At 46.3% G+C, this 59,672-nt stretch overlaps 1 protein-coding gene across 1 annotated transcript; it reads left to right on the forward strand.

The window, feature by feature from the left end:
- The first annotated feature begins 10,327 nt into the window (after window positions 1-10,327).
- On the forward strand, window positions 10,328-53,781 carry CLIC6 (chloride intracellular channel 6). The gene is made up of 6 exons (XM_007127984.3): window positions 10,328-11,449; window positions 44,989-45,098; window positions 46,008-46,133; window positions 46,736-46,842; window positions 47,403-47,584; window positions 52,415-53,781. The coding sequence occupies exons 1-6, from the start codon at window positions 10,328-10,330 to the stop codon at window positions 52,574-52,576; spliced, it is 1,809 nt and encodes a 602-aa protein (XP_007128046.2). The 3' UTR covers window positions 52,577-53,781.
- Window positions 53,782-59,672: the final 5,891 nt, after the last annotated feature.

Raw genomic sequence — 59,672 nt, forward strand, 5'->3', positions numbered from 1 at the left:
CTTTTAGTTTTATTGATCTTTGCTATTGTTTCTTTCATTTCTTTTTCATTTATTTCTGATCTGATCTTTATGATTTCTTTCCTTCTGCTAACTTTGGGGTTTTTTGGTTTAATTTGCAAATATTAATTTTCAAATATGTGATGTTCATAAGTGGTGATGTTCATAAGGCTTTAATCTGTGTCAGCTATCCTTCTAAGTGCAGTTGATTCTTGTTATTCAAGGTAGTTCTATAAAGTTGCTGTGAACACTGAATTAGCAAATACGGAACCGTTGATCCTGGAGAAATACAGGGTTAGGTCCCTGCAAGTCTTTGGTCACAGCTCTTTCATTAACTGATCAATATATAACCTTGTTTAATGTGTGTTTCTTTCTAAAACACATTACTGTGCCTGAGCAAATCTTATTTAATGCATATATTTTCTCCAGCACATCTGTAGCCTTCTTGAGAGTAAGAACACTAGACAGTACCCTAGACAGCACGTCAGCACTGCGCTTGGGGGCCATTTTAAACAGTGAAGTCAGCAAAAAAGCGCAAAAACCTTGGCATTGAATAGACTGTGAAAAAGACACTTGTTTACAGCATGAGAGCTGAAATAAGAAGGCAGAGTGCAGCCTTATTCAACCTCAGATGGCTGTGTATGGATGTGTATTAGATCATTGTAATTGTACACCTTAAACTTACACAATGTTCTATGTCAATGATATCTCAATAAATCAGGGAAAAGAAGTGGAGCACACAATCTTATGTCATGACTGTCATGACATGGGAACCTACGCGTTGGGCGACTCTTTTTTTTTTTTTTTTTGCTGCTCAGCACATGTCTGCAGATGCCCACAAAACCCCCTGGAGATTGATTTTGGGGTTACCAATATTTACGATGTAAATGGGGTTACAAATGCATATCAATAAAAAGATTTTTATCAAATCTTTGGATCTTCAAAGAATGAAAGTTGACTATGCTTTATACCCATTGACTCATAACATCCCTGCTAGTGGGAAAGAGGAGTCCAAGGCACAGAGAGGTGAAGTAACTTGTCCCAGTTACGCAGCAGCTCGTAAGAAAGAAGCCAGATTACACTCAGGTGCCCTGTGCTCCCCAAAACTCCACCTGCTCTTTTGACATGTTAAGAGCGCCAGGCACCACGGAGACCTCCTCATCACTTGTTCTTCAAATTCTCCTGCCAAGTATATCTCTGGCATTGGCATCTTTCCAGAACTTCTTTTTATTGTTTTTACGGCTGCAGTGCAGGGTTTGGGGAAGGCACTGGGGCCTCTCATCACTGCTCACGGTGGGACAATTGTTAACAAGCTGAAGAACAGGACCTCAGATTCTGGGGCTACCAGTAGAAATAAATAAACAACAATAAAAGGAAAGCCAGTTGAAAAGAGAACAAAATTTAGCAGCAGTATTTGGAAGGCTGGCAGCGGCCAGGGTAGGATTTGGGCTGTAGCCGTCATGGTCGACCTGCGTGATGGCTGTGACCCAAAGCCAGCCGTCTGCACAGAGACGGAGGCAGCCTCCCAAGATAGAGTTCGAGGTAAAAGTGGAGCCCAATCTCACTTATCTGCGGAATCTAAAAAAGCGAACTCATAGAAACAGAGAGGAGGTTGGTGGTTGTCAGGGGCTGGGGGTGAGGGAAATGGGGAGGTGTTGGTCAAAGGGTACTTTCAGTTATAAGATGAAAATGTTCTTCAGAGCTAATGTACAGCGTGGTGATATATAACATATAATTATATATATATATATAGCATATATAACATATAACATATAATTATATGTTAATTATAATTAACAATACCGTATTGTTATACTTCAAAGTTGCTAAAAGAGTAGATCTTAAATGTTCCCACCATACCAAAAAACAGTAATTATATGAGAGAATAGCAGGGTTAAGTAACCTCATTGTGGTAAGAAAATGTTCTTCAGAGCTAATGTACAGCGCGTGGTGATATATAACATAATTATATATATATATATATAGCATATATAACATATAACATATAATTATATGTTAATTATAATTAACAATACCGTATTGTTATACTTCAAAGTTGCTAAAAGAGTAGATCTTAAATGTTCCCACCATACCAAAAAACAGTAATTATATGAGAGAATAGCAGGGTTAAGTAACCTCATTGTGGTAATCATTTCACAGTATGGATGTGTATTAGATCATTGTAAGTGTACACCTTAAACTTACACAATGTTATATGTCAATGATATCTCAATAAAGCAGGGAAAAGAAGTGGAGCACACAATCTTATGTCATGACTGTCAGGGATTATTATCATGACTGTTATTTTATTTTATTATTATTTTTGGCTGTGCTGGCAGCTTGCGGGATCTAAGTTCTCTGACCAGGGCTCGAACCATTGCCGCCTGCGGTGGAAGCACAGAGTCCTAACCACTGGAGTGCCAGGGAAGTCCCATGACTGTTATTTTATTTTATTTTTTTGCGGTACGCGGGCCTCTCACTGTTGTGGCCTCTCCCGTTGCGGTGCACAGGCTCCGGACGCGCAGGCTCAGCGGCCATGGCTCACGGGCCCAGCCGCTCCACTGCATGTGGGATCTTCCCGGACCAGGGCACGAACCCGTGTCCCCTGCATCGGCAGGCGGACTCTCAACCACTGCGCCACCGGGGAAGCCCCATGACTGTTATTTTTATACAAGGTCCAAAAGTGATCAAGCTGTCCTCATGGGAAATATTTCAGAAAAAGGCCATATTACAGAGTCAGTTTTTCACAACTCTTAATTTAATCCAGTTCAATTCCATGTTATTTCACTCTGTGGCATCCCCTGTTTCTACTGCAGGACAGTGACCACCTCCCAGGGTTGCTGAGAGTGTTAAGTGATTTAAAAAATAACACCTATGTGTTATTTTTTATACAGAGCTTTCTTTATAGTGGCAAAATGCAAAACATTCTATTTACAAGGGGGAGCTGGACAGAACAACCTTTAAGGTCCTTTCAATATTTAATATTCTAAGAGAGTGTGAGATCTTTACTGAGCACTTGTTGTGGATAGGACGTGTGCTTGTCCAGCAGAACACACCTGCCTAGAAAGTGGCAGGTGAAAGTTTAAATGCTCTCCCCAGGGACAGGGGATCTCTTTCCTTCCAGTGCCCTTTTGTCTCAGCGTTCGGATCTATTCATTGCCTTTCTTCTGTTTGACTCCATTGACAAGGAGTCTCCTCCCTGCCATTCCTGAGAAACCAACTTTAAACGAACAAGAACTTTGATCTTATTTCTGGCAACCACACCAGCAATAGACTTATGGAAGAATTTGAAACCGAATCTAGACTGCAGTAAAGAAAGTATAAAGAGGATAAATTACTGGGCCACGTAAATTTCTAATCTATGCACTTATGCGTTATTTTCAAGGTGGGTTATTATAATAGATAATAAATAGTTACGTATAATTTGTTTACGTTAGGTTACTCTACCTGAAATATTTACATTTGGGGTTTTGCCTCAATAATATTGTGCTAATTTGTAAGTAAATATAATAAAATAAGGCCAAATATCTTTATTGTTTTTTCCCCAACATGCATAGTCATCAGTCTGCCTTTAAGATTTTTGTTCCTTGTTGCCAGGCATATAGGGCTCTTTGTTTTCTTCCTTTCTTCCTTTCTTTCTTTCCTCCCTCCCTCCCTCCCTCCCTCCTTCCTTCCCTCCCTCCCTCTCTCTGTCTTCCTTCTTTCCTTCCTTTTTGCTTTCTTTCAATCAATAAGTCATTTGCTTGGTTCATCTGAGATGAAGAAGTAAACCTCATCAATAACTGAAGCTTGACTTCCCTCTTTGCTTTTAATGTGAGCACTTTGTTCTCTTTCAGCCTTTCTATTTTGCTGTTTCTAATGTATGCTGGATTAAGACACCAGAAAATAGGTTAGATTGAATTTAGAATAAAGTCGTGGGCTCTGAATGAGAGTTCTGTTGCTCATCCTTGAGGAAAACACTCACACTTCAAGAGGCAAACGCAGTTATATTGTTTTTGGCTCTGGGAGACCTGCTTTGCTCAATTCCTGACCCCGAGCTCTGTTCTGCTCTGATTAGCGACTTCCAAATACGTGAGATGTTAGATCATAGATTAGAGAGCTTGAGTGCTGAAGGAACCCCAAGATCATTTCATCCAAGATGATGCCCATCAAATGAAAGGGATTTTCCAAGGTCACTGAACTCATAACTCACCCACCAAACCTATGCATCCCCAGGGAGAAAGTGCCAACAGGGCTGAGGCTCTCACCCAGGAAGACCCTCCTTTTCAGGCTTTATCTCCTTGCAGTCCAATCAGATTAAACACTACCAAATTAAAAAGGAAAATCCAGATGTTAGTAGCATTTTGGAGTATAAAAATCATGAGCTAGATGATTTTTTTAAACTGTGTTAAATAAACAAATTTCAAACATTTGACTCCAAGTTTTTAAGAAATGTATTTCAATATATGAGCAGCAAAGATATTTTTACAAAGCATGGCCTTGGCATATTTGGGCTTAGAAGGTGTAGTTAAGGATCTTCAGAGTAAACAAATGTATAATCAAAGCTATTGATGAAACGTGGCGTGGTACAGCAGCATGAACCAGTGTGAATATGAAAAACTCTATAGTTTAGTAAGCTTGCTCCACTCTGCAGAATTACACAGCAGGGAAGGAACCTTGTTTTGTTTACGTTTATTTTTACAACACTAGCTGAGGCTGTGTCACAAGAAATGTCCTCAGAAAAAGTTTGTGTGGTGGTGGATGAATGGATAAATGATGGGTGGGTGGATAGAAGGATGATGGATGGATAGATTTGGTGATGGATAGAAGGACGGATGGGTAGATTTTCTCAGTTCTGTGAGTAAAATGGAGATAGCTTTTCCAGATGACAGTTTCCATGACTACATCACATAGAGATGATAACCTAATTTTGAGATGTGGTACATGCTTTCTTTGTGGACCTGTAGTTACAGGTAGAAGGAAAAAAACAAAGGATTGGAAAGTCTAACAATGGCCAGCTTGTGCTTCTCCTGGCTGCTTAGAACTTACCTAGCTCCTGGCAGGTGACAGGTATTTTCTGGGTATTTAGGAACAAGACATACTCCAGTGCATCCTTTCTCTTTAGCTTCATCTATCACTTTCATTTTTTAAAAATTGAAGTATAGCTGATTTGCAATGTTGTATCAGTTTCTGGTGTACAGCAGAGTTGATTCAGTTATATATATGTATATATTCTTTTTCATATTCTTTTCCATTATGGTTTGTTACAGAATATTGAATATAGTTCCCTGTGCTATACAGTAGGACATTGTTGTTCATCTATATCTATTTTATATACAGTAGTTTGCATCTGCTAATCCCAAACTCCTAATTTATCCCTCCCCCACTTTCCCCCTTGGTAACCATAAGTTTGTTTTCTCTGTCTGTGAGTCTGTTTCTGTTTTGTAAATAAGTTCATTTGTACCATATTTTAGATTCCACATATAAGTGATATCATATGATATTTGTCTTTCTCTTTCTGACTTGCTTCACTTAGTATGATAATCTCTAGGTGCATCCATGTTGCTGCAAATGCCATTATTTCCTTCTTTTGTATTGCTGAGTATCTTTTTTGTTCTGATAAATTTTTTCCAGGGTTTCCGGTAAGGAATAGAAGTTTAGGAAACCGAATTTCCTAAATTCAGTCAAAGTATCAATGGATGCCCAGGGCCATGAAAGCTGGCTTCCTGTCAAGTGCCAAGGGATTAATATTTTAGAAAAATGTCCTGTGTTATGGAAGAGTGAGGTGGATTCCAATATCTGGGCAGTACAAAACAATAGGACCAGTCATTACCTGCAGGCAAATTAATAATTTTAGTTGACTATTGCGCAGAAATTTCATGGCTTACAAAACACTTCACATATTACCTCTTTCAATGCTCAGAAGAATCCAGTGCAGTAAGTGTATCACCAATGGCCAGTAAGCAGCAGAATTATGATTTGAAACTAGATTTCTAGACACAAATCTTATAACCTCTCCATCATTTCAAAAAGCTTCTCATCAGGACTCATTAGTAAAATGTAGGAGACACTTTAAGGGGTGGCAGCCCACCCCAACACAACATAGACCCCCTCATCCACTGCTCCAAGTTCCTGGCGGAGTCAGCATATGGGGTTAAGGCATTTTCTATGGCAGATCTTGTAATTAGGGGGCTGGAGGGAGGCTGGATTTCCTCTAACACAACGATTGACGTTATGGGCTGGTTAATTCTTTGCTGTGACGACTGTCCTGCCTGTTGGAGGAGGTTTAGTAGCAACCCTCACCTCTACCCGCTAGACGCCAGTAGCACCCTCCCATCATGACAACCAGAAAATGTGTCCCAGACATTATCAAATATCCCACGACAAAATTGCCCCTAGCCGAAACCCAGTGTTCAAGATTAAGCTCTGTTCCATCAGGTCAGCATCCATCACCATAGATTACAGGGTTCTGGAGGACTGGAGGGAGGAGATCACAAACTCAGGGTTTAAAAGACTTAAAAGAAACTCCAGTTTCTAAAACTTGTAGGGAGCAAATAGAGGAGATTGGACATTTTTAGAAAAACACCAACATGCTAAGAAAAAACTTTACAGATAGAGGTGAAAGGTTTAAAATTGACTTTCAGTCTTAATTTCTGGCACTGTTTCCATCTCCACCAGGATTGTTACTGATACTCCTGGTGTCAGAAGGAAAGGGAACAGAATAAGAAGCTCAGACCACAGTCTCCAGGACCCAGAAACCAGCTTGGCAGGAGGGTTCCATACCCTTCCTCCCCTGCCCTTCTCCCTGGGCTGAACGTGTTCTATCAACACTCCTTCCAGATTATGGGCTACCTTTCCAGGAAGGCTTTCAGCAGGTGGTTTGCAATAAAAATTTAGGGACTCCACCCTCTACCCCTCCTCCTCCTCCTTCACCCCTCCCTCCTCCTCTTTTGCTTGCTTTTTAAAACCTCTTCTATCATCCAAAGAGCATTTGTTCAAAATCTAGTTTGTTTTGAGAACAGTGCAAAATCACATGGAAAGAAAACAGAAGAAACTCTCACTAGCTAGATGGGTTCATGAGGGAGTGACCATATAATTCACTGTCCAAACTAGGACACTTTCGAGTGTGGCAGGGGATGCTCTTCTGATCGTGCTGCCGAGACAGAAGGCATAACCTGGACCACCCCGTGCTAAGTGGGACAAAGCGTCACCCTAGCTCTCCATGGCTCTTCCAGCCCTGTAATACACCGTTCTGTCAATATGTGACCGCTCTGTCCTCTGGGACAAATACAACAGTGAGGCTGTAATGTTAACAAGAAGCGGGCTGTGCTGAGTATGACACATACATTCTCTGATTTAAAACTCACAATTACAATGCATCTATTATAACACTCACCGTTCTAGATGAAAAACTTACTCAAGATCACACAGTTAATACATGGTAAAGTGGGATTTAAGTAAGGCAGTGTGACCAGAGAACCTACCCGTTTCACATGGCATTATTTGTGTTGGTTTGTGTGATGTTCTTATCGGCTTGCAAGATCCTCTGTCCATGCTCAATCCCTGCCTCCTAGTTGAGGACTATTCTGTGCCGATATCCTTCTCTTAACTGAACTATACCTTTACAGATAACAGAGCAGAGCCAGATTTGGGGCCATTCTTAGGTGGGGAGGAAGAGCTTGAAGAGAAATCAGTGCAAGGGGGACTTCTGTTTGGCTATAAGTGCAGCCAGTGATCTGAATGTTCTAGACACATCGTCATCCCAAGGGCTCTTCTGAAAGGAGCAGAGATCTGCTAGAGAAAGAGGGGATCTCTGTGGAAATGAGTCTGTTTGTTCTGGGAAAACAGCAAAAACAACAAACCTTTAAAACATTTATTTATAAGCTTTTGAGAGATTTTCTTTGTAATCCCTGAGTTACCCCGGTAGGAAAACTCTAAAATTACTAAAATTGACTTAATTATCAGCAGTTTTGACTCCCATCCCTGAGTTTGTCACCTCTGTTTAACCCTCCTTGGTATTTAAATAGCTAATCTGGGGCTGGCTGCCGAGTCAACACCGTGCAAATCTCCAAGTGACTTCACAGTGACCTTCGCAACTCGATTTATTTGGTATTTCCTTTGTGTTCCTTTATAGCAATTGACCGGCCTTTGCTAATTATTAAAAGTATTTGTTTAAGTATTCACCACCGTCGGTAGATAAGAATTACTGGGAACAGCCTGTCTTATGACATTAGCTTGTCCCCCAAAGTATAAAACCGAATGAGAAAAGTCTTTTGGAAAACTGGTTCAGGTTGATATATACATATATGAAAGCACGCATGCATTCATTCATTCAGCATATATTTATTGAGTGCCTACCATGTGCCTGGTCCTGTTCTAGGCAGTAACACACAGAAACTCCTGGCTTCACAGAACTGCCATCCCAGTGGGGTGGGATGAGGGAGACAGATAATGAGTACGTAGAATATATTACATGTCAGATGGAGATACCTGCTATGGAGAAAAGTAAGGCAGAAAACGGTGACTGAGAATAGAAGCTGTGTTTTAAAATAGAGTGCTATCCATGTTCATTGCAGCTTTATTCACATGCGTCCCTTACACTGGAAGGCAGATTCTTAACCACTGGACTACCAGGGAAGGCCTCCCTCTTTTTTAAGGCTAAATAATATTCCATTGTAAGTACTGGGTTGGCCAAAAAGATCGTTTGGGTTTTTCGTAAGATGTTATGGAAAAACCCGATCGAACTTTTTGGCCAACCCAATACCTACTATGTTTGTTTCATCCACTCCTCCATGGAAGAACATTCAGGTTGTTTCCACGTCTTGAGACATCCTGGTTATTGGCCAAATGTGTGACTCACACACTGTGATTGGTCGTATCACAGATGCTCCCTGGTTTTTTAGTGATAATAGAACCCTCTGTGGACATGATAGACAAATGAGTCTCAGGGCAGTATTAAAGCTTTTAAGAGCCTGACAAGTTCAATCAGTCTTGATTTGGGAACCCTGCTCGCTCACATTTAGGCTGTGCCATCCTGGGCGACCAGCCCCTCACTGTCACCCCCATGATCCATCCTGACACATAGCAAACTGACTACATAATTTTCATCATAACTTCTTCTTCTTCTCGTCCCCCTTCTCCCCCTCCCCCCCAGTACTCCCCCCCACCATCCTCCCCCCTCCCCTCCCCATCCCCTTCTTCTTCTTCTTCTTCTTTCTTCTTCTTCTTCTAAGAGGAAAGGTCTGTGATCCTGGGAGATTTCTAATCCAGTGATTTCCATAGCTCCCTTTCTTCAAATCTTCCATTTTCATCTCCCCACCTTCAGCTCCCCAAGCCCTTAATACACAACTTTAAGGCGAAAGCCTTGAGCATGGGTTTAGAAAATCTAGGAGAATCAGAAAGATAAACAGGTTCTTGGCATCTTCGGGGACCAGGGAGATGCAGAATATAACCCCGGAGGGCAGAACCCCCAGTACTTGTCATGGAGAGAGTACAGGACCCATCTCTGGTCCAAGAAGATCAGCTGTCTCCACTTGCTTCTATATCAGGGCCTCTGGAACTTCTCAGCAGGGCGCTGCAGAAATTGGAAGGAGGCGGTGTGGCCTCCCCTTCTTTCTTTCTTTCAGGATTTACCCCTCTTGCTCTAGAACACCGATGCACTACAGGGGCATCTGCAGTTGCGCAGCTGCTGAGCATCACGCTTGACCCCTGGGAAGGTGGGAATTAGGTGTTTGGGTGTCGTGTGTGTTTGGGGTGATTTTAATGGCTCTGGAACTTGAAGCTGTTCCAGAAACACCGAAGCGGTCAGTAGAATCAGGATCTTTTCACTGAAATCCACAAGGGTCACAGGAAAGACTGTCATTGGCCAGGCTCTCAGGCCACCCAAATAGGCGGAGAAGAGGGGATACAAACCCCGCCCAAGCCCCAGGGGGGATGGAGTTGGCACCGGGGACTTCTGGTCAACCCCTGGACAGAGGGCCAGGCATTTCAAAGGGTGCAGCAGCTAAGCGTCCTCCCCAGCAGCGCACTGCACCTCCGCGAGCGCGTTTCCAGGGAACCAAGGTCGGAATTAGGGTCCAGGTGGGAATCAGGCGCGCAACCAGCGAGAAGCACGAGCGGTGGAGGAATAGCCCAGAGAGCTTAAGCCCGGGAGAAGGGGCGCAGCGTTTTGGGGCGGGAGGATTTCGCCCCGCGCGCCCAGCGTACGGCCCAGGCGCCTGCAGAGTCCCGGGCAGGGCGTCCTCTCGGAGCTGGTGCAGCGGCCCCTGGCACCGCGCCCTTCGCCCAGCGCCACCTGGCTCCTCAGCAGCGTCCAGGAAGGGTCTCTGGTCAAAGGCAGGGATCTGCGGCCATGGCCGAGGTCGCGGAGCCGGAGGGGGGCGCCCCGGGTCCCCAGAGCCAGCCCGAGGGCTCGGCGCTTCAGGCGGAGAGACGGGGCGAGCCGGGGGCTTCCGGCCCTGAGGCACAGAGGGAGGAGGCGCGAGAGGGCGCCGCGGAGGCGCCGAGCGGCGGGGGCCCGGGCGCAGCCGCGACGGCCGAGGTGACGGAAGGAGAAGGGCCGGGGCCGGACGGAGGGCGCGCGGGCGAGCTGGCGCCGGACGCGGGCGGTGGCCCGGGGGGCGAGACGCGGGGCGCGAGCGGAGAGCAGGGCGAGGCCGAGGCGGAGGAGGGCGCCCGGCAGGGAGAGGAGCGGGCGAGCGGCGCGGAGCTGGCGGAGGAGGCGAGCCCGGGGTGCGGCGCGCAGGGCGAGGCCCCGGGGGAGGCGCAGGTGGAGCCTGCGGATCCCGCGGCCCCCGGGGCGAAGGAAGAGGCGGAGAGCGGGCCGCAGGAGCCGGGAGGCAGCGCGCCTGGGGCGGCGGGGGCCCGCATGGACGCCGACGGGCTGACGGGGGACAGCACCGTCGCCGAGGGGCCGGCGGGGGACGGCACGGATGTCGGGGGGCCGGCGGAAGGGGCGCACAGGGCCCAGGGTGAGCCCTGGGACGGAGGGGACGGCAGCCCCCAGCCCCAGGCCGAGGCGATTGAGGCCGCAGCGGCGGAGAGCGCGGAGTGCAGCCCCGGGGAGCTTGCGGGGGAGCCTCGGGGTGCAGCGGCGGGGGCCGCGGAAGAGACGGGGGACCGGGAGGGAGAGGAGTCGCAGGAAGCGGCCCCCGGGGGCGCGAGGGCAGATGCTGGCGAGGACGCGGACCAGGGTGGGCCCCTGGGGCAGAGAGAGGAGGCAGAGGAGGAGAGGCGAGAGCGGGGTCCGGAGGGGCCAGGCGAGGAGGAGCCCCTCGACGGCAGCGCGGATGGGGTGGCGGCCCCGCCGACGGAGGCCCGGGAGCCCGAGGCCGAGCTGAGCAACCACCTGGCGGAGGGGGGCAGCACCGAGCGCGGCGACGAGACCGCGCCGGTGAACGGCGGCCGGGAGGACGGCGAGGCGTCCGAGGAGGGGGCCCCGGGACCGGAGCACGACATCACCCTCTTCGTGAAGGTAAATCTGGCTTCTTGCAACTGCCAGGACGCCCCCTCCCCCCCCCCATCCTTAGTCTTGGTCTGTTGAGATCTGATCCCAGAGGGACGCGCAGGGATCAAGCTCTGGGCGCCCTGATGGTCACCGAGCACTTCTATCCGCGGGGAAGGCGGGGGGCGGGGCTGAGGCGGGACAGCTTGGGTTTTCGGGGAGAAGAGGTAAAGGAGCGTTACGAAGAACTGAGGGTTTGGAAGCAAAAAGGTTGGGGTGAGGGTGGTGGGAGATGGGGATGCGGGTCCAGAGTCCCCCTGTGTCCTTTGTACTGAAAATCCTAACTGGCCCTTCTAGTGAGGAGGTTATTAAAGAATTCACTTAAAAGAACAAAACCCAAACCCCACCAAGCCCTGCTCATGTTCAAAGCAATTTCTGCCAAAGGAAACGCTAATACTTAGAGTGAAAAAATGCAAACAGGTAGGTTGTAATGTGAGAAGGATCTCCGGACTCAAACCTCAGAGACCCAGAGCCGGCCCAAATTTTCAGCTCCAAAAAGGTCTTCCATTTCTGTAGAATCGATAAGGTATGTTTGGGAGGAAAGTGGAAGTTTATTTAAATACTGTAATATTTATTGAACATTTAACATTTACTTTGGAAGAATGCAAGATGCTGACGATTTGAACATCGTCTGCCTTTATGTCCTATTTTCAGCCTTACTTCAAAGATTCAAAGAGGACAAAGATTCTGTAGAGACACAAGTGAGGAAGTTTTGAGTTTAAATAGGCATTCCTACAAGACATCGCAAATGAGGAACTAGGTTCCGGGGGCAGCTCACAGGAGGATCTTTGTTGAAAAAGCCCTTCCCAAAGACCTTTGGCCAGATGGGGAAAACAGCAGATAATAAGGTCAAGAATGTGCATTGTATGTTGAATCATAATCCTTCCAAAATACTTTCAGGCTTATAGAGGCCGGTTATGACCTAAACCTCCTTGGGAGAAATATAAGCAAATTTTAATAAGCCAAAAAAAAAAAAAAAACCCCCCGACACAAACAAACAAAAAAACAGTTCCCAAAGTGATTAAGATCAGAATTTCAGGAGTTCTTTGGGTGGCAAGAGAGTTTGGGAACAACAGGCTTGCGTTTCTTCACTGTGCTGTTCTGAGCAATTTTTAAGATGCTGAGACATTTTAAGATTATGTATTGGGACATAACCTGAGGGTACAATCCCTAGGAGGGCCACTGGGAGCCAGAAGACTTCTGGGAAGTTAGGGGAGGGGAAATCTGAGCACAGTGCTGCTGTGGGTGCCCCAAACCTGCTCCTTGGTTTAAGAAATTTCCCTTTGTTCTGGTCGCCTGACTACATAATTCCAGCCTCTTGTTACAGCTTGGAAACACAGCTTCCTAACTAGTCTTTCTGCTTCCACCCTCGGCTCTCTCCAATCTAGTCCCTTTGTCATAGCCAGTGAGCTAAGAAAGAAAAGATCTGATCATTTTGTTTCCTAGTATAATCTTCAGTTGTTTATTACAGACTTTCAGATAAATCCACACTCCTTAGCCAGGTCACAAGGCTATCCGTGATGTGATTCCTGTCTCCTTGGCACTGCCTGAGTATCCCTCCCACCCAGCTTTGCTACCCATGGCACCGCTATGCCAGACTTGTTAAACTACTTACTGGTCCTAGAGAGAACCACATTCTTTTCTGCCTTGAAATTTTGCATGTGCTGTACCTGAATCGAGTTTCCTTCCCTTCACCCGTCTCGATCTCCCCTGCCTGGCTATCTGCTGTGTGTCCAAGATTCAGCATGGCCATCATCTCCTCTGGGGAGACTTTTCCAACCCCAGTTTGGGTCGGGTGTCCCTCTATCGAAGCTCCACTCACACGTGGCACTACCCTCTGCGTGCTGTCTCCAACGTGGAGCACAGGTCTGGAACGTGAAGGTGTGTGTGAGCGGGTGGCTGCCTGTATGAGATGGTAGACTGTAGTGATCAGTAGCACAGAGTTTAGAGCCAGTGGGTCTGGGACCAAATCCTGGCTCTGCTCCTTTCTTGCTGTGTGACCTTGGGCAAGTTACTTGATCTTTCTGTGCCTTTGTTGCTTATGGATAAAACAGGAACAATAATAGTTCCTACTCCATGAGTTTGTGGGGCCTTCAAAATTAGGATTGTATAAAACACTCAGAACAGCACCTGACTTGAAATAAGCCTGCTGTAAATGTGACTTCTTATTGTTACATCTGCTCAGCTCTGATAAACTGTCCGTTGATTTTGCACAGGAATAATCCCTTTCCCATTCCATCCCTGCCATTTTATTTATTTATTTATTTCTGGCAAAAATCTCTAGTTTCCTAATTCCCTCCATTTTCTGGGGAAAAGAATATTAGGAAAGGTAAAAACAGGTTGTTTTCTCAGACTCTGCTCAGTAGTTTGTGAAGGCAGAGGCAAGGGGGCATGTCGTGGACTGCTTAACCAGAATGTTTGACTCTGATGATTGGCTTCGTGCTCAGGTGTTGTTTTCCTTTCTTTAAGGAAACAAATGGATCTCCAAACAGTGAAATTGGTTTTCAAGCAACTACTGCTTGATACAGCTTCTGAGGGTCACCTAGGATATGCCCCGTAGGATCGTTAAGGCATGTCTCACTTTCTTCTTCTTCTTTTTTTTTTTTTTTTCTCGGCCGTGCCACGCCGCATGCGGGATCTTAGTTCCCCGACCAGGGATCGAACCCGTGCCCTCTGCATTGGAAGCATGGGGTCTTAACCACTGGACCTCCAGGGAAGCCCTCACTTTCTTCTTATCCTTCTAATCATTCTCTTGAAAAACAAAAGATCCCGAAGCACAAATCAAGCAAAAACCCTTTAGACTATTTTAGCTCTTGAGTTTGTAATACTCGATTTAAAATCCTTAAATTAGTTCAGAATAGGATTTCTTTGCCAGATTTAACCTTCTCTAGGTTCCTTCTTTGGGCTCCACTTTATCTGGACGCTGGATTCCATAATGGACGTCTGACCTCCTGGGTTTTGTAAACATGTCAGGGCAAGTGTGTCTTGGTGGGTTTTTGATTCCATGATTGACGTGTAAAATTCACAGAACTGTTCTTTAAGGAGAGAACTACAGTGTTTCTCCAAACATTCTCCTAGCCTTCGTATGACAGCCTACTAAACACAATTTTTAAAATTAATTAACCCTCTTTCTATTTGGGAACGATTAACTTTTACATTTCTTCCTTTTTAAAAAAATAAATGTATTGGTTACAGATAGATGTATTGGTTACCAGAAAGTAATGACATACGACCCAGTAAAATGTAATAATAAAATCTGCTTCTAATTTTAGCCACCTGGTGGTTTATGTGCCCTACCTTTGTGAGAATTGTCATTTTATTAATTTGTCATTTTGTTTTATTCTATACGTATGCAAGAATGTATTCTTGGATGTAAAAGAGCCGGGAATGTATAGAACAGGCCACAGGAAAGCCTCCTTGAATGATTGTATGGTAAATGAATTGCTGATTATGCTAATTTTTAGTTCTGTTTTCTCAAAGAAGTGTTAATTATTTACCATCAAATTATAGGGCAACCCTGCAATATATTTAGTAAGAAAGATTCTCTTCTTTGCTCCTGAAAAGAAAGGATGACAACATAATAACCCACCAACACAGTAACAACAAACGACAAACAGGATGCTAACACCATAGCGTAAGGTTAGGCCTTCAGCGGCGGTGGCGGTTTAGTCGCTAAGGAAGTCTCACTTACAGGTTCGGTTCGTCTAATACTTGGAGGCAGGGTCTAGGGATGGGATAGTCTGAGATACGGATTTTCTGGCAAATTCACATGACTTAAAAAACCTCAATGTGACCAGTGAATAATCCTGGGCCAGAGTCTAAGAATTTCTTAAATTACGTTTCGGAGATCATTCACATAACCGCTAATACACAGCTGACGCTGAGCTTGAAAACTTTTTCATTTGCCACCACATTTGGGTTCTCCAGGGAGGCGAAACTGAGGACAGAGCAAAGTAGAACTTGGGAAAGACATGGCCTTTGAGGATAACCAACAAGGACCTCCTACTGTACAGCACAGGGAACTCTGCTCAGTGTTATGTGGCAGCCTGGGTGGGAGGGGAGTCGAATGGATACATGTATATGTACGGCTGAGTCGCTTTGCTGTGCACCTGAAACTATCACGGCGTTGTTAATCGACTATACTCTAATATAAAATAAAAAGTGAAAAAGAAAAAAGACAAGCCTTTGAATGGGCATTGTGACCTGGAGATACCTCCCCTCCCCAAGTAAATACGTAAATAAATCAAGCCTCCCAAGCATCGTCATATCACATGGGGGGGATGGCAGTGGGGCGTGGTCTGTCGGGACCAACATCTGATGGACTCCTGGTGGGTCAGCGGGCTGCAGCTGTCTGTGCATCTTTAGCCAGGTGTGAGCAGGCTGAGACCTGCTCTGTGGGGTTTGGTCTCCGAAGAGCTTGAAAGGGAGATGTTATTTTCATAACTAAGTACGAATTATGTGTTTGGAAGGGAAATGAGCGAAAATGCACTTCTGGGACTTTCATTTGTTTCCCCCCAAATGACATTTTTTCGTCATTTGTTTTCTGAGCGTCAACGCCACTTACTTACAAATTACGTCGATGAAATCGTACAAGGTTAGTTGGGGTGGAAGCCGAGGTGGAACATCATGCTTTGCTAACTTCTTACGCACACGTGTGCACACAGTGCATGCAGATCAGTGAGATCCACAGGGGGTCCTTACTGCCTGGCATGGCGGTGGGCTCGTGGGAGGTCGTCAGTCAGTGACTTTTGGTAATGGTAGGTAAATAACCAGGTGGATGGATGATTGGTTCAAGGTGACTTGGCTAGTTAGAGGCTGGACTCAAGCCCCGTTCCCCACTGCCCCAGTCTAGTGTCCCTTGTGGAAGGGCCAGAGACACTCTTCTCTCTGAAGATGTTGTAGTCTGGCACAGGGTCTGGTACATAATGGGCACCCTGGTAATGCTGGTAGGAAGAGAAGATGGGATCAAGGATGAGTAGGAGGCTATGAGAGTATATATAGGACGAACTGCACATACAGTGGTGGTCACTAGAGAGTTACTGATTCAGTTGTATTTGGGGAGACACAGAGAGTGGGACCCTTTGATAATCCCTAGCACAAATTCTTCAAGATTTTCTAAAGTAGGCTGGCTTTGCTCTAACCATTCTCTGAGCTCCTTTGATATTCAGCAAAGAAAAGTTTTCTCTGAGAGTTGGGGAGGTGGATGCTTAAATCTCCTAGGCTTCTCCTTTTCCATCATTGATTTTCTCTGCTCTTTTTCTGACAGTGATGATTTGTAAACTGGGCTCTGTATCTGGGCGAAGTTGAGGGAGACATCTTCTAAAATATTTCCACTTTTATTTTACTATTTACTTCTACTTTATTTCAAAAGTTGAGTAAATTAAATTTTTTTAAATTTGAAATAAAATAGAGGTTAGAGATATTTATGCACAATTTGGTCATTCATGTAATCCATGAGATTCCTTTGTAAAATGTACTTTTTTTAAAGAAAAAACAATATATTAGGATAAGAAAAACTTATAAAACAATACAATGCAATGAAAAATAAATCTTCTTCCATGCCTGAGGCCCAGCCTCTCAGTTTTCTCCCTAGAGATATTCTGTGCATATTCAAACACATATGTAAGTATCCTCACTGTTTTAGTTACTTATTGCTGTGTAACAAATTACTCTGAGACTTAGCATCTTAAAACAACAAACGTTTATTATTCACAGTTTCTCTGCATCAGGAATTTGGGAGCAGCTTAGTTGGGTAGTTCTGGCTCCTGAAGTTGTAGCCAAGATGTTTGCAGGGCTGTGGTCTCATCTGAAGGATTAATTGTGGTTGGATCCACTTCCACAGTGGTTGACTCACATGGCTGTTGGCAAGAGGTTCAACTGCTCATCACTTGGACCCTCCCCGTAGGGCTGCTTTAGTGTCCTGAAACATGACATCTGGCTTTCCCCAGAGCAGGGGGATCCAAGAGAGAAGAATGCCTTTTATGACCTTGTCTCAGAAGTCACACAGTCATTTCTGTCTTATTCTCTTAACTAAGTCCAGCCTTCAGGGAGATTGGAATTCCGTTCCACCTTTTAAAGAGAAAGTCAAAGAATTTGTGGACATATTTTTTAAAAAACCACACCTACTTTTTTTTTTTCATAAAAGCAGTACACTGGAAATACATTCGGTTGTATCTTACATTCTTTACTTAACATCATATCTTAGAAATCATTCCCGGGGGCTTCCCTGGTGGCGCAGTGGTTGAGAATCTGCCTGCCGATGCAGGGGACATGGGTTTGAGCCCTGGTCTGGGAGGATCCCACATGCCGCGGAGCAATTAGGCCCGTGAGCCACAACTACTGAGCCTGTGTGTCTGGAGCCTGTGCTCCGCGGCAGGAGAGGCCGCGATAGTGAGAGGCCCGCGCATCGTGATGAAGAATGGCCCCCGCTTGCCGCAACTAGAGAAAGCCCTCTCACAGAAACGAAGACCCAACACAGCCAAAAATAAATAAATAAATAAATAAATAAATAAAAATTTTTTTTTTTTAAAAAAGAAAGAAATCATTCCCTATCAGTGCCTGTAGCTCTCTCACATTCTTGTTAAAAATTTCGCATTTTTCTAGTAATGGGTGTATTCTACAATCAGTTTCCCACTGATGGATGTTTAGGTAGTTACCTCTTTTTGATACGTTAAACAATGCTATAGTGAAAAATCCCTCCACAGATGTACAATCGTATATGGAACCTAAATTCTTAGCAATGGTATTGCTAGGAGGAAGGATATGCATATTTAAGATTTTGATAACTTTTATCGAATTTCCTCTTCAAAGAGGTTATACCAAATAATGCTCCCCTGACACCATACGAGTGCTGTGTTTGCTTCCCCACTCAGTGTATTCCCCAACTTTTTTGAATCGGAGAGGTGAAAAATGATGTCCATTGTCATTTAACTCACATCTCTTTTAGTATATGTGAGATTGAGTTTAATTTTATGTATTTAAAAACCGTTAGTATCTATCTTTCTGTGATCTGGCCACTTATGTCCTTTGCCCATTTTCAAACTGCCTTTTGGTCTTGTTCTTCCCGATTTTTATATTAAGGAAATTAGACGTCTGTCTGTCATATGTTGCATATGTTTTTATGGGACCGTTTTGACTATTTGTACTGGAGTAATTTATCCTTTTAGCCTTAGTAATTTCTTGTAATTGGTACTTGGGAAAACAAAGCATAGGCTGTGATAGCACTCTTAGAAACTTCAACTTCATTTCCTAGAATCTTTAAATGCTCTCTTTTACTTTTTATCCTATAACTTCTTAAATCCTGAGGGATTAGGTATTTAAAATCTTGCCTCCCTACCTTTGTTTCTAATTAGCAGGTTACATTTTATCAAGCACACACCCTTTCAGGGTCAAACTCTTTCTTACACTGTATGAATTCCTGTTCAAAACAAAGCTTAAAATGTATAGATAGCGGCGTCATTTCATACTCCAACCTGCTGCATCTGAAAATGTAAGGTGTATCACTTTGATCTTGGCTTGACATCTTCCGAAATAGATTCGTGACCAGTAATCATCTGCAACGAAGCAATATCAGTATTGTTTCCAAGGTTGTGTCTCCTAGCCAGATGTTCTTTTTTGGATTCCATCCGTTGAAAGAATTGACCAAAATGTATACAGATTGATCACAAATCCTATCTGTAGAGGACCAGTGAATTGTGGAAGCCTACCCATAGTTTATGTTTGATGAGAGGGAGGATGGAAATATACAAATATCAAAGATTGTTTGAGAAGATAATTTTGAAGCTTCTGGAAGGGTAGCTTTATGGAGAAACACAGACCATGTTGATATATACTTATTCAGTCAGTGAGGGAAAGTCTGATTTTATATATGCATGCAAGATCATCAGATTAAAAAAAGTCTCCATTTTTACTAGTATTATGGACTCTACCCCAACTTACTCTTTCTCTTTCCTTCTTTACTTGGTCATCCATCTGAAAGCTGAGTCTTGATATGGGGCGAAGAAAAACTGCTTTTCAGTCTTTCAAACTACCAAGTGGCGTTTTGGACCCAAGCAGGCTATTGAAAGTGAATGTTTATTGAGTACCCACCACGTAACAGACACTCTGCATGGGGCTGGGGGTACTACAGTGACAAACAGTGATGAACACAGCTCCTGCTTTTCTGGAGCCTTGGCCTTAGAGAGTGATCCGGAAGGAAGTAATTACGATGCCACGTGAGGGAGGAGAACGTGGCGTGGGGGAGGGGTTGGTGGGACAGGTGGGCAGAGCAGGATGGCAGCCTGGGTGCTGACGGACAGAAAGGAGAGATTTGGCCTCTAGATCTCTGACAGCAAGAGCTCTGCCCTTCTGCTGTACTCCCCTCTCTCTGGAAGGTTGTGCTGTGCACAGTGCGTGGATGAATGAATGATGGCAGTGAACAAACGTGGCTACTATATCAGGTGGACTGAATTGGGTGGTCAGCTGTGGTTTTTATTTTTGTTTTTGATTTACAATGTTGTGTTAGTTTCTGGTGTACAGCAAAGTGATTCCGTTGTGCGCGCGCACACACACACACGCACACACACACACACGCATACTTTTTGCATTCTTTTCCAGTGTGGTTTATTACAGGATATTGAATATAGTTCCCTGTGCTATACAGTAGGCCCTTGGTCCTTGCTGTTTACCTATTTTATATGTAGTAGCTTGTATCTGCTAATCCCAAACACCTAATTTATCCCTCCACCCTGCTTTCCCCTTTGGTAACCATAAGTTCATTTTGTATGTCTGTGAGAGGGTGGTCAGCTTTTAATGGCACATTCTGCAAAATGTAAATTTTATGATTTCGTAGATTCTTCCCATCTAAGCCAGCAATGCCTCAACTGTCAGACTGCATTTACAGACATTGGCTTTTGTCTGAGCACGGTAACTGACGACCAACTATTAAAGCACTAGGCCTGTTAAAAATCACTTTTACCTTTCTAATTCCATGGCAGGAGCCTAAGGTAAGGAATACAGTTGAAGACCGAAATGGGGGAGTGATACAGATCACTCAGCGGTGTTCAGCTGCTGAGTGGGCTGGTCCCGGGGGTTCAAGACAGCTTCACACACTTGTCTGGTGTCTTGGCAGGATGGCTGGAAGGCTGTGCAGCTGGGGTGGTCAACTAGAGCACCCACAGGCAGCCCCTCCAGCATGCTGGCCTCAGGGAGGGGCGGTGGACAAGGCAGAAGCTGCACGGCCTCTTCCACCGTATTCTAGTGGTTACCAAGTAGTCCCAGAGGTCAGGCCACATTCAGAGGGAGGAGAATCAGACCACTTCCCAATGCGAGGAGAGTCAAAGAATTTGTAGCCTTCTTTAACCCATCACATTATCTGATTTCAGGGTATGCCGAAATGCGCACATCATTTATTTAGATCCAGGTCTTCGCTAACTTGAACTGGTTTAAGAAAATTTTAGCAGTGCGTAAAGCACTGGAGTTATTATTATTTTTTGTATTCAGGGATGAGCAATGTAGCTGTAGTACTTTCCACAACAAATCTCAATTCCATAACTGTAATGCACAAGCAAAGAGGGTCTTGAGCCCCGATCTGGGCCACTCCATATGCCCTTTTTACAGTCATTTCTTTGTCATATCTAAGAGACAGCCACTTATTCTTATTGATATAAAGGAGAAGCAGTATGTGCTGGGTAAGTAGCTACTGGTCTCAGTGCCCCCTTTTTGTTTCGAGTGTGCAAGTTTAGAGCTGTTCTGGAGGAGCGAGAGATGAGGTTCCCTTTTCAACCTGACTCTTTGCTGGTGAGGGTGGCCAGTAGAAAGACCCTCATTACGCACCCCTATCCACCCCCTACGGTGCCGCTGGCCCGCCCCCAGCCACAGTGAGCTGTGGGGCTGAGGAATCAGGCTAGGGAGGCACCTGTTCTCTTCCCTGGCTGGGGGCACACGAGGGGTTCTGATGGGGCCCTTAGGCCAGTGGCCACAAGCATGACCAAGACGTGCAGCACGTCTCAGCTGTCATGTGCCATGAAGGTCACCCAGCATAAAGGTGTTATTGGAGATCCGGAGACATAAGGCTTTCTTCCTAAATGACGATGATTAACACTTTTTTATTGGTGCCTTTGGTGTCAGGGCCTTGGACACGGTGAGTTCAAAGAATCTTGGAAAGATTTAACCTCTCCCCAACTTTGTTCCTTTTGTTTGAACTCCATCCAGGCTGGATGCCTTCAACTCTGTTCCCGTACACGGTCAGACGAGATGAAGTTTGGGTTGCACTCAATGGCTTTTTGGTGTCATTTAACTCTCTGAACAGAGAATTCCATGCTTAAGAACACTCAGAGGTATTGACACATCAGATATGGACGGAGACTTTTTTCGTTAATGCCATTTTAACCAATATATTGTGATTATTTGCGTCATGAACAACAGCAATAAAGTAAGATTACTCTGTCGCTCTCCAGCTAGTGAGATATGCTCTAGTAAGTACTGCAGATACAGTGCTCTGCTCGTCACTGGGTAATACAAAAAAACACCATTGCTTTTAGGCACTGCTAAAAAATTGTTAAACCAGTTCAAGTTAGTCAAGACCTGGATCTATAAATAAATGGTTTGAGCGTTTCAGCACACCTTGAAATCAGATGGTGTGGTGGATTAAAGAAGGCTACAGATCCTTTGACCCTCCTGCCATTGGGAAGTGGGGTCTGATTCTCCTCCTGCTGAATGTGGCCTGGCCTCTGGGACTACTTGGTAACCGGTAGAATATGGTGGGAGTGATGCTGTGTGGCTTTCACTACCAAAGGCCGTGCAGCTTCTGCCTTGTTCAGTGACCCCCCCCGCCGAGGCCAGCATGCTGGAGGGGCTGCCTGTAGGTGCTCCAGTTGACCATCCCAGCTGCACAGCCTTCCAGCCAACCTGCCAAGACACCAGACAAGTGTGTGAAGCTGTCTTGAACCCCCGGGACCAGCCCACTCACCAGCTGAGCACCGCTGAGTGACCTTGCCAGTGTCACGTGGAACAGAATTATCATTCAGGCAAGGCTTACGCTGCCCAAATTCCTAACTCACAAATCATGCTATATAATAAAGCAGACAGCTTAGGCGGCTAGATGTGGAGTGATCTGTTACTGGGCAAAAGGGAACCGGGACATGTGACTTATGACACTTCTAAGCTGGTGAAGTCTGAGTGGGAGGAAAGACGGCCAAGGTGAGAGGTGCAGAGCGGGTTAAAGGCGTTCCAAGCAGGGTGGGGGGCAGTGCAGATAAAAGGAGGGCTCCATGTGCCCAGTTCTTCTGTTTGGTGCACGTGTTTTCCCCTTTGCAGTCACTCTAAGAAATGGAATACACTCAGTCATTCAAGAACATAAACCACCAGGGTATAGAGAAACAGGCTGCGTTATTAAGCTGGCCTTCCAGAACAAGGTGTTCCTTTGTTGTCATAATTCCTTGTGAGAATTTTACAAGGAAATAAGCTTTTCATCTCTGTGTAAAAGCTTCAGTTGGTATCAGGCCATATTATTAAATAAGGATTAAAAATAGCCCCAGAGTTTTTAAAGCATAATTCATACAGGAGGATAAATAGCAAGTTTCATTTTGTTCGTCCGTGTACTTCTTATGAGTTGATTCCACCCACTGTGACAATGAACACCGACATAACTAAGCCTTTGGCCAGAATTTAAAGCTAAGAGCAACTGGGTTCAGTGATTAAGTTTGTGGGTCAAGGGTGGTCACCCACCTAATCCACCTAATAAGACATTGTTACGACAGTCGAAAAGAATAAATACTATACATTCTTGGGAATGAATTTAGGTTTCATAGTCTTTTTGAAAAGCTCAGATCTGTTTCAAAGTTTTAAGATCTAAAATATATTCCTTAGGATCTCGGTGTAATGAGGAATGAAATCGTCCCTAAGTTCTAAGGCTCTGGAGGAGTGAGAAGCATGTTTCAGGACAGAGCATAATCCCCTTTGTGGCCTGGACCGAGGACTCTAACAAACACATTTTACTGATAAAGTGCAGCAAAGCTTTCCCCTCCTTGGGTGTGCAGAGTCAGTCTAGAAAATGATATCAATGGTGCAGTCATTTATTTCTTTTAGAAAAAAAACACTCAATACTCTCTGCACTTACGAAACATTTCTCCTTTACAGGCGTACAAGAAGTGTGATGCGTAATGTTTGTGTCATGGGATGAGCTAGTATAATAACAATAAACGATACCAACAAAGACGTGAAAACGAGGGCCACGATTCTTATCTGCAAGGAGCCTTGTTTCTGGTGCTGGGTTTTGTCGGTTGTTGCTGTCCTCGCTGGCTATTTTGTTGCTCCACCAGAGGGCAGAAGAGGAACCAGAAAGGGCGCAAGTCCAGGGGGCCAACTGGGCAGTTTCCTCTCCAGTTAGCGTTCCCTCCGCCTTGCAGAAAAGTGAAAGAAACCAAGAAGACCTTCAGATGGTCTGTGCTACACAGTAGTCATGGTGATGGTACGGCTGGGACTGCTGGCCTTTTACCTGCAAGCAGCCTCTTACAGCCCTTCCTGTTGACCGAGGCAGAATAATGGGCGGTGATATGGGAGCCCAGCTGTGTGGTCCAGCTTTCTGTTCACCTGCCCACGGACCCTCGTCCCTCCTAACTGCAGAGTGTTCTGCCCTCTTGCACCTCCCCCCATGGCTCCTTCCTGCCGTAACCAAGAGGTGGGGATAAAACCAGTGGGGACTTTGCTGGCACAGACTATAGAGGAAGAAGGGAGATCATGCTGCTGAGCTGAGAAAAGCCCGGGCAGAGGGTGCCGGAAGAGAGGTTACCGGACCTCAGTAAGTGGTCTGTCTCATGAATGTGGGTGTCCTTCAGTCTCTAAGGGAGACTCACAAGGAGGAATTCCAGAATTTGAGCTAGGATATCAAATTCCGATGCCTGCCATGTCAGAATCTCCCCAAAGAAAGAAGCTTTCCATGGGCTTCCCTGGTGGCGCAGTGGTTGAGAGTCCGCCTGCCGATGCGGGGGACGCAGGTTCGTGCCCCGGTCTGGGAGGATCCCACGTGCCGCGGAGCGGCTGGGCCCGTGAGCCGTGGCCGCTGAGCCTGCGCGTCCGGAGCCTGTGCTCTGCAACGGGAGAGGCCACAACGGTGAGAGGCCCGCGTACCGCAAAAAAAACCACACAAAAAAAAAAACCCCAAAAAAAACAAAAAAAAAAGAAAGAAAGAAGCTTTCCTGCATTCCTTGCCCCTAACAGAAATTGTGAAATTAGTTAAGAATTTAGTACTTTAAGGGACTCTATCACTTTTCTATTGGTTTCTCCTCATGTCATCTCTGTCACCCCCTTAAAGGGTTTATATACCCTTTAGAACACTTTGTCTTTCATTGGACACTCCTCCCCCAATTTTGCAGTTGATTGGGCATTTCTACAAAAGTTGTTCCTTTAGTTCTTGGCCAAGAAAATAATCTTCTGTTGTATCATTGTTTCTGTGGGAAAATCAGTGAATATATCAGTTCAACTCCATCATCTTTCCCAGGGCCACTTATTATGCACGTCTTTCCACTAAAAGGTAGCAGCGGGTGATATCTCAGTAACAGAATTATGTTTTAATCTGCAGTCCAGATTTTCAGAACTATACCTTATTCTGGCAAATTAGGTGAATTGGCTTTTCAAGGTTTGTAGAGTATCATTTATTAAGTTCTTACTTCCTGTACCAATAACGTCAGAATAAAAATGGAGAGAGTTAAAAATCTCCCCTGAAATTATTCAACCGATTCACAGAGAATAGTAATGAGTTTATGGCTTTAAACTGTATCCACTGTAGGTGGGATTTCGGGATGTTCTCAACACAACGGGTTCCCCAGACTGGGTCAGGAATAGAGTAAAGCACGGGAATTCTGGAAGCTGACGCTTCTCTGGGGGGTGGAGTCTCTCCTTCTGCCACATTGTCGCCGTCCTGTCCACCTTGAGGATGTGTTGACACGTCAGACGCTGAGTATTTCTGTTCACGGTGCGGTGGAGTGCTGGCCGTCAATGTGTTTTGAGGGGGTCATCGATTGACTGAGTGACTCATGGTTTCATCGATTCAGCAAACATTCTCAAGCATTCTTAAACATCCCAAATTCCATAAAAGAAAATCTTTTCTTCTATTATTTTTGCACAATTTTGTCTTTCAGAACGAGGTTTTGTTTCCTGGTTCGGGGCACCCAATGTTTTGTGCCATCTTTACCCTCGTGCCAAACGAGATAGTGCCAAATCAAGCCCCCTCAGCTGCCTCTTCTCCTGGAGCTGTTGGAAGGTCTCTATGACCAGGGTCTTGCAGATCATTATCAGTTAGTGTGGATTTGAACACAGATGGGGTCCAGGGAACCAGAGCAGGTCTGGTTTACATGGTCCCCGAGGGTGGACTGGACAAGCATGGCATGTAGCCCACTTAGGATACCTAAGACCTAATAAGTCCTTTCCCGGGCCCTGTAAATCCTCTTGACTCTCTCATTTTCATATCTGTGTGGATGCCTTTATTTTGGCGACAGATAAACGAGAACCCTCACAAAATCTTCACATTCTATTTTCTTCCTGAAATACAGAGCACATGTCTTTTCCTATTTAGTTAATTACCTACAGGCACCCTAGTGTACAATATTTTCAAGTTATTCTACATAAAAAGTAATATTTTGTTGCTTCATCTCTGAATCCCAGTTTTCCAAGCCTTACCAAACTGAAATAAGACACTTCCGTAAGAAACTGGCCTTGCCCAGATTGGATTTAGGATAATAAATGAACATCTTGAGAAATCTCTAGCCTCTTCTCCTGTGGTGTCGGTGTGTCCTTCTCCACAGGGCAGATGAAGGGATCCATTGCCCTGGAACTGGATTGCTGGGGCCACAGTAAGATTTGCAACACATTAGGGACACCAGTTCCTAGCCACTTAGCATAAATGTCGTTTTTGAAAACAGGAGCCCTTGAACGGTTTGCTCGTTGGCTGGTTTGTGAACCACTGCGAAGCTGGCCTCAGGGTCACTGTGTTTTTTGACCTAATAGGTCAGGGTTAGGGAATCTTGAAACAGGATAACACTCCCTCCTTTTTCTTCCTCAGGGGTGAGGGTGGGGAGAGAGTTCACCAAAAAAAGCTTGTGGCACAGAAAAGACTTCTGTATAATAAAGCCAGGGCATTAGCCTTGGCCTTGGTCAGCCAGTTAGGTGTTTCTCCTACTTTGGAACTTGGCCGATCCCTTTTGGTCTGAGGCCACAGACCTTCCCTGTTGCGTGGGTCAAGCCAGGCCAGAGAATATAGTCATATAACCAACAGTGGGAAACGGGGCAAGGTAAAGCTTCCAGATAATTCTGTAATGTCTGAAGTCTTCTAAAATCTCTCCGTTCAAATATAGTCATATAACTAACAGTGGGAAACGGGGCAAGGTAAAGCTTCCAGATAATTCTGTAATGTCTGAAGTCTTCTAAAATCTCTCCGTTCAAATTGCTAACGTCATGGTTAACATCAAGGTTAGCACCTTGTAGCACCACTACAGGGTGGGACTGTGCGCCTCTGCTCACTGACAAAGAACTTCAAGTTCAGCAAGTTAATTATTCATGACCTAGGAACCCCTGACCTTGTAAGAATTCTCAGATTACAAGGAAATACAAAATGAAATCTAATTGTTAAAATGGGAGTAGTTACCCTGTCGAGCACAGTTCCAGGACAATTTTGTGATTTTCCTAATCTCCATTATGTTTTTGGGGGAGATTCTGACTCTGATTTTCCTGCTTTTGAAGCATAAAGCCAACTTTTCCTATTTTATACACAATGTGATTTTATGTACTCCTGATTGATTCTTTTGTCTCTTTTCACGGATACAAGATGACAGGCTGGTTTGAACCTAAACTTGTGAAACCTGAGGTTTCTGGTTAGTAATGCAGGCTTACCTTCAGCTCAGTGGCCAGGAGAAAAGGGAGCAGCGGGGAAAATTAACAAGTTGAGGTAGCTTAGGTTTCTTAAACATGTAGATGTAGGTCTGAATTGAATAAAGTTGCATTTAAATTAAAAAGTGCCTTCCCACTCTACCCTTGATCTGGCATCTCCCGTTGTGCATTACATAATTGCCCCTCTCCTTTACAAGAAGTTTTGTTTGTGCTGGGAGCTGTTCATTTGTTTGCTCTTCTTGTTGAAGTTGCAAAAAACATTTAGGGATAATTCCATTATTCCATTAAACAAGACACTGGCAGGAGAAACTGATTACCTGATTGACTAGACATTTCTGTTTGTTCTTTAAAATGAAGCAAAAATTTTCAGTGACTATGTCATCCATGAGATCTACTATGAACTTTAATTTAGAAAACCAAATCTGTTTAGTACCCTAGGTTGCTACTTTTCAGTATACCTGATTTAATTAATTAATTAATTAATTTTTATTGAGGTAGAATTGACATACACCATTATATTAGTTTCAGGTGTACATAATGATTTGCTATTTGTATTTATTGCAAAATGATCACCACAATAAGTGTAGTTAGCATCCACCATCACACAGAGTTACAAAATTTTTTCTTTCTTGTTATGAGAACTTTTAAGATCTACTTTCTTACCAGCTTTCAAGTCTGCAATATGGTATTATTAATTATAGTCGCCATGCTGTACGTTACATCCTCATGAATTATTTATTTTATAATTGGAAACTTATACCTTTCGGCCCCCTTAACCCATTTCACCCCCATCCTCACGTCTGGCAGCCATCAGTCCATTCTCTGTATGTATAAGCTTGTTTGCTTGTTTTGCTTTTTTTTTTTTTTAAGATTCCACATATAAATGAGATCATATGGTATTTGTCTTTCTCTGACTTATTTCACTTAACATAATGCCCTCAAAATCCATACATCTTGTCACTAACGGCAATATTTCAATCTTTTTTTTGTTTGTTTGTTTTTTTGCAGTATGCAGGCCTCTCACTGCTGTGGCCCCTCCCGTTGAGGAGCACAGGCTCCGGACGCGCAGGCTCAGCGGCCATGGCTCACGGGCCCAGCCGCCCCGCGGCATGTGGGATCCTCCCGGACCGGGGCACGAACCCGCGTCCCCTGCATCGGCAGGCGGGCTCCCAACAACTGCGCCACCAGGGAAGCCCTCAATCTTTTTTAATAGCTGAATAATATTCCTTTGTGTGTGTGTGTATATATATGTATGTATGTGTGTGTATATATATATATATATATATATACACACATATACATATACCACATTTTCTTTATCCATTCATCTGTTGATGGACACTTAGTTAGTTTCCATATCTTGGCTATTGTAAATAGTGCTGCAATGAACACGGGGGTGCATGTTTCTTTTTTTGAGTTAGTGTTTTCATTTTCTTTGGATACATACCCAGGAATGGAATTGCTGAATTAAATGGTAGTTCTATTTTTAATTTTTTGAGGAACTTCTATACTGTCTTCCACAGTGGCTGCACCAATTTCCATTCCCACCAACAGTGCGTGAGGGTTCCCTTCTCTCCACACCCTCTGCAACACTTGTTATTTTTTGTCTTCTTGATAATAGCTGTTCTGAAACAGGTGTGAGGTGATATCTCACTGTGGTTTTGATTTGCATTTCCCTGATGATGAGTGATGTTGAGCATCTTTTCATGTGCCTGTTCGCCATCTGCATGTCTTTGGAAAAATGTCTGTTCAGATCCTCTGCTCACTTTAAAATCGGATTGTTTGAGGTTTTTTGGCTGTTGAGTTGTACAAGTTCTTTATATATTTTGGATATTAGCCCCTTATCGGATATATGATCTGAAAATATTTTCTGCCATTCAGTAAATTGCCTTTTTATTTTGGTGGTGGTTTCCTTCGCTGTGCAGAAGCTTTTTAGTTTGATGTAGTCCCACTTGTTTAGTTTTTCTTTTGTTGCCTTTTCTTTTGGTGTCAAATCCAAAAAATTGTCACCAAGGCTGATGTCAAGGAGCTTTCTGCGTATGTTTTCTTCTAGGAGTTTTGTGGTTTCAGGTCTTGCATTCAAGTCTTTAATCCATTTTGAATGAATTTTTGTGTATGATGTAACACAGTGGTCCAGTTTCATTCTTTTGTACGTTGCTGTCCAGTTCTCTTAACACCATTTATCGAAGAGACTATCCTTTCCCCATTGTATATTCTTGCCTCCTCTGTTGTAAGTTAATTGACCATACATGCGTGGGTTTATTTCTGGGCTCTCAATTCTGTTTCCTCTAATCTATGTGTCTGGTTTTATGCCAATACCATATTATTTTGATTACTATAGATTTGTAATGTAGTTTGAAATCAGGAAGCGTGAGCTTCCAGCTTTGGCCTTCGTTCTCAAGATTGCTTTGGTTATTCAAGTCTTTGGGATTTAATTCTATATTTTGAATACCTTTCATATCTATAGTGACCAGCTGTAGTGATTAATATGGCTTCTTAAAAGTGCCTTGAACTTTTTGGAATGAGATCTGACGAGCATACCTTTACAAAAGGAACTTTAACGACTTTGCCACTTCATCAAACACCTGTAGGAAGGTGTAGAAAGTGTTGCCAAAATGGACCCTTTCATGCTGTGTATGAGGAAATGGACAAACAGTGTCAGCTTGTGGGAAGCTTAGAGGTTTCTGGGATTGGTGTCCTCCCCTGGGTTGGCCCTGGGGAAGACAAGAGTAACCAGCACCATTTCTTAACAGACAGTGGCGTTTTTTCTAGACAGTTCTCTGAGATTCAGGCTTTTGTGGAAGGATGATGTGGGCATTTTTAGACAGGTGGATTCTCCCAACACTCACATATCATACCATACAGGTGATCCTTGCCTTCTACCTGGAAAGTTAATCACAAAGCCTCTGATATCTGCCGTCTTTCAATGTTAAAAGGAAAGCATTCTAAAATCCACAATAAGAATTCCCTCAATAACCTTTAAGATATTTCTGATTAACTGACTAGTTTCAGATTGAACAAAAAATATTATAAAATTCCCAGTCTCCTCCTTCCCTGACCCAGATCTATACAACTTTCATAAGTTGGCCATCGAAACCAACATGAGTGTCTTTAAGGCACTAGACTTTCATCTTTGTAAATAGTTTCAGACCTTTGGCCTCCTTAAAACTTATGAATGTTACAAAGAAAAATAGAGAGGGAGTTCGTTTATTTTTCAGGAAACTACATGTTTCTAAAGAATTTTGCAAGAGAGCTAGAGAATTCTGAACAAACTGAATCTGAACACTTTTAGAGAAAATCAGAATTTCTTTTTCATGGTCTGCTGCCCAGCATATGGGGTGACCCTACTTTCCCACCCACCACGCTTCCTCCCTCCTCTCCCCATGGTTCCTCAATGAGAGTCCAGAAATAATTTGCAAATCTTCAGTTGTTATTTTCCTATCATGAGCAAAGTGTGCTCAAGTCAGCTGCTGATCTCACAGAGAGTTGCATTAGTAAAGGCATTACCGTTTGGGTCTTAATTGTGTTTGGTACCCGGTTACTGCAGTGCCAAGGACAGGAAGACCATGCCCTCTTTGGGTAGTTTTCCTATGGGGTCTCAAGGGGGTCATGGGTATGGAGACCAAGGCACTCTAGTCTTTCCAGGACTTTCCTGGTTTTAAAACTGACAATCCTGGGTAGCAGGAAACCTGAGTCCCAGGCAAATTGGGAAGGTTTAGCCTCCTACCGGGCCTAAAAACTTATTTGTGACATTTTCCACCAGACCCTAATGAGGAATGGGTGTGTTTAAAGGGAAGGTGATAAGTCGGAGAGTGCATCTCAAGACCACTAGGAGGCGCTAATAACCTCTTGAAGACCTTGCACACCTGACGCCAGAGTCCTTTTGAGAAGGCAGGTTCTAAAAACCACAGTAAGGAACCAAGATTAAAAAGAGCAAAATGTCACGGTGGATCCCTCATCTTGAGAGGATGATCTGTAACTGTGCCTTGGTAGATTTTTGGCCAGATGTATCCTCAGATCGGTTTTACCAAATTAAAAAATTTGAGGGAATATACAGCCTGCTGAGTCAAGTAGTCAAGCCCCCTGTGTTAGGGGCTTGTCCGCCAGACTCTGTGGCCCCATAGGTGACGTGGAGGAATGAGAAGGCCTCCCCATAATTTAGATCAAAAAGGCTATTGTAATTCACAAGTCCACACAGAGGAGCTGTGGTCTTGGCTTGGCTATTGGTGGGCTCAGTACAGAGCTTCTTCAAATGACAACATTGCAAATCCCTGGCAAATGAGGAGAGGCTCATGCAGGAAGTTTCTAGAAATAGGCTAAGTGCTGCCTACTTCAGGGTTCATCCTTCTGTGTGACTGATGTGTGGTTGATCCACTGAATCATCTTAGGAAAAGGTTTAGGATTCCCATATGGAATCATTAGCTATATTAGTTTTCTATTGCCGCTGTAACGAATTACCACACACTTGGTGGCTTAAACCAACTCAGATTTTTAATTTGACAGTTCCATTGGTCAGAAGTTTGACACAGGTCTCACTGGGCTAAAACTAAGGCACCAGTGGTCCTCCATTTCTTTCTGGAGGCTCTAGGGGAGATCCATGTCGTTGCCTTTTCCAGCTTCTACAGGGCACCTGTATTCCTTGGCTTGGGGCCCCCTTTTCTCCATCTTCAAAGCCAGCAACATTCATCTCTCTGACCGTCGCTCTCTAGTCAAATCTTCTCTGACCACAGCTGGGAAAGGTTCTCACTTTTGAGGATATGCCTGTGACCAGACTGGGCCCACCTGACAACCCAGGGTAGCCTCCCTATCTCAAATCCTTAACCTCCGTCACATCTGCAAAGTCCTTTTTTGCCATTAAGGTAACATATTCACGGGTTCTGAGGATTAGGATGTGGGCCTCTGAGGGGTCATTATTCTGCCTACTGCACTGGCAAATAGACTTTGAACTTGTTCTTTCACATTCTGTCATTGTCACCCCAGGCCATGGCTAGAAGGAGTTGCGGTCAAGCATAGACCCACTTGGAAAGTTAATCGGTGGTTATTTTCCTGGCTGCTTCTGAGATTGCCCACCGGTCCTTAACCAATGCCTTCTCGGACTCTGAAAAGAGAAGGGCAAGTCCAAAAAGTCCTTTTTCTACAGCAGGCAGTGGTCTTGCTGTGTGCTCAGCACTCTGGTGTTTTTATTGAAAGCTGTTTATGGCCAAGATTAGGCATTTGGTTCTACCTGCCTTAAAAATCCCAGACCCAAACTCTTTTGGCCACATGACAGGAACAGGCTACGTGGGCTGTGATGGACTGGATTAGAGTGGTGTTGACAGGATCTTTCAAGGAGTACCTTGACCCTGCCTGCCCTGCTGGAAGAAGAAGTGGGCTGTCTGCACAGCTTTGCTGGACTCCCCAGTTCTCACCGGTGGATGCTGGTCCTGCATGGCTGTGTGTGTCCGGGAAGGGGGTGCTCTATTGTTAACCTGGCCGGAAGACTGTTTGCCTCCAAGTGCGGGGCTAGGGGATGCAAGACAAGCTCACTGTCGTCTTGACTTCTAGCACAGGTTTCCTAGGGAGGGAACACAATATGTAGCACCCAGCCAGAGGCTCCCTCCACGTCCCCAGCCCACTTGGCTACCAAAGTTGTCCCCCAGGACTGTGAAATGTCCCAAGCACTGTTTGTCCTTTGCACTTTTCACTTGCTTCTGCTGTGTGTTTTATTATCATGGATTCCTGCAAGTGGCCTCCAAGTCACCTTACTGAAAGGAGGGGGGGTAAAACAAACAAGCAGACTACCCAGCCAGTGCCCTTTGTGCTGAGGAGGGGCCCTGCTGGAGCTGGAACCTCTCCAAATTAAAATAGCCATTTTGGGGCTTCCCTGGTGGCGCAGTGGTTGGGAGTCCGCCTGCCGATGCAGGGGACGCGGGTTCGTGCCCCGGTCCGGGAGGATCCCGCATGTCGCGGAGCGGCTGGGCCGGTGAGCCGTGGCCTCTGGGCCTGTGCGTCCGGAGCCTGTGCTCCGCGACGGGAGAGGCCACAGCAGTGAGAGGCCCGCGTACCGCAAAAAAAAAAAAATAAAAATAAAAAAAAAAAATAAATAAATAAATAAATTCTATAAAATAGCCATTTTGTTTCTAATGACGTTTGTAAGTGACAGATCTGGAATCTGTGAACTTCTTAAGGCCTTCGGTGAACTATTTTGAGAAGATGAATCTACTTATGTGTCTTCTTTTTTAGAATGAGAGGTGGGAGCTGAATTCCAAGCTGATACTTACTAATCACACTGATCTTTCCAGCCCTAAATTCCCCAGAGGAGGTGTACACTCAAGTCTGCCAGGGTTTCTCCCAGCCGATGACCTAGGGGATACCTGGAAGCTTTTCCTATTTGACTGGGACAGAAGTTCTTGCTGTTCTTTTTGACCCAAAGGGTAACATGGAAGATCAAACAGAAATCGTGGCCTTTGTTGAGATCAATTTAAGGATTTAAGGATGAGCAGGTCATGGTTTCCGGCCCACTAGTGCGGTGCCCTTTGGTCTGGAGTGTCTGTCACACCCAGACACGGGCTATTCTGGGGTGGGTTTGACACCTGAATTGCACCACCAATTTTTTTTTTTTTTTTTTTGCGGTCCGCAGGCCTCTCACTGTTGTGGCCTCTCCCGTTGCGGAGCACAGACTCCGGACGCGCAGGCTCAGCGGCCGTGGCTCACGGGCCCAGCCGCTCCGCGGCACGTGGGATCTTCCCGGACCGGGGCACGAACCCGCGTCCCCTGCATCGGCAGGCGGGCTCCCAACAACTGCGCCACCAGGGAAGCCCTGCACCACCGATTTTTAAAAGTTTTTCATTATTTTATTTCTTAGATCTCAGTGATACTCTGACCTTTTCCCTCTTTGTGGACCTCATGGTTATGATTGTTAATCTTAAGAAAGCACTATGCAAATATACGTATATCCGCATTACAGTTTTTTAAAATCTCAGCTCTTTATTGACGATACTCAAATAAGGTAGGTAATTTGATAAGGAAAAAAAAACAGAAACAAACCCCAAATCAAGCAAGAATACCAAAAAGAATTCAAGGTTTTCATCCTCTAACTTAAGAGGAAGGGGAAGGCACCTAGTCAGTCTTTCCTTTTGCTGGTGTCCAGTCTCTCAGGGCCCCCTCAGTTTTCTGAACCAAGTGCCACTAGAGGGAAACAGGAAGTTGACACATATTAATATGTGAAAGTGTGGAAAGGTGAGTCTCAGCCACCCCATGTGGATGTGTTCTGATTTCATTTCAGTTTGCTAATTTTCTTTCTTACCTAGAGCTTCAGAGGCTGAACCTAACAGTGTAGAATAGATCTTGACTGAAATACTAGACGATTCTTCCAGCGGCTCTGGTTTAACATGGGCTGGTACCCAACATCCAGAGTATCCACAAGGGAGGACAGTTTCTTTATTTATCTGTTAATTTAATTTAAATTAGTTTTTATTTTTATTTATTTTAAAAATGTTTAATTGAGGTATACTTGACATACGTTATATTAGCTTTAGGTATACAACATAAAGATTCAATATTTGTGTATATTTTGAAATGATCACGCCCCAAGAAAGTGTAGCTAACATCCCTCACCACACATAGTTACGACATTTTCTTCTTTCTTGTGGTGAGAACTTTTAAGATCTACTCTTTTAGCAACTTTCAAGTATAAAATACACTTTTATTAACTATAGTCACCATGCTGTACCTTACATCCCCAGGACTTATTTATTTTATAAATGGAAGTTTGTACCTTTTGACCCCCTTCACCCATTTCACCTCCCCCTTCCCCGCTGGCAACCACCAATCTGTTCTCTGTAACTCTGAGCTTTGTTTTGTTTTAGATTCCACATATAAATGAGATCATATGGTATTTGTCTTTTTCTGTCCTCAAACGCCCTCCGAGTCTATCCATCTTGTCACTAATGTCAGGATTTCAGTTTTTTTTAATAGCTTAATTATATTCCATTGTGTATATATACACCACATTTTCATTATCCATTCACCCGTCGGTAGACACTTGGTTAAGTTTCCATATCTTGGCTACTATTGATAATGCTGCAATGAACATGGGGGTGCATATATGTTTTCGAGTTAGCGTTTTGGGGTCTGTCACACCCAGAGCTGGGCAATTCTGGGGTACAGTTGCTACCTGAACTGTACCACCGATTTTAACTGCTTCTCTTTCCCGAAGGTGGCCTGACAGCCGGGAGGGGAAATGCCGTTCCTGTATTAGCTGGCTCTGCGCAATTTGGCGAGTTTGCCAGGCTTGTCTTAAATTCCCGCCTCCTTTCCTGACCCCAGAAGGCCTCAGCCTCGGTTCCTCTGTTCTCCCTCCCGGGGAGCTGATAGTCCCAACTCCTCAGCATTCAAGAGATCAACTACCCAATCTGATCAATCGGTTACGTTCATCTGTGCTGATGGTCTTCTGATTAAGGAGGAACAAAGCCCCACTTCTAGGTTACTAGGAGGTCGTTAATAATGTTTTTGACCCTCACAAAAAATAAAGCTCTCATCTGGGTGGGTAGTAGGGTGACCAGCCGTCCCGCCTTGGCTGAGACTTACTGGGGAGGATGAGGGATTTCCGACTTAAAAAACCACAGTCCCAGGCAAACCGGGTCACCCAGCGATTGTCCTTTTGGGTGGGTGAAGAAAGCAGCCCCAGGACAGGCAGGCTGGGGAGGGGATGGGGCCGATAAGGCTGGGCTTGCTGATAATCATCCTCACGGGTGAGGCGTGGTTTCCCTGTGTTTAAAGGAACTCCCCGTGACAAGGAGCTTCTTAGAACTTTTGAGGACAGTGACCATTGGCTCCACAAGGTGAGTTTTCCTGGAGTGACTTCCGTGGGCCTGACTGTGCTCCGTGACGCTGCCGGGGGAGCTGGAGGAAATTGAATGTGTCATGGGCACTGCCAGGGAAAAGACAGTTAATCACCGGCTCTACAGAGGCTGATGCGGTCCTCCCTGAAGGGATGGAACCAACGGAAAATAATGAGGAAACAGTTTGGTATTAAACCAGGCAGAGCCGACTGTATTGTCAGTGAACTTCAGAAAAAGCAAGAAGAAATGCCGACCAGAGAGTCACGGAAAAGGACACAGAGCTGGAAAAAGTCACTGACCTGGCCTGAGCGGGAGTAAGGTGGTGGCAGGTGGACAAGGGGTATTTCAGGAAGGTGACGTGGGATAGGTAAGGACAGCATTTAAGGGCAGTAACTAACTGGCTTGACTGGCCGGCACATATTAGATGGTGGAGAGGAGGGGAGGGGGAGGGGGGGAAGGCAGAGGAGGGCAGGAGGGAGTCAGAAAGGAAGGGAAGGGTGAGGCAGGTGGGGGAGGGAGGAAGGAGGGAGAGTGTAACAGAATGTTTCCGCACGTCAGGCATCGTCCTGTGTGTTTTCTGCTTAACGTCTAATTCATTCTCACCCAACATGGAGGGACAGGTAACATTAACCTTATGCTGTAAATGAGCAAAGAGCTGTGCTGGAAGGTTAGGTACTCTGCCCTGGTCACACTGCTTGATAGCAGTGTAGCTGGCATTTGCACTTGAGCAGCATTCCAGCAGAATGAGCTGAGGACAGTGGCATCTGGGTTAACCTTATCCAGGATACGGGAAAGATCGGAGGGGCTAGAAAGCCCAGGCAGAGAGACCCGGCAGGAGGCTGCTGCAGGGATCCGGGTGGGAGGCTCGGAGACCCGGGCAAGAAGGATTTCACAGGAGGAAGGCTGTGCTGGGGTCTGAGTGAAGTTCAGGAAAAGGGTGAGAGATCTGGTTTTCATCGTGAGGACCTGGAAAGAAGCTGGGACCATTCACTGGATCCAGTTTACAAGAACTCGAGTGATCTTTGTTCACCTAATCCTGTTTGGGTTTGGGGGCAGGTTATTTATTAGTCTCTCCGTGCCTCAGTTTCCTCATCTGTAAAATGGAAGTTGAAATAGGACATCTTACAGGAGTTTGAGAGGATTGAATCTGATCACGTCCATAAATAAGTTTGGAAGGATACTTGAAATCAGAGTGGTCTTCAAGAGGTGTTAGTTTTTAAAAATCACCTTCAAAATTGCTGATCTGGGAGGACATTTTCTTCAAAAACATTCTTATTGGACAAGGAAGAGATGGGATGGCTTGTTTCTCCCCCAGTTAGTTACCATAGCCTTTCTCCTCGTGGATCTGCAATTCCAGCGTGTTGAACGCCAAGTCCTGATGGAAGAGTGGCTGCTTTCTTCTCTCATGACAAGGAACCCACTCTCCCCCAGGTGATCACGGACAAAAGACAGAGGGCTTTGGTGTCATTTCTCGAAACGTTAGCCGTTTCCCTGGGCTGTCAACCCTGCCATCGGCCAGGTGCACCCAGTTCTCCTGATGCTTTTTCCTCTGGACTTTTCCCCAAGAGGTTGGTGTAACTCCCAGACACGAATGCCAGGCCAGGGCCCTGCTATTTTGCCTCCTGGCTAAAGATCTGTTTGCTTCTGCAATTAAGAAAAAGACTTCAGTTGTTAATTTTCACTTGGCATAGATACAGGAGGTGTTAGGTTTTGGGGGAAAAAAAAAATCAGTGCTTCTTTAAGGCCTATAGGGTTTGGCATGAAAATCACACTAACTGAGCCTTGTTCCATAATTGTCTGTCTGGGCTCTCAGATTTGGAAGAGTAATGATGATGTTGAAATAGCTGCCTTTATTGGGTGCCCGGGAGACTCAAGTGTATCACACAGAGATCTTGCGAGGCCGAGGGATTTTTATCCCTATTTTTTAAATGGAGAAACTGAGGCTCAGGGAGAACAAATGAATTGCCCGAGGCCACTCGATTAGTAAGTAGTGGGGCCCAAGTTCACACTGGCTCTCCCTGGCCCCATACCCATTCCCCTGGACCATGTTGTCTCCAAGAGACCTCACGTTGCTCAAAATGGAAACTTCAGTGTGCCTGGCAAATGGAAAGAATTATACGTTTTTTTCAACTTACAGATGATCCGAAATCAGGAAGTCTCTGACTGATTTAAATACTGCATTTTAAGTCAAACCTCTAGGCCAAGAGGCTTGGGGGAGACTTTGCTGCCCATGACTTGGGCCCTCCGGGCTCTCTCGACCATCCCCCACTCCCTCTCTCTTCTCCTCTCCTTCACCCTCCCCCTCCCCCTCCCCCCTCCCTCCGCCTCTTCCCCTCCCCCTCCCTCCTGCCCACCTTCTCTTCTTTTCCCTCCAGTTGGATGCCACTCTCCTTGGGTGATCTCTTAGTAGTGAGAAGTTGTGAGCTTCTAAAAGGTAAAAGTTCATGGACATTGGCCCGGCAAAGAAAGAGGAGAGAGGCCCAGGGAGGCACTTTCTGAAGTGGACCAGGCTCCAGGCGCAGGGCAGCAACCAGCAACGGGATTCAGGGCCTTGGTCATGCTTGGAGTGTTTACTGTGTGCCAGGAACTCCGCCAGGGCCGGCAGGAGCCGCCCGGATGAAGGAAGATGGGTCCCGGACTCCAGAGCCGTGTCGAGGGTTAGGGACATCCTGGCTCTCCTGCCTGCTTCCACATGGGAGCAAGAAAAGACCCAGGGGCTTCCCTGGTGGCGCAGTGGTTGAGAGTCCGCCTGCCGATGCAGAGGACACGGGTTCATGCCCCGGTCCCGGAAGATCCCACATGCCGTGGAGCAACTGGGCCCGTGAGCCACAACTACTGAGCCTGCGCGTCCAGAGCCTGTGCTCCGCAACAAGAGAGGCCGCGATAGTGAGAGGCCCGCGCACTGCGATGAAGGCAGAGGACACGGGTTCGTGCCCCGGTCCCGGAAGATCCCACATGCCGCGGAGCAACTGGGCCCGTGAGCCACAACTACTGAGCCTGCGCGTCCGGAGCCTGTGCACCGCAACAAGAGAGGCCGCGATAGTGAGAGACCCGCGCACTGCGATGAAGAGAGGCCCCCGCTCGCCGCAGCTAGAGAAAGCCCTCGCGCAGAAACGAGGACCCAACACAGCCAAAAATAAATAAAATAAATAAATAATTATTCTTAAAAAAAAAAAGAAAAGACCCAGGAGGAGTGTCCCCCACCTGTCCCACAGGCCTTGTCACTGGGTTGGGACAGTTTCCCTGGTCCTGACCTGCTCCAAATGGCAGGCGGACATGGTGGGTGCAGGCTGGGGGGTACGTGTGCAGACACTGCACCCACATTTCTCTTTACAGGCACTAGCTACTCCAGTGCCCCGAGCTCACGGTGGTCGCCCTCCCGTCCTCCTGGGGTTGAGTTTAGAGCACACACGTTCCACGAGAGGTACTCATGCAACCCTGACGTCATCTGTAAGGAGGCGTGTGGATGGGAAGGACAGCATCCGTGGACCGGGAGGGCTGACTGCCCGGCTTGGAGGCCGGATCTCTGTGCTTGGCCGTGCTGGGCAGCTTCGATCGCCAGGCCCCAAAGCACACGAGGCTGTCGTGCTTTCGGCAGAGGACCCGGGAGGAATTCAGGGAAATGTGTAGGTGGGGCTTGGAGGGCGGCGTCGGCTCCCACCTGGTTGGCTGCAGCTGTTTCTCTCTGGCTGTGCTGTGCCCGGCCTTCAGCTGAACCAGCTGCCAACAGAGGAGCATTCTGGCCGGCCCTTTGGACCACGTTGTTCTTTCCTGGGGGAGGACTGATTCTGGTGGCTGCCCGTGGCCTCCCACGTCAAACTGTCTTCTGACTCTGGCCTCCTCCGATCAGCTACTGATTTTATTCAGCCTCAAGTCCCTCCAGAACGTTGGAAACACATGGCCCATCATTACTCACCACTTTTCTCTGGGTCCCTGGGATGGAGCCAAGCAAATTAGCTGTTTGCCCCCAGATCCCTCCTGCTTTTCTGCAGGGACAGGAACACTCCCCCGCACACAGGATGGACATCCTACCTCCTTGGTTGAAAGCCAGTTCTCAGAAAGGGGACAATTAGAATATTTCCAATTTAGTGCCTCTTCCTTTATCTTCCCTCCACCCCCCAAATCGCTTTTCCATGACATTTACATAGAGTAGGGACAAATGCTTCCTTCTCAGAAAGTGTTTACCATTTAGGCCCTCATGGAATTTTCTAGAGAAAAGGTAGGGACCAGAAGGTGGGGAATCAGGTGGTGGGTGCATGACCTGTTCTGGTGGGAAGGTCAGGGAGGGGTGCTAGGGAGCCACCAGGAATATCTTGAGGGAGTCATCACCCCTTGGTCAGGTCTGGTGGGGGGGTGGGGGGGGTCCCTCAAAGGGAGTGGCGAGTGGGAGTCATTTTAGCGGAAGGTGTGGTGGGTGGTCCCCTTCCATGTAACTCCAGACCAGCCCTGGAAAGTTCATTTGGCGGAAGCCAAAAGCACCGAGAGGAAATTTTTAAAAATGCTCCCCACAGATTCTAAATGGAGTAAGCGTGCAAAGAGTAGGTGGGAGAGGCTCTGATCTGAAGAGGATCTGCTGACCTTTGTAGTGACATTTGGACCTTTACACCTCAGGCTGTGAGGGGGGACCCAGCAGAATTACCAACGTTCTTGAACGCCGCTGCTGGGCTCAGTGGCGAACGGAATTTCTCAGAACTTTCCCAGAACGTGTCAGAGGCACCAATGTGTTTCTTTTGAGAATGACCGTTGTCGTCGTAGGCGCTCAACAAAGTTGCATTTGAAAGGCAGACCTCCAAATCCGGGTCATCCAAGTGCCTGGGTCGTCACTGGAAACAAAAGACGCTCTGATCTCTTAAACTGCCTAATTTGATTTTGATCAGAAATGTATACGTACAAAATTTCCCCGTAGGCTGAGAACTCTGCTGAGAAATCTTAGCCCAGAGGGTAATTAGCCTGAGAGAATTGTCAGCTGAGAACTCTGCTGAGAAATCTTAGCCCAGAGGGTAATTAGCCTGAGAGAATTGTCAGCATCAGAAAATGAAACTGCATACGATAAAATGTCCCGATTATGGCAACGGGGTCGGTTATTCACTCCTAATGTCTATGTGTTTACCCCATCATCTTGTCTGGTAATGACTCTGACCAGGGCCATACTCTCCCATTGTTGCCCAGTAATGGGCAGTGGAGATGGTGTATCTTTGCCTTTACTTTTGCTGGCACACCCCAGCACTGAAGCACATTAAAGTAATAAAATTAGGCAGCAAGGAGTCCTAGTCACTCCCACCATGTTCCCGTAACCCCCACATGTACAGCAGGCTGAGACAGAGAAAAAAAAACGTATTTTAGAGCAATTTAAGATGAGGCAACACTGGATGTGTAAATCCTGTTTTATGGGCAGTCGTGGCAGCTGGCTAATTCTTCTAAACTGCCTAACAGCCTTCAGTCCAGCAGCTGCGCTGGCTTGGAACAATTCTGTCTGAAGCCCACACGGGGAGAAATGTACAATCACGGCTTTTATCACGATCTTCTGGGCTGTGGGGGCTATGGCCGTGCAGACCGTTGTCCCACCTTCCTGGCACCCGTGTTAAGTGCCAGTTGCAGTTCTGGGAAGGAGCCTGTTAAGAAGGCTGTTTTGATGGACTGGATGACACAGGCCATTGGTATATTTTAAAGTATGAATTGCTCCTACCCCCTTTTAATTTCTCCTAAAGAAATAGCTGCCAGGATTCAGGAAAAGGTGAGAGCAATTTCAAGGGAAAACACTGGCTTGAGTTTGAGACCGTGAAAGAGACAGAGTGAGGCAGAGAGACCCGTGCCGAGTAATTATTCTCCAGATGCTGCTGTCCCAGGCACAGGGTTCTTGGTCAAGGTGAGTTTCATCAAGAAGCCCGGTGAAGAATGCCTGGGCTCTGCGGGGATCTTGCTGCATTCAGAATGAGTTATTACAGGATTTCCAAGGTCAGAGACACAAGGGAGAAGGAGAAAAACAATTGCCCCACTCTGAAGAACTTATCTCAGACTTTGCTGAGCTTAGTGTAACTACTATAAAAATAAGAGGTTTAAAAGCTGCAGAACAAGTCAGGACTGGCCAAAATATGTGCCTTTGTGTCCCAGTGCTTTCATCCCCCCTTCGTCTCCTTTTTTGGCATGACTCTGCCCAAACCTACAGTGGTTAAGAAAGCACCATGATTTAGGAGGGATCCCCAGCAGCAAGCTGCTGGGAGTTTTATGTAACTCAGCTCTGCGCTGTTTCTTTTTCCAGGACAGAGAGAGGAGGAGACCGGGCAGCCTTCAAAATGGCCATAAGGCTATGGGACCAGGCGGCCAGGGGGCCGTCTGCAGGGCAGTTGTTATGACTACTTGGATGCTTGGGTCCTAGCTATGCACCTCCCCGACCCCTCAAGCTCCAGCAACTTCAGACTCCAGCTGGGGGAATTCTCAGCCCTTCCCTCTACTAGGGGGGAAGGGAGAGCTGGAGGGGTTGGAGGGGGTGAAGCAAGTACCCAGAGGCTAGGGGTCTCTGAAGTCACTTATCTGAATCTGTTGGTGCCTCTTCAGGTGTATTGAGTTCACCCTTTATCTTTACACTTATGCAGCTGTATTTATCAACTAGGAGGTTTTGCAAGTCTTCTTATCAACAGATCATCCAACTGGGGGGATTGAACCATTCTGTCCTATGCACTGACCACAGCACTGGGCCAGCCTTCCCTCTTGTCCAAGGTGGGGCTGGGGCCGCTGACCACGAGCATCACATCACCTTGGGGGAAACGTGTTAAAAATTCAGATCCCTGGACCCCATGCAAGACCCACTGAATCTGACTCTGTATTTTTTAAATTAATATTTCTGCTTCTTTTTTGTATTAAAATAAAACCTGCAGTAAAGGAAACAAACCTTAACAAGGACTGAGTCAATTCAGTGTACCCACCATGTAGCCACCACACAGCTCAAGCTATAGAATGTTTCCACCACCCAGAAGACTCCCTCTCATCCTTTCCAGACGATATCTAGCTTCCAAAGGCAACTGCTCTTCTGATTCCCATCACATAGAGAAGTTTGCCTGTGTTTGAACTTCACCTACATTGAAATACGCAGGACTCTTGAGTCTGGTTTCTTTCCCTCCACGTTATGTATGTGAGATTCATCCACATTGTGGCTTGTAGTAATAGCTAATTTTTTCCACTGTGGTATCGTGTCCTACCATATGAATGTACTATCATTTATTTATTCATTCTATTCTTCATGGTGTCTGAGTTGTTATCAGGTTTTGGGTATTACACTAAAGCTGCTAAGAACATTCATAGAAATGCTTTTTGTGCTCCTAAGCACTCATTTCTGTTGGGAATGGAATAGCTGTGTCATAGCATAAATGCATGTTTATCTTGGGTAGATAATTGCCAAACAGTTTTCCAGAGAAGTTGTACCAATTTGCACTCTCACCGGCAATGGATGGGAATTCAGTTGCTCTGCTTTCCTGTCTGCACTTGATATTGTCCGATCTTTTCACTTTAGCCATTCTGGCAGGTGTGTAGTGGAATCTGTTTGTGGTTGTAACATGCATTGCCCTACTGGCTCGTGATGCTAAGAGTGTTTTCACGTGCTTATTGGCCATTTGGATTTTGTCTTTTGTGAAGAGGCTGATCAAGTCTTTTTCACATTGGGCCTGGGGTCTCTTATACTCTTCTTTTATAGGGACATCTTGTTATTAACAACCTCTCCGGGTGACTTAGGAAGCTAATGCCAGAGAACCACCTCTGAAGTTCTCTTTAAGTTGTCCAGTTTTCTTAAGGCATCATTTTCCTTTCTTCAATTCCCAAACCACAGCTCACTTTCTGCCTTGTGTCCTTCTGTTATTCAGGTTATAGATTCACTGCTTTCCTCTCAACTTTCCTTGAACTGCATGTGGCAGAAATGGACTTCCTGGATTAAATATGGCTGTGTTTCTGTCATCGGAGTCTGGCTGAGTCTCCTGGTCTTTCCGGCAGCATTTTCTTATCACTGTAACCTTGCCAGAGACGCATGGGGTGGAGAAAGATGGGAAGAGAAAGAAGAGTGTGGGAACTCCCCCAGGAGGACGAAGCCCCACGGCTCCCCTCTCTTCTCCAGCGCCTGCCTTTCTCCTCTCCCAGGAGCCCACAGGAAGGAGGATGTCTGTTCAGTATTTTTCTGTGCCTGTGTCTCGGGGATGTGTGCGTGGATGTGACCTGCTTGGGTCATCAGGGAGGCACTGTTTCGTATCCTTCCACCCTCAATGTCAACTGTGCAACAATCTACCATCTAAGTACAAATGCTCCCCAACGGATGAGGGGACCTAAAAATTTTACAGTGTCCGGGGGTCTAAGAACTCGTATCATCCAGCCTTCATTCTAGAGATGAAAACAGTAGGGAATGCTGGGGATGGTGTCTCCGTGGGAGAACCTGCTGGTCTGTTTTTACGCATGATCATCCTGGAAAGAGAGGTGTGTTTCTTCTAAAGAGGATCGAGAGATGGAGGGAGGGAAAGAGCATGTTTTTCTTTTTTGCCTTTAGTAGCAAAGGAGGTTCCCTCTTGCCGCTTTTTCCCTCTGTGTACTGCTATTCAGAGGCCCAGCGTGGCAGGAAGTGGTGAGGTGGTGGGAAGGAGAACAGAAAATGCTCAGTGAGTGCATGTGTGTCCTCCCTTCCCCTCCCCAGCTCCCACTTGGAGGCTGGTGGAGGGGGCCTCCGAAGGCTATTTACAGTATCATCACCATTAACGAAAATTCATCGTGATTTCGTGTACATGCATAGCAGAGTCTGGCATTTATAACTGTGAGACTGGCTCTGATAAGGATTTCTGTTTCCATTTGTAGGCTGGTTGTGATGGTGAGAGTATTGGAAATTGCCCATTTTCTCAGCGTCTCTTTATGATTCTCTGGCTAAAGGGCGTTATATTTAATGTGACAACGGTGGACTTGAAAAGGTAAGACAGGGTTTCTGCAATATTGAAATAACTGTACCTAATTCCCTTTACAAACACACAGCACACACACACACACACACACAGATGGAGACACACACACAGAGACAGACACAGACACACACAGGCATACAAACGGATACACACGCAGGCACACAGAGACACAGACACAGAGGCACACACACACACACACACACACACACACACACACACACACACACACTTCTAGGACCCATGGGCGATATCGCAGGCACGTCCACCCTGGGTCAGGACCCTGGATTGAAGCGGGAGTAGTGTGGGCCACACAGGAATTACAGAACGGGATCAGACGTAATCCGGAAGGAGTGGGGCTTGCGGGTGCACCATGAATAGCCTGCTCCCCCAGTTACCGGTCAGCTGTGAACCTCTCAAAAGCCTGTCCGAGCACCGCTCCTGGCTGATACACAGAGGCACACACACACACACACACACACACACACACACACACACACACACTTCTAGGACCCATGGGCGATATCGCAGGCACGTCCACCCTGGGTCAGGACCCTGGATTGAAGCGGGAGTAGTGTGGGCCACACAGGAATTACAGAACGGGATCAGACGTAATCCGGAAGGAGTGGGGCTTGCGGGTGCACCATGAATAGCCTGCTCCCCCAGTTACCGGTCAGCTGTGAACCTCTCAAAAGCCTGTCCGAGCACCGCTCCTGGCTGATAACACCGGGGAGAGTTAACGTTTCACCTCCGTCTCCAGGTAAAGGGCCACACTTTCCTCGCCAGTAGGACAGTCTGTAAGCCCACAGTCGCCTTGGAAACTCTCAAGGGTGGTTTCTCTTAAACTGGGGAGGACACAGTTCAGCCTTGGAAATGATCCAGACACCGGTGCTGCCCACGCGGCCCTTCCCTCCCACCCAGGAAACCCGCGGACCTGCAGAACCTGGCTCCCGGCACCAACCCGCCTTTCATGACTTTTGATGGTGAGGTCAAGACGGACGTGAATAAGATCGAGGAGTTCCTAGAGGAGAAGTTAGCCCCCCCAAGGTGGGCCTCATCAAAACCCGTGTTCACAACTCGCTTGTCACTTCTCCCCGTTGACAGACAATTCCGTGTGTTGGTTTTCTCTGGCCATGGCACTTACCTCCCGAGTTGTACCTGTGATGTGCCCCAGAAAACACAGCGAGATTAGAAACGCTGAGCTTAGGTGGCTCGGATTTCTTTGCTCCGCCCCTGCAGTTTGGCAATTAGGGGTTGACGGCAGGAAGTGGGGAGGAAGTAGGCCGATGTCACGTGGGTGGGTGGTTTCTGCGGGAAGGTAAAGAGCGGGTGTTAGCACGCGGCATCACAGCGGGCTGGACCTGGAAGGGAACCTTTTAGTCCATTACCTGTATTTCAGGAGGGAGGGAACTAGACCAGTAAGGCCAGGTGGGGCCCCGCATCCCAGGAGGAGAACAGTCCGTCCAGTGCTTTTCCCCTGGACGGCGTTGCTCTCAACTTTGAAGATGGAAAGATTAGGCAAACGTTCAAGGGGTAGTTTTCATGTTTACATCCACTCAGAGAAAGTCACTTCCTCCCGCTCCCTCACATCGTATTCTCCTAACTCGAGCGTGGCTGATCTGTGATACTCTCATTTTGAATTTTTCAAGGTACCCTAAGCTGGGGACCCAACACACTGAATCTAACTCTGCTGGAAATGATGTGTTTGCCAAGTTCTCCGCATTCATAAAAAACACCAAGAAGGATGAAAACGAGAGTGAGTCCCTCCCATCTTCCTGTTTTCTGCTTTCTACCTGGACCTCCGCTCCGCCTCTGCTGTGGCTTCTTCTAAGATCTTGGGAATTCTGACTCGTTTCACAGTGGGGAGGGACCTGTACGTAGAAATGAGGAAAAAGTACCTCTGACGTTGACACGTGGGTTTCAAGAGATTGAGTGCTTCTTCTAGAGGGGGGGAGCCCAGAAAACCACATTTTTAGGGGAAAATAATCACCACCAGGGATTCCTTGCCGCACCATGGGACTCAGTATGAATGAAGCTTCTACTACTGCTTACTTCATTATGTGATTTCCATAAAGATTTTTGAATAAATGAATGAGTTCTAGAAGTAGCAGTGTTGTGTAGATGGCAGAATTACTTTCCAGGGAGAAGTGAGTCCTTTATTCAGATCTTGTAAATCCACCTCTCTCTTTCCCAAGTCTCCAATGCTCACTGGCCGTGTCTCGGGAAGGAAGGGACAAACTCCTTCTCCGGTATCTAGAGAGAGGTGACCCGAACTCCCATGGCTCATCTAGGTCATTTTTTGCCCTTCTGTTTTAGTTTATGAAAGGAACCTCTTAAAGGCCCTGAAGAAGCTGGATAATTATCTAAATAGTCCTCTGCCTGATGAAATAGATGCCTACAGCCCCGAGGAAGTTACTGTTTCTGGAAGGAAGTTTCTGGATGGGGATGAACTCACGCTAGCCGACTGCAACCTCTTACCCAAGCTCCACATTATTAAGGTTTGTCCTTCCTCTTACCTCAGGTGCTGAATGCATGAATGGGGCTTTGTTTCATTTTGTTTTGACTTGTGTTTTTGCCAGACATCGAAACAATCTAAAATGCGGACTCTTGAATTTAAAAATCTAGCATGTTTCTGTCTGAGGCAGGCAAGCCCCAAGTTTCAGACCTGTGGATGATATTCTCGGGTGTTCCTCACAGCTTCTCAAGGAGCATCTGAGAACCTGGCTCCCGTCCCTCCATCCTCTCACTGCTTCTCTCTTCGAGTCTCACCCCCAGAGCCTAAAGAAAAGCTATGTGAAAGCAACTTGAGGGAATACCTTGATTATACCTGGTGTTTCGTGCTCCAGGCTTGGAGATGGTGTGTGGAATCTGCGAGTGTTCAAATGTGAACTCCGGGAATTCCCTGGCTGTCCAGTGGTTAGGGCTCTGTGCTCTCAGTGCGGTGGCCCAGGTTCAGTCCCTGGTTGGGGAACTAAGATCCTGCAAGGTGAGTGGCCAAAACAAAACAAACAAATAAACAAACAAACAAAACAAAAAAAGCTAAGCCAACCTGGAAAAAAAAAAAGTGAATTCAGTCAATTGTTGGTGATGGGCAGGGTAAGCCTAGCCCTGTCTAGGGACAAGAGGGGGTCACCGACCCCCTACAGCTGGGGAGCAGCTGACAACTCCTTGGCTGGACCTCTGCCGGGTTTGGCATCCTGTCTTCCCAGGTGGTTGACTTCGACTTGGGACAAGCCCACGCTTGGACTCCTTAGTTATGGCTGCTCTCAGAAGTGCCCCAGCCTGTCTATCACTTACAGGTGTTAGTTGTTATTATCATGATCACGGTTGCTATGTCCTTGGTCCTCAGTAGCCTCAGATGCCCCAGGAAGAAACTCAACCCTTGTTCTGGGGCATCTTTATTATTCACATCCTAGCAGCTCCAGAGCTAGGTCCTTGGTATAAGGATAGGGGACAGGGGAGAGAAGACACAGGGAAATACAAGCCAAGGACCCTGTGTTCTAATAACACATTTAATTAGCACTTAGAAATCTACAAATTAGGTTCACACAGTCTGTGGCATTGATGTCCTGGGGGCTACTGGCCACCTCTGGTTACCGCAAGTCACTCCCTTGCCTTTCTCTGCCTTCCCTACTCCGTCCCAGTCCTTGCCGCATTTTTCTTCTGTCTTCTGTCTTCCCTGTTGTGTTCAGAGGGTACCAACTTGAAATTCCAGTCTGGAAGACACTGTCGATCCTGTAAGTGAATGTTCGTTTCTGTAGCTCTGCCAGGCCTCTGACACTTAAAATTAACGAAAGCATCTCAACCCCTCGAACCTGCTACACTGGGGGTATTCTAAATTGGACATTTGGGAGCCATTTTCCAGCAAGTGATTTATGTAGTTGTGTTTGGTTTAGTCCCTTTACTGAATGTATTCTGATCATTGCTATGACCAGTGTGGCATCACAGAAGCACATGGAGGTTAGGGAAGGCAAGAGAAATACATACATACGTACCACACACACACACACACACACACACACACACATCAATTGCCACTTATTTAGCCCCTATAAAAAAAGATAGTTTAAAATGTCAGTAGAGGGGGTAAACTTCAGAGTAAAATAAAGCAGTCCATGACTCCAATATAAGACCTAACTGCAAAATCTTCAAAGCCAGTTAGCACTCAGAATACCAAGCAGCTTACTAATCTTCCAGGATGGAGCACTTCTGAAAGGAAATGAGAATCAGTGTAAAGGAATTTATGGTAAAAAGATGAGAGAATAGAGGAATTTATCATTTATTCCCTTCCTGAAACCCAGCAAAAACATTATGAAGGACTACAGCATTATCTCCACCTTTTATAAAACTAGAAAAGGATGGATCACCCACTCAAAGACTTAGAAACTTCAGCCGGTGTGAGGGGTCACAGAGCCTAGGCATGCTTCTCTAGATCTTCAGCAAGGTTCAGGTGTCTCTAAAAGTAAATATTATAGCCCTGAAATGCCCAACCCAGACTTCTTTGCCTGAGGACAGGGCATGGAGTGGGCCACGAGAGAGGCAGCGACCATCCCTACAGAGCTGAGATCTCTGTGGAGGCAGAGATGAAGGCGGAACTGTTCGGAGGCGCCATCTGTATGTTCACCACCGTCCTCTAATGCAAAGGAACAGGGAGGGGAGGTGAAGGGGAGGAGAGAAGACAAGTGGCATTCTGCTCGGTGACTGCTGAGCGGAGAAAAGAAACAAGCTCTGAACGAGTCAAAAGAGAGACTGTAAATTATCTGAGCTCCACTTTTAGCCATGGTGACCGCTTCCTAATCTGTGAGCCTCAGAGTGGAGGATGCACTAACCTTGACTTTGACCCTGACTCTAGCCCTAACCCTAATGTGTCCCTGGGACAGAGTATAGAACAGTGTTTGATGAGTGCGTGTTTGAGGGTAAAATCCATTTTGGTCTACCTGCTGCCCTGCCTCACTCCCTTTGCCTGCCACACTGTTTTTAAACAAATGGTAGGTCCAATAGATCCGCCCATTAAAAGATGGTTAATAACCAGAAAGAATCCAAGTGGGATTTCTATGTGGATAGAGATGATCCAAAAGGAGGGGGGAAAGGTTAAAGAAAGAACAAAGGAGGAAAAGGCAGATGAGAAACACGTATCTGATAAAGATTGCTCCAGGAAACCAAAGAATTTTTCAGACAGATACTTCTCTGTGGCCTCAAAAAAATGAAAGAGAAACTTTGGTGAAAACGCTCAAAGACAAGTCACAAGATACCAAAAAATATAATGTCACAAGGAAGATGAGAATTAAGCTGGTAGAACTAAAAAACACCCTTAAAGAAAATAATTTCAGAAACAAAAGTGATGTTAGAAGTAGCAAGAAGTGGAAAAAGACATTGCAGAAATTCATCAGACATCGGAGGATGGGCCTGAGAAAATTATCCCAAATCAAATGGAGAAGAAAGAAGCACGAGGTAAAGGGTAATTAGCGAGACCCCATAATCAGAAAAAAGAGAACAGGAAAGAAAAAAGAGAGAAAAAGAAGGCTCAAAGGTAAATTATTTTGAACTAAAGGATGACCTGAACCTTTAGTTTAACATGTCATGATTAGAAAAATATTGCCCAAAACAATCAATACACTATCACATATTTGGTAAATTACTGAACTTTGAGGATAAAAAAGAACCCTTGGGTGTCTAGATGATGATGATGATAATAATAATAATAATAGTAATAATAGTAATAAAAGATAAAGCCACCTACACAAGGAGGGAATTCAGACTAGTCTCATATGTCTCTAGGACCACATTAAAACCCAGAAAACAGTGGTTTAATAGTTAAAGGATTAAAAGAAAGGATGTATGATGTAAGAATTTTATATCCTTGTAAATTGTTGTTTTTACCTAGACTTCTGGGCTCAATGAAATAAGCATTCCTAAGCCATTTTGAAAAATAAAATTGCTATATGATGAAATAATAAAAAATGATAATAAAATAAGAATCCAGGAACGGAGAAGATGTGTGGTATAGAAGGACTGGTGGTAAACATAGAACCTATTTAAATCTAAAACCAGAACGAAGCCTAAACAGCAGTGGGAATTATAGCTACTGGAAAGAAACAGAATATAGTAAACTTGGATGTTTTACACCCTTGGAAGGAGGATAAGGGAGCAGAAAAGAAAAGAAGCGTAGGTATACTAATTTCCTCATTTGTCATTATCAGGAGTAAGTAGAGATCATCTAAAGTCGATAAATCAAGAAATAAAGAATGCTTAATATTTAAAGTTATATAAGAAACCACTGGAAGAGTTAAAACAGACCATAAACCTTCTAAACCACCAGCAAGGGAAACACACACACACACACATGAACACAAAAATATTCACAGAAAGTTGGAAAACAAAGTATTACATTCATAAGATATACTACAAATACAAGCTTATAGATAACATAAGGCACATGTTATGATATGGCATATGTGATAAGGTGTATAGATAACAAACTTACTCAGAAACGCTAAAATAAAAAGAGGGGCAAAGCTAAACCAGGCAAATGCAAACAGAAGGAAAGCAGAATTCTTGACGTTAACGTCAGTGAGTTTGAATTCAAGCAAAAGATGTTAATTTAGGAGGCTCTCTGAAAGTTCCGTGGTCTTGTTTTACCGCATCAATAGCTCCTGGCCTCCAAAATCTGAGAAATAAGTCCCGAAGATCTTCTAATTGCTGATACATCCCGTGCTCACGCCATCCCAACGTCCCAGGAGCCAATACAATGGAAAGGAACAAAGCAGAGCGGGCCGTTGTAGCCCTGCGTCCTTGTTATGGGATGAATCGTGTCCCCCCAAATGTATATGTTCAAGTCCTAACTCCCAGTACCTCAGAACGTGACCTTATTTGGAAATAGGGTCTTTGCAGATGTTCTTAGTTAGGATGAGTAGGGTGGGCCCCCTAAGCCAACATGACTGGTGTCCTTATAAAAGGGAATTTGGACACAGACACAGCAGCACAGGCAAAACGCCAGGTGAACACTGGAGCTGTGCTCCCACAAGCCGGAAGCTGGGGGAGGGACCTGGAACAGGTCCTTCCCCAGAGCCTTCAGAGGGAGCCCGGCTCTCCTGACACCTTGATCTTGGACTTCTGGCCTCCAGGACTGTGAGAGAATAAATTTCTGTCGTTCCATGCTCAGTGTGCCCCGTGCAAACGCAAAATGCAACTCAGAGCAGCCCGAACGGCTACAGGACGACATGGGAACTTGAGGAGGAGAATTACACGCCTCAAAAGAATGGATTGTCTGATCTAACTGCCTATGTTAGTGGCTTGTCCCTTTCTGACTATTTCCTCTTCATTTTCAGATCGTGACCAAGAGATACAGAGATTTTGAATTTCCTTCTGAAATGGCTGGCATCTGGAGATACTTGAACAATGCGTATGCTAGGGATGAGTTCACAAACACGTGTCCAGCCGACCAGGAGATAGAACACGCATATTCGGATGTTGCAAAAAGAATGAAGTGAAGTCGGGGTGTTTTCTGTCTCATCTCAGTCGTATGAGCTAGACTGTGAAAAGAGCTTGTCCTTTCTGTTTCCCTCCCAATGACCATCCTTCGCAAAATAATGCCCGTATTTTAACAGTGCACAGGCCATAGCGTGATCCACTCAACACCAAATGACACATAGTCTTGTAATTTGTCAACTCGTGTATCTGAATAATACCAGTATCTGTTGCTATACACACCAATTATCTAGTTTATATTCATTTATGTCTGTAACATTCTGGGACCTGCAACACATGCCCTAAATATCTGTAATCCACAATATTTAGGGCAGGTGTTTTGCAGTTTAAGTTCCAAAGCAAATAAGGTTCGGTTCAATTCCGCCTTTATTTAAAAAATTGTATCTGTCTCTGATAGTTTTTAATCATGCGTAGCCTATTTTTTTCTGCTCTAAAATAGTAGTTTAATTTTTTTCAGAACGAAAATTCTGTTTTTGTCATTACAAATTACACGCTTATTTTAATATTTTAAAACAATGTCAGAGGGTATAAAGAAGAAAGAAAAAAATCACCTGAACTTTCACTACACTTAGATAACTACTGAGAACTTATTGGTGAACATCTTGCAAATCCTCAGGCTCTCTCTTTCTCACGCACACATTCACACCGCACATAATTTCATGCCTCCGTGGTATTGTGTTAGTTTATTTTCAAGGACTGGTGAGGGGACCCCTTGGTAGTGCCTTGATGGTCAGCCATAGAGGACCTAAAACAACAGATTCAGCAATGCAGAGCTCAAGAGGGCGCTTGTGGCCAAGTTTCACAGGGATGGAGAACTGTAGGATCACAGACCCACAGGGACCTGCAGGGACAAGCGGGTACCGGAAGCCATGGAGGGTCCCCACCTGCCTTGTTCCTGCCTCCATGATGCCACTGCCCCTGGTTCCAGGGAGGGGGTGGAGGAGGGTGTCTGTCTGTTTCCCTTCCCAGCTCCCTTTCGGGGTCCTTCTCTTGCTCCCCGCCTCTCACAGAGACCGTGCTTTCAGGAGGACTCTTGACATCGGCTGTGTATTGCAGAATCTCCCTGCCCTGTGTTGACATGTGGACCGAGCACACCTTGATCCCTTCTGATGGCCGTGCTCTCCAAGACATAACACTGTGCCTCTTCGGCCACGATGCCGTGTAGGGCTAGCCCGGATCTTGTTGCTCCTCTGTTCTCTCTAGTGTCACTTCGAGGTCAAGCAAGGAAAATCCAGAGAGATTAGATTCATGGTGACTCCTCTCGAGCAGTTCTGGCAAACAGTCATGCTGGGGAGGAAGTGGAAACTACCGAGTCAAAAGAGTTTCTGGTTCATCTGTGACTTCCCCTGCCCCATCCGTGACCCAGCTCCTCAGGCGCAGCTCCCTGTGGGCTGGGGCCGGGCTCCTAATCAAGCCTTGGAGGATAGAATGGGAGGCTGTTTCCATACTCATCAAGATTCACTGGGTTTGAGTGTTATCTGCCAGGCTGTGTCCCTTTGACATTTGTACACACCTTCCAGAAGACCTGCTTGTCCAGTTGGTGACGGCATGTGGTTGGTGTGAAATGCTCGTTAGAAAAAAAATACATACACCTGCTCACCGGGCGATTCATTTGGGAGAGAGGAGAATGCATTAACAGTAACCGTTCTGGGATTCAGTGAAAGATGTCTAGTAAGAGAAACAAAGTCCTTGAGATGGTGGCCACTTTCTCTCCCCTCTTGCTGGATGCTACGGTTTTACCGGGGGCGGCTGACCCCAGCCCTCCACTTGCTCTGTTAGCCATGTATTTTTGGAGGTTGTGTCTAGCATGTGCCGCCATGATTCCTGTTTCACATCTGTTTAGGAGTCAGATTTTTAAGATGAGTTTTACCGTGGTACATTTAAACTTAGTAAATAAATCGACTACCTGATGTTACTAGTGCAAACTTTGTATTTTTAGAGGTTAAAGTAATCTACATAAACTCCGTGAAGCCTTAAAAATTAAATGAATTATAAAAATGTTTACATGGAACCAATATCTTTGATTTTTCTTTTTTTTTTTTACTTTGTATTCTCCACTGAGATATCGTGTGTGTGTGTGTGTGTGTGTGTGTGTGTGTGTGTGTGTGTGTGTGTATCATTTCACCTGATCCCTTGCCTGATGGGAAAAGGTGTGGAGTAAGTCGCAGGATATGATTTGCCCGGATACACATCATCCTAGGGATAGTCCTATACTGTAATTCTCTTTTCAAAAGGTAGGATGGGATAGGAGTTAATGCTTACAGGAACTTTAGAAGGGGGACCCCACTGAGATTTAAAGAAATAAAATGAATGGGAATGAGCTTCCTTTAAAATGGCAAGAGCAGCTTTGAACCAGAGATTATCAGTAGTTGAATTCGAGATTATCTGTGTTTGAATTGTGACCCACAAAGACATTCTAATGGAGCCTTAAAGAGGTCTGAAAAAACACGTGTGACCTGTCCTTGTCCAGGTGGCTGAAATAGAGGCCCTGCGGACTTCCATGTTTAAGTGTATTTGTAGGAAATCGGCTGGTTCCTGGCAGCCTTCCCCTCCCGGGGGCCCTGCCCCGCACACCCCCTTCAGAGGCCCCTAAAAAGCTATTCATATGTGGGAAGGTGGGAAATGTTCCAGGGCTGTTCAGCTGGCTTAAAGTCTTTATTAGGTGTGGGTGTTTTTCAAACGACATGCATTTGTTCTTCCAAACATACCATGCAGAATGCAAATACAAGTTGTGAGTGCAGCACTCTGAGGCTGATCGTGGGAAGGTTCTCAGGCTGAGCGGATTCCGTTCTTGCTTTTAGTCGCCCAAGAGGCCTGACAATTCAGACAAAATTAGCTTTACTTCTGAACATAGAATCTCCAAATGTAGGCTGAAAAAGAATATGTGTCACAAAGCTGTACTTTCTGGACACGGTCCAGCAAGTAGGGAAGGAACGATAGAATTTAGCTCAGGAAAGAACTTTCAGAGACCCGAGTTCTCAGTAGGTCTCCTGTGATCTACGGCACCAACCCCAGGAATTCAATGTATGCCCAAGCCCTCCCGTCCAGACGGACAGACAGACACACATGCACATACTACATACATGCACACTCACATACATACACACAGACATACTCTCATACACTCACAGTCACAGAGACACATTCACATATACACACACTGACCACACGGTCACAGCACTTTCACACATGTCCGAACGTGTAGATATACATTCACACACACACACACAAACGCATCCACATTCACACACACAATCATACACATTCGTGCAGTACACTAACACACACACTCACACAGGGGCATACACTCATGTACCTACATATGTACACACACACACGCACATACACACAGCCTGCAAGGCGAGGTCTGGGCTCCCTTCCACCCCTCCTTCAATCACTGACCAGAAACACACTCTTAGCAATATTCCGCCCACGCCTCCACCCCAACTTCCAGTGGTTCGTAGTTAGGCTTTGGAAAAAAAATTAAAGAATAGCTTTTTTTAAATAAGAAAAACCCAATCTTTCTTTTACAGTTTAGAGAACCAAGATGTGTATCATTCTAAGAACATATGATTCACAAAACCCTGGATACATAAAATGGATGAAGGGATGTTTGTTTATGTTACAACTGTGAATTTTTCCATATGACCAGTTTCCCTTCACATGTTTGATTTGAGCTTTAACATGTGAGGGCATTTTGGGGTGTCAGAAGACCAGATGCGTGTGGTGTCTCCCCGTGACTCACCGGGGACTCTGCAGGTGGTGGGCCTTCCGGGGATCCCTGCCCCCCTGCCCGTGGGCTCAGGGACCCAGAGGGGCGGCTGCCGGCCATACGGCCTGCGCTCGGGCAAAGTCACCCTCCCGCTGCAGAGGGTTCCAGCCACGTCTCCCTTGCCTTGAACAGGCCACTTAGTCAGGGAGAAGGCCTGAGCTGCCATTTTTGTGTCAGGCCGCAGTCCGGGGGAAACTGTCTTCAGAAGCAGGGAGTTACAGATTCTGCGATGGAAACATCTATTTAGGGAGTAAGGCCTGGTACTGGGTCGCCAGTGGACCTCAGAGCATCTGCTGTTCATCTCTGCCCTGTCAGGGACCACTGCACATGTTGCCCTGCCCCTGCCTCTCTCCTGCGGCCCCTGGACCTGGCAGTCATCCAAACAACTCTCTTGAAGCAAGGCCAGTTTTCCTGACGACACACCCACTCCCATCTTTTCCTCACTTCCCTTCGGTAAGGGGCTCCCTGACGTACCCCTGGGTGAGTGGATTAGGACAGTGGCCATCCGTGACTGGCCAGGGGTTTACCCACGGCTCAGCTGACCTGCCAAGCTCTGTCCCCTGCAAAGCCATCTCTCCAGGTGGCTGCTGTGGATCTGAGTCAGGCCCCTTCCTGAAAGCCAGACCTTCTACTACTACACACTTAACTAACACCTACTAGAAGCCGGAGAAGCCGGTCAATCTTTCAGATCCCCTCAGGCTCCAGGAGAATCACTCCAGAAGGAGGGGAACCATCCCTGCTCGGGTGAAAGGGGGTGTTGAAATAGCATGAAGGGTTTTTGCTTGCTTGCTTTTCTCTGACATTAAGTGCTAACAAGTTAAACATGTTTCCAGCCTCGTCCCCATAAGGCACTTTGAAGCAGTGGTGATGTTAAAAAAGAAAAAACAAAACACAAACAAGAGGACACATAGGGTCCTAAACCGGCCCTCAGTACCTCTGACACATCTGAATGGTCATTGAATCTCTCTGAGCCTCGCTCTTCTCGACTGTAAAATGGGAACAATATCTCACAGTCGCGTAGAAATTGGTGTGTTTAGTTCTCTGTGAAAACTGCCAGGCAGCTGGCTGCATACAAGTGGTATTTGCTCTTATACGGGCTGTGTCAAAAGGGACAGAGCACGAGATGACAAGTTTACAGGACCCTGAACCTTTCTTACAGAGGAGGAAAACAGTTACACCCTGACCTCCTGGTTCCCTACAGTGAAGCACCGCCTGGGGGATGGTGGTGGCTGACTGCCCAGCCCTCCCCTTTGGTCAGTCCCCGTGGGCCGTCCAGGGCTGGGCCAGTCCTCTCTCGGGCCCCTGTGAACTGGGTGGGCTCCACAGTGGACGGTTGGCTCTCCTGGGACCCCTCCCATTTGGCTTGGAGACAGTTTTCAGCCGCATGGCATTTACTCGAGGCCCTGAGAAGTGGAAAGGCAGGTACACCCAGGGGAGCGGTCTGCAAGCCAGAGCCCAAAGCCCACCTGGGCAGGATGCCCCTCTCACCACTAGGGGGCGCTTCCTCCCATTTTCCCCGGAATGGGGCTTCCGACGGGAACCTGTTGGGTTAACCACCCTGGCCTGAGGCAGATTCAGCCTCAGACCTTCATCCAAACTCGGTCCAGCCTTCTCGGTGTCAGCCTGGGGTGGCCCACGGGTCAAAGGGTGGCTTTCCCGGGCCCGAGAAGCAAAGCATAGAAGGATCCTGCTGGTCTCCGCCGGCTCGCAGGAGGTCCACACCCACGACAGGCTGTGTGTTCTGAGGTATCGAAGGCTGTCGTGGAGGGGCTCCCGCTCCGTCCTGTGGCTTTCTGCCTTGCCTTGGAATGTCCTCAAGGGCCGGGAGCTCCCTGTTACCCTACCTCAGGCACAACTCCCTCTTGATGGCCCCTCACCCATTTCCTGTTGGTGAAAACAGATGCGGGTGGAGGCGTGTCCTGCCTTGTAGACTTCAGGGGCTGAAAAGAGCCCTGGGGTCCCTCCTTGGCCTCCTCCCCTCCCAGCGCATGAGCCCAATGCTCCGATGGCTCAGAGATGCACGAGGATCTTAAGGAAGGGCCAAGTCCCGGGATCCTGAGAGGCCTACAGTGGTGGAGGGTCCCACTCCTCACCTCACAAGCCTGGGCCCCTGGAGCCAGCACACCTGCCCAGCAGACTTGTCCTCATGGCCCCGGGCCCGGAGGAAGGTGTGAGGACACCTGAACGCGTGGTTGCGTGGTTGGTAGGACGATGCACTCTCCTGCCTCCATCCTGTGGCCGCATCCCCAGACGTCCTCCCGGCCCCTCGCCGGCCCCCGAGGGGAGGAGGGGCAGCACACTGTGGGATCAGAGGATGGGGAGTGAGGTTCCTGCTGCTGGTGGGAGCCCTGGGGTTACCGCTGGACGACAGCCTACTCGATCGTTCCTGAATCAATGGCCAAGCAATGGACAAATCCGTCCATTTGATTTCCCTGTAGGACTGTATTAAAAAGCGGCCGGGCAGTCTGGACATCTGACCTTCCTGCCCAGTCCACAGTCCTCAGACTGCTGTCCAAATTGGGCCTCAGCTATTTTGCTGCCGGAGAAGAAGAAAAAAGTAATGAATGTCCTGTGGCTCATTTGTGAGTGTATTATTATGCCACGGAGCTCAGCTTCGTTTGTCACCAAAGCCCACCTCTTTGCTGCCTCCTTCCGGCATCCGAGTGGGCCGATGTCTTGAGTGTGTTCCTTAGGGAAGGAACCTGGCCGCCTTTCATCAAACCAGAAGGTGGCTGCTCACACCCCACAAAAAGCAGAAGATGGAGGCAGACCTTGGATGTTCCTGGAAAGAGACTCAAGGGAAAAAGGGGCGGGCGAGGGCTGTAGCATACACCACAGGTACGTAAGTACTTTCTTGTGCCCACGGGCCTTTCAGGAAGCCCATGAAACTGACACAAAAACTGAGTTTAGCTGCAGCTACAAGCTGCCCAGTGTTGAGGTTTGTGACTTGGGGGGAGGCCAGAGGCTCAGAGCTGCCCATGAGCCCTGGGCAGTGTCATCCGACCTGGCCCTTGCTGGTCATATCATGTGCCAAAGTATTTGAAAGGTGTGTAGGAGTGTCTGAAACACTTGCACATGATTTTCCAACAGTGTGGACTGCACTCAAAAAAGTATAAGAAACTCACAGGGCTTCCCTGGTGGCGCAGTGGTTGAGAGTCCGCCTGCCGATGCAGGGGACGCGGGTTCGTGCCCCGGTCCGGGAAGATCCCACATGCCGCGGAGCGGCCGGGCCCGTGAGCCATGGCCGCTGAGCCTGCGTGTCCGGAGCCTGTGCTCCGCAACGGGAGAGGCCACAGCAGTGAGAGGCCCGCGTACCGCAAAAAAAA

Source organism: Physeter macrocephalus, chromosome 8 (genome assembly GCF_002837175.3).
Source record: "Physeter macrocephalus isolate SW-GA chromosome 8, ASM283717v5, whole genome shotgun sequence".
Taxonomy (NCBI): Eukaryota; Metazoa; Chordata; class Mammalia; order Artiodactyla; family Physeteridae; genus Physeter; species Physeter macrocephalus.

What these genes read in the sequence shown, in the direction of transcription:
- CLIC6 (XM_007127984.3), top strand. Translation starts at nt 10,328, where the DNA reads ATGGCCGAGGTCGCGGAGCCGGAGGGGGGCGCCCCGGGTCCCCAGAGC. An exon ending in GAGAAGTTAGCCCCCCCAAG is followed by an intron (nt 46,134 to 46,735) that starts GTGGGCCTCATC and finishes GAATTTTTCAAG; the next exon opens with GTACCCTAAGCTGGGGACCC. An exon ending in CCAAGCTCCACATTATTAAG is followed by an intron (nt 47,585 to 52,414) that starts GTTTGTCCTTCC and finishes CTTCATTTTCAG; the next exon opens with ATCGTGACCAAGAGATACAG.